The sequence below is a fragment of the Tenebrio molitor genome, chromosome 3, assembly GCF_963966145.1.
Source record: "Tenebrio molitor chromosome 3, icTenMoli1.1, whole genome shotgun sequence".
NCBI lineage: Eukaryota > Metazoa > Arthropoda > Insecta > Coleoptera > Tenebrionidae > Tenebrio > Tenebrio molitor.
Genome location: NC_091048.1, coordinates 10,541,770 through 10,613,858, shown reverse-complemented (window position 1 = coordinate 10,613,858; position 72,089 = coordinate 10,541,770). Strand labels below are relative to the sequence as shown.

Here is a 72,089-nt window from a genome sequence, read left to right as displayed (position 1 = left end):
ACAGTTCCAGCGCCAACTCTAATAACAAATACAGAGTGATCAACAAGAAACCAAATCAAGAGTGCTACCTCATCTTTTGTTTTATCGAAACGTATTTCTATCATGGATCAGCCGCTTTTATTTACTTGTTGTGGACACTCGTTTTGTTGGTTGCCTACCTCTCAAAAATCTATCATTAATAGCCTTTATAAATTTTTTGTAATTCATGAATAATAGATTTAAAAGCAAGTTATAATTAATTATTTATTATTGATTAACGAAAAAACACACAGTTACACAAAATTCCTTCATAAGGCACAATCTTGAGTTACAAAATTTTAAAAATAATTATTTTTCACAATTCTTTGTTTTGTTGTTTTCTGTAAGAAAAATGTAAAAGTTATTATTCTCTAAATTTTGGGTAATTGAGAACTTACTCGTATCTTTTCTAGCAGTGTTTAAAACATTTAAATTATTCCAAGGTCAAAAAATAAGTTTTCACAAAAACTGCTCAAAATGTTCTCCATTGTGGTCCAGACAGAATCAAACTCACCTCTCATAATTTCAAAAACCCTTATGAAGCTGTCAATTTGTTTAGGGTAATGTGTGGGTTTTATTTCTTGCAACACACAAAGGGAAACAAATTAATATCCTTCTTAAAAAATTTCTGCTAAGTGCCATAACACAATTTAACTTGTTGTCTTAAACGCCTTATGGAAGTTGAGGGATGTTCCTTGATAATTTGTTGAACATTTTGCACCATTTCTAAAATTTGAACTAAGGACTGACCTGACTTCTTCTTAATGATGGGTTATGATTTGCTAAAATTAGGCACTATAATTTTAAGACATTGATAAACTTGTTGATAACCAATACCATCAGGTTCGGACATCTGCCTTAAAATTCTTCGGTATAAGGGGGTACAAAGTAAGGCCAGTCTTCATTTTCTTGTTTCACCCTCTTTCGAAAATAATCTAATAAAAATGCCTTCTCTTTAATGGTAAAACCCATTTTACAACTTATTCTGGGGTAATTATTGCTTACAACTTCAATAAACGTCTGTAAACTTTGCCGAAATCGAAGATTTGTTTTCTAGGTTAAATCACTTAAATTGTCAACAACAACAACCTTGAATTTTGAAATGTGACATTTAAACGAAGCATCTTCGTACCAGTAGCGTCGCGTTTGGCAATAAAGATGATAATTTACTTACTCTTACAAATGTAAAATGTTGCTCTTGTTAATCTTATAAATTGTTTCCCTTATCTTATAATAATAATAAAATGCACAATTATAATTCCAACGTCTAAAATTCATAAAGTATCATTTTTATTAAGTAGCGTTTGAGACCATAAATTGTCTACGCCCATGTTTTGACTGCTTATGTGCATATGATTTTGCTACGACGTGACCGATAATTTGCAACGCTTGCTCTGATTTGGATTCTTGTTGATCACTCTGTATAATGGATCGCACGATATAACGAAGCAGTGGAGAAACTAATAGTATACTATGCAACGAGGGAGTGAAATGCATGATTTTTACCCGAGGTGCAGTTTGTAGCCCGAGGGTTCGACAAAGCACACTGAGGGTAATAGTATGTTATACATCAAGGTCGAGAACATATTTTTCTAAGCCGAGCTGGATTATTACCCGAGACGCTTCGCGTTTCTACGCGCTTCTACGTTTCTAAAGTTTAAAAACAATGATTATTTACTTTGCCGCATGTGGGAAAAATTCACCGTCACCGTAAAACAAAGTTTCCTGTGACGTCAACAGTGCAAAGTTTCCGTCACAGGACATGATTCGTTCTCAAAAATCAAGAGTTATGTTGTTGGTTGCCAATGTGATGCAAAAAAAAAACATCAAAAATGTCATTGACGTGTTTCACTGAGAAGTTTAATTTGTGATAAAAATATGTCCGAATACGGAAAACAAGAAGAAATAGCTATTTTAGCCGAAGAAGAAAAAGCTGTAACACTTGAGTAATTGCCATGAAAATCAAGAGAAATCTATGAAAAAACTTTCAATGAATTTTTGCTATGCTGCACCCAGAAAAACATCGCTGACCACCAAATTAATGAAAACGTTTAACTTGTTTACTTCAAAGAAGAGTCGCAGAAATTCTGCCCATCTACCTTATGGTCCCACAATTCTATGATTCGTTCGGTTATGGTTTTAAAGTATGGTATCGACTTAAAACAATATAAGCTTTTATATACATTCCTGACGCGGCAGAATGAAAACTACAAACCGAAAAGTTAAAAGTTTTGGAGAGAAAAGAATTAACACAGTTTTTCCTGCAAGCTCCGGACGAAGAATTTTTAATGATTAAAGTAAGTAGATAACATGCCTTATGAAGGCAAAATTTAATTTAATTTTACATAGGTTGCTTTATTGATGGGACTCGGGAGGGGCTTGTCGACGCGAAGAGCTAAGCAATTTGACGATACAGAGGATGTCGAATCTGCCTTACTTGTAAGTGTTAACAACACTAAAACAAAGGTCGACAGAACTTAACTTTGAATATAGACATAAATGTGAATGCAAACAAGTGATTTTGTTCATTCAACTACATATTTCAATACAATAGCTATTAAAATTAATTGTTGTTCTTTTAGGTCTTAGGGCGCAAAAGGCATTATTTACACACGCAAATAGCAAAATAGTTATTTTTATGTATGTATTAAGGGCGCAAAGTACGCGTTTTTGGCCCGCTGAGTGAGATTAGAACCCAAGGCGAAGCCAAGGGCTCTAACACGACAAGGGCCAAAAACGCCCTTTACGCCTGTCATACATACAAAAAATTTTGCACGAGACACTACTAATACATTCCTAAATGAAAAAAGAAAATGCATTTGGCAAAATTCAATAGCACCCGGGCTCCGTCTTGGAAGGCAGGTCCTGTATATCCATAGTAATAAAACAATGGTTCTGTTATTTATAAATTTAAATGAAAACCACAATTAAAACGAGAAAGTTTCAGCTCACTTGTATAAATAACGCAGCTTACTTATGTAACAAAACGAAGAAAATGATAGCTGCTGTACACCACCCGATGTGGCAGAAGCTGCAAATTCAGCAGCCTTGAACTTATTGCCTTTAATGTTAAGGAAAATTTATGAAAAGACATATGGCCCGACGGCTGAAAACCGGCTCTAGGGCTGAAAAGTGCTATTTTACGCCCGCTGACAGCGTCTTAAAATTCAATTTAATGCCCGCTCGTGCAAAAAGTTCATTTTCTCAGTTCATTGAAAAGTAAAACAATTAAAATTCGCTCCTGAAAAGTTGACAGATTTCACTTACATATTTGGTTTTGCGGATTCGCCAACGATATAACTTACAGTATGATAACTTTCGATCAAGCTATTTATTTTAAAGCCAAAGAAATCCAATGGCTGAAATCGGAAGAATGTTCACATTTCATTATACGCCTCGGTGGATTTCACATAATCTTAAACTTTTTAAAAGTGACAGGACAACATATGTCCAATTTGGGGTTAAATGATATATGGTCGGAGTCCAACGTATGTGGAGAGGCAACCGTTGCAGGTATTATGAATAGAAGAAAGTGGAATAAAGATATAAGAGCACACAAAATAACATTTTGAGAATTTTAATACCCATGTTTGAAAAATGGTTAATTGACAATAAAAGTAACTTAATTCATGTTCTTAATGTTTCAAGATTAATGGCAAATGAAATAAGTAACAAAATTAAAGGACGTGAATCCTTACATGATTTCTATCAAATCGTAAAAAGTTCAGAGGACTTGTTGGAAGCATTTGTTGAATTTTTTGATGATCAGTCTCCCACATTTAAGTTTTGCTGTAGTTATATTGAACTGGTAGAAATTTTGTTGGAGTTCCTATACAGTGAAAGAGAGAATTACATTTGAGAAGTTTTAAGAAAATGCTGCCCATGTTTTTTGCTTACGATCATAAGAGCTACGCAAGGTGGGGTCCTGTGTACAAGGTATTCAAGTTTTACCGCCCGCACGATTAACCCTATTAAAAAATTAGTAAAAATCACGAAACTTTAGGGCTACATTCCCTTCATGTAATAGTCTAAGATCCCACTGCATGATTTCTACGTTCATCTGTTTTTTAATTAAAATACCATTATTATAGATAATTATGAATAGAGAAATATGTTTCTATCAAAATATGGCCGCAAGTATTTTTTAATTAAAATTAAATTAATTAATTTTTTCCAAACAGTTTCGTTCACTTCTTTTTTACATAAATTATAATTTATTTCAAAGAGAGATGTGTAAAGAACTTGAAAAGTTTGGGTTGCCATTTCTCAGTTGGCCGCAACCCCTTGGCAACCGGGTGTAAACATGTACCTCTCTGTTTAATTTCATAACGTATCCTCATAAATTATATATCAAACTAAAGCTAATTTTTTTCTCTACACGATGGAATACGGTTGCTTATGGAAAAGTGGCCGCGAATAGGGGTAACTGTTAAAAATAGATAAGAGCGAAAGAGAGTTAGCGCACCACACCGTGCATCAGACAAGGATGCATTGTGCGTGGTTAAAATTAAAATGACACTATCTAATTGAGCAAAAATGACGTGAAGTTGGCAACTGAGAAATGGCAACCAAAACTGTTTAAGTTCTTTACACATCTCTCTTTGAAATGAATTATAATTTATCTTAAAAACAAGTGAACGAAACTGTTCGGAAAAAATTAATTAATTTAATTTTAATTAAAAAATACCATATTTTGATAGAAACATATTTCTCTATTCATAATTATCTATAATAATGGTATTTTGATTAAAAAACAGATGAACGTAGAAATCATGCAGTGGGATCTCGTACTATAAGGCTTCAAACGTGTGCAATCAATTTTCCCGTATCACTTCATTCAGCCATAAAATTTAAAAAATTGATTTTGACCAAAAAAAATTTTTTTCCCCTGCACGCTCCAAAGGAGCGTAGGGTAGTTGATGATTTTCCATGCAATCAGAACAAGTCTGGCGCTGAGGGCAGTATTTCTCCACCAACTTCACAGACTCTCTTCAAGTTGTTAACCACACATACTAAATTATGTTAAAATAACTTATTTGATCGGTTTAGGCCCTATACGTGATGTTTGATGCGCTGAAAACTTGTTTTCATTTATTTTTCCCAAATTCCATCTTTCGAGGTTTTCGGTTATATGCCACTTTTGAGAGAAGTATTGGACCTGCAGCAATTTAAAGCTAAATAAATACACTTCAAGTTCATTACCCATGACTTTTCTCATGGGGCGAGTATTTTTGACGATATTTAATAAAATAAGAGACGTAAACAAAAAAAATTCACTTCTTGGAAAAAATACCCAATATTTGAAGAGCTCTATCTCGGAAACTGCTGCATGCACAAAGTTCGCTTGGGCCTCAAACTGTAGCGAATTTAATCTAGTTTAAAAAAGGTAACTTAAACTTCTTCTGTGAGACTCATATTTTAGGAGATATTGAGCAAAAACTGAAAATAGTGCAAACATTTTGCTGTTCTTTGGCTACCACGTAGCGCGCACAAGTCTTTCGAAGTTGCAAATTTGGCGTTTTACTCTTGGCTGAGATCCAAACAACATATTAAAAAATCAGAACTACATGACCTTTTGCAAGGTCGGACTCTTTTTTATGTTTATATTGACTGGACTAACAGCGTCACACAATTATTTCTGAATTTTTTGAGAATTTTAAATCGATTAGAAGTGTGTGTTTTCGCTCGGGCGGTAAAACTTGAATCACCCTGTACTTATATGACATGTAAGAATTGCCAATTAAAGCTTCGGCTGTCTATCAGGAATTTTTGAAAGGAAATTTTGTAGTGCAGAGGTCAGTTGGTGAGTTTAATAGAATTTCAGTGGATCAGGCTCTTGGCCATATCAATAAGGCATCAAAAGACGCAGACGGAATCATTGGTTTGACGAAGAAAAGCACTTGGTTAGGAGCCAGTTTACAGAAGCAAAATTAAGTTCATCGTAATCCAATGCGAGATTAACTGAACACGTGATCAAATTGAACCAATCGAAGTTTTCGGATTCATGAGTTAAGCGCGCATTAAAATTTAAATCCAATTAAATATTTAATTCTCTTTCTATAAACTGGCCCTAGATGAATGGTATCTAAGTTGTAACGAAATAACAAATACGTTTTTGTCTTCGCTGAAACTAAATGTCTACACTGAAAGTCAAAATATTGAAATGGGAAAACAACGACTTGTAGTTGACAAACTGTTTTAATTTTGCAAGAACAATTTCTTAAACTTTTTAGTTTTTACCCAAAATGTTGAACATTTAATTTCTATCTCTTCAAAAGAAATTTTTCCTAAACAATTAGAAATATCACGGCTCTGTGCAAAGGAAAGAGATGAAACTGCACTTGGTTTTTTTATTGAAGCAATGAATACAATGGACTTTTATAAGCCATTGAAAAAATTAAATACGTGTACTAATGTAAAACGTAAACCTGAAAAGTCTGCTATTAAATGTGAGACATTGTTAGGACAACAGTTTCTACAGAAAATTTTGGTTGCAAAAAAAATGGGAAGATTACGGCCAAATTTTCCAACATGAATTGCCAACGTTTCCCATGTCTCTGGCAATAAATGGACAACTGAACACACCATCCAATAAAAGCGCATTGAGCAACATTATTGAAAGTCATGCACGGTTTGTGAACAAGAACCTCCCACGCGAAGAAAACGCTAAAACGTGTCACATATAATATGATCTTCAAAAATTAACATGCTACTCAGAGAATTGATGTTGTATTTATTACGAGTAGATCATTATAAGGAAAATTCCATCAAAAATGTAACCAGGAAGAAACGAGGACCACAAACCGGCATTCTTAAAGTCATCGAAAATTCAGACACTCTACTTCCTCAACAGGGGCATTTATTTATTCATTTGGTTCAATACAAGAAACAACTGACAAATTTTTTGTCCAAACCTTAACGCTTGGCGGGGCTTGCTGAATGCTGGTCCGCAACGTCGCTCATGGCTAAGTTGAATCCGAGTTCCTTGGCACAAACTTCCCGAGTTTGTGGTACTTGACAAACGTCGTTTGTTTTGCTTTGAAATAGTCATATTCAACTCAATCGCTGAACTTAGAGTAGCTGAATTTGTTGACTGAACATAAAGCAGCTAGGACGTTTCCTTTGACTGAATCACGGGTAGGCAGGGAATGTTAAGGTCGTAAGGATAGGGTTCCACAGATTACCGGACCATGCAAAGCCACTCACTCCTTCTATAGCGTGTTTGTCGAACCTTGCAAATTAGCTTAGAAAAAAAGATGCTAAAGTTCTCGTCTAGTGCTCGCTCTCGCTCGAACGGTCCGAAGTAACTGCCTTGCTGTAATGTTCATGACTCTTCTGGTTTTTTTTTTCTGAATTTTGAATTGTGTTGCTTATGAAATCAAGTTTGCTCAACTTTCAACAACTTTCCACGTCCCCGTTGTCACTTCGGACTTGTTCGTATTTTCCAGAGGGGTTTTAGCGAAGCCTCGTTCGGGAGGTCTAGGGGAATAGCCAAAGCTCACTATTTTCCTAGAGTTCTGAATGAGTAGTGTTACGGGGGGGACGTCCTCGTCGCCGGAGCAGAGTGCCAATGGGGAAGGGGGGGGGGAGCGCCAAGGGGGGGGGGGGGGACGCCAAGGGGGCGAAACTCCAAGGGGGGCGAAGCGCCACGGGACGATGGAATCCACTCGGGGCCACCGAGCGTCTAGGAGCGACGACGGTGACGAGCTGGAGCGGTCAGACGAGGGGTGGCTGGGCGATGGTGCCAGCGCAGGGACCCCTTGTTGACGGCGGCAGGTATGAGGGGTGGCTGGTCGATTGTGCCAGCACAGGGACCCCTCGGTTTGTCGAAGAAGACGATGTCAGGTTTTTATGCGAAGCGAGAGATGGTTGGGCGCTAGTGCCAACGCAGGGACCTCTCGGTAATAAAAGCTCAAAATGGTTCAGAGTTTTTTTATTACAGCCTCCTTCACGGTCTGATCCGGAGTGCAGGTTCACAAAATGAGCCCCATATTTATATGCGCCCGGCTGAGGGCCGAGGCGCCAAGGACGGCTCCTGATTGGTCCGGCCGGAAACTTTGGTGGCGCAGCCGAGAGAAAACCTGTGCTTATAAAGCCTGCGGAACAGCCGCGCGCGCGTACTATAGGGCAGGTCTCCTCGTCGACAACACCTGGCCCCGGCCGGCTCACAACAGAAACAAACTTAACTATATTTACAAACTTAGCTTAACTTATCTAACTTATCTAACTTAACTAACTTAACTAACTTAACTAACTTAACTAACTTAACTAACTTAACTAACTTAACCTACGTGTTCTGTATGTGTAGTTTTATTTGCACTCTTCTGTGTGATTCACAAACCCTTTTGGAACGAATCTGGTATTGTTTAATTTGAAAAAAAAAAAAACACAACGTAGGGAAATTAACGAGGTACGATCACGCGCTCTTGGCCATTTTTGAATTTCGCGGGTTTTGTTTTCATTGCGTATGTTGGTAAAAAAAAAAGATGGCCGATTGGTGGGATTTTTGAATTGCCCATACGGTTCATCACAGAAAATTCTTTAAGCAGAAATGTTCAAATTGTTACCACGGGCACAGGCACACAGGCAAGAAAAATAAATTGGGATGCATAGGTGCTTGTAAGTGCATGGCCCAGAAATCCTGCAGAAATGCATTAACAATAACAGCAGCCGCATCAGCTCCACCAGTTCCACAAAGTGATCTAGAAAGCTCTGAGGACGAGTGAACTCTTATTAACTTTTTCGTGTTCGTTTCCTGAGATACATAACCGGGAAAGTGGTATATAACTAAATATACAGTGTGGAAACTTTAACTGGAATAATATTCATAACTTGGACATGGGCGATTTTTGTAAACAATCCCAAAACAGGTCGATTTTTGTTTTTCCTTGTCAACATTTTGGTGCATATGGTTTTTACATATGTCCTCCCGGAAGTGCGCAACTACCCCTAACTTTTTTTTCAAGTGTAAGCGTATGCCAAGTTACGCCTCGTTTGAAAGCCTACTTCGCAAGGAATACAACGCACTATTTGTTTCCTGAATATTTTCAAAGCCTACGTCCTAAAAAATAAAAACCAATTTTATAAGTTGAATTCTGTTTAATGCAACAAATATTCAAAATGGGCACCGTTTCTTTCTTGGCAAATTGCAAATCGATACGTTTTGTAACATTTCTGGTGAGATTTGCCTAATTTCATGGCTAATACGGGGCTTAGGGTTTTCAATACTGTTCTTTTATTCAAGGTGGCACTTATTATGGGTGTTATGGGAGCCTCTGCATGTACATATCAGAAGCCGAAAGTTGTAGGGAAAATCAGTAATTCCAGACAAGAGTCTTTTATCAAGATCTGTCGAAACAGAGAATTCAGATCAAGAGACAGAAGTTGAACTAGTAGAAGATGACCAGAAGGAAGAAACGAGACCGAAATATATAAAAAAGCGCATAAAAAATCAATAAACAATCAACGAAGGAAATTCTACAGTACTATCGCGGCCATCCAAAAGTGAACGTTTTTTTTTTATAGTTTATATATACTTTAAATCATAGACGTCCTAAAATGTCAAAGTTTGACACTAGCGATAAAAAATTTATTGAAACTATTTTTTTTAAATGCCACATCTCTCTCCGATGCAGACAGCTAGGGCTATTGCAAAGCTAGAAGAAAATTGGTCGTTGGCTGCTGTGGCGAGAGAACTACATTGCAGTAAGACTTGCATCTTCAATATAAAGAGGGGTTGGCAAGAAAACAGGCTTAAGAGGCCAATGCGAATAGGTGTTGGAAAGGTTTCTTTACTAAAGTTTACTTTCACTTTAATAATGTATTAATTACTTCTCAGTCTCATTTTTATTATTACAACTTTTTATTATTAAAATAGTAACGCCTGCTGCACGAACGCCAATGAATACAGCCTGATTTAATCTAACGAAAAATACGGAAATTTTCGCAAGCTATCGTTCACTTTTGGATGGCCGCGATTGTACCTGTTTTTAACGCTGGCCCTAGGGATTTACATGCTAAAAAGTTTAGGGTCTGTTAATGAGCTTATTAGTAGGAATTTTACTTTGTTTTGTTTTCAGAATTTAATTTAATTTTGTTTAACTTGTATACAAGAATAAAGACTCATTTCATACATATACCGGGTGTATTATGAAAAAACTTTGGTGCTGTAACTTTCTTATTTTTCATTCGCTTTTAATAAATGATGTGTCAAACAAAATCGTTTTAAATGGGCTACAATTTGAATTAATCCAATATTTGTTCTTGAGTTCTGTTTTTGACAAATGATACTCAACTTTTTTTTTCAAATTGCACCATTAACTTTCTTTTATAGAGATTTTTATTTTGAATATGTTTCTATGCTCATGCATTTGAACAATGGCTATCATAAACGCTCATATAATAATATAATATACTTCATTAATAATCCCCTTAAGCACGCGGCTTCAACAGAACTTGATGAACTTGACAGGGAGCGTAAAAAGTGATGTGGTAATATTACTACATCAATCATTAATTAACTCTATTACGAAAAGATTGTTGCAATATCTGAAGGCGGCCACCCTGCAAAATCCCTTATCTGAGTTCGGGAAAACTGGGATTTACCGTTCGTAGGGTTTTCGACGCAGTAGACATTGCAGCTGCGCAAACGACAGACCGCTTACCTGTTGGAGAAGCTCAAGTGGCTTCGCCCCAACAGCAATCTACAACTTCAACAAATAGGTCGATGGAAGGCTTATTTGGAGGTGACCTGAACGCTCAAGATGTCACCTTGTCCCCCTCAACTTCCTAAAGGCGTGATTGTTTACCCACATGATACCCTGCCCCTTCCTAATGTGGATCGCATCAGTGAAGTCACACCAAAGAAACGTCGCCGCTGTTGCACAGCGATTGCGACATCGACGTCTTTTATTGAAGACCTCAAACAACAACAACTGAAAGCTCGTAAGCAGTTAATCAAAGTGAAGAAAGTCCGAAAGCATCTACTTACTGAAAGTTACAGCGACAGCGAGATCCAGACCGACAAGATCAGTCTTCATAGTGATACAGACAGCGGCTCTGAGTTTGAACCAGCACCAGAACCTGCTGCCCCCGTTCAGATAGAAAACCTTAAAGAAGGAAACTGGATTGCAGTAAGCTACAATGGCGATCTTATTCCGGGTAAAATAGTTCGGCGTGAGTCTGCTGGCTTTTTGGTGAATTGTTTAGAAAAGACGAATAAAAATTTTCGTTGGCCAAAAAAGAAGACCTGATGCTTTATGAAGAAAAGGACATAAAAATGTTATTGAAAGGACCAAAAGAAATGAGAAGAGGTTTCTTTATTTTCCAGAATTGTCAAGCTATTCCTGTTAATATACAGGGTTATTCACGAGAGGGGTACTGAATGTTTATTTTCCCGCAACCTACAATACCAATGACAGTAACTACTAAATCAAATGAGGTAAGATGGGGTAAGATCGTCTTTGGGGCAAAAACGTTTACACCTCATAATTGACGCATTTAAATGCATAGATAAAATAAAATACTATAGAATGCAAAGTCAAATTGATTCTAATTTATTGAAGTAACGTTTTACTTTTAATAAACATGAAGCTCTGCAGCGTTCATCAATGTCACAATGTGGGTGGTGTTCCTCGTCATAGATTCCCCAATCCTAAAAAATATCCCGACCGTTTTCAAGAATGGCTGAAACGAGTAAATAATTTGCAGCTATTTCAAATTGATCCGATCAAAGTTTATAATGAACATACTGTTTGTAGATTACATTTTAGACCTTCTGACTGTGGCCCCAACAATATACTCCAAAATACAGCTTTACCTTGCTTAAGAATTCCGAATGGTAAATCAAAAAATAATTTATTTAAATTAGCATTTAACTGTCATAAAGTTTTTAGAATATCCAAATACTAAAACAACTACGTCATCTTTAATACAAGAAGCACATAATGATGATGATGATGATGTAATTATGCAAAGACAAACATTTACCCCCTGTCCCGACGATACCGTGAATTCCCAAATTTCTAGTTCACAATTATATCACGAAAGTTTAAAAAAAATGAACCCGTCCAAATAAAAAAAAACGTGAGTCCTGCTGTTGCAACTGCTAAAGAACATAACCGCACTTCCTTAAACTATAAGCGAGCAGCACGAAGAAATAAAATTAGAGCAGCTTCTTATCGGAAACGTTTGAGACAGTTAGCAAAATTTGAAGTTAAATTAAAAAGCAAAGTTTTGGGAGACGATACTTTAAATTTTTGTTTAGCACAGTTACGAAAGAGAAATGTAAAACTAAAAGAGCGTAGATACACCATCGATGAAAAAATTTTGTCATTGGCATTTTCTAAACAGTCGGGAAGGGCTTATTCAAAATTAAGGAACTTTGTATAATACTAGAAATTCTACGTTTATACCTGAAAGGGTCGTTACCTCCCTCCCTTGCAATTGTAAGTTTAGTTAGGCCTCTCCACCTTTTTACCAACATTCGAGATCTGTACCTCAACCAGCACAGTTCGAACCGAGTGAGCTGATAAAACTTTAATAAACTGTTATTATTGTTAACAAGTCTTTATTCAAAAACATTCGACCTCACCGGGTCAAACATTACTTCGAGTCCTTCGAGCCGGATTTAGTGCGAACAAGTACAACGTGATCAAGAATGACTGAATCTGTTGGTAACAATGAAAATTTGAATGATTTGGGTACCACTGTAATCTAAACGCATTTCCGGTTGTCAGCTTTGACAGAGTTGACGGGCGAATTTGACGTTTACCATTAAAGGGTCATTTTTGTAATAGCATAAACATACCCGACATAACCTATTTTTTTTTAAATGTCGTGTCAAGTTAAAACATCCGGTCAATGCCAATTACGAAACAGAAAAACACCAATATTTTTCAATTGTTTCATTGCCAACAGACTCAGTCATTGTTGATCACGCTGTAGTACAATTCACAAAATCAAACCGCGAGTTCTATCGATACACGTGGTACGAAACTTCAAGAAGAATCGCCACTTCGAGAAACTCCATTCAACCCAGGATTCAAAGGTTCAACTTCCGACAACGTCCAAGGCAGGCCCTCCAAACTTTTTTGGACTTCCTACTCGTCAGACAATTATGTCCATGTCAAATAAAGTCCCAATTAATGCTGGATTAAACAAATTAGTATTCGATAATTTAAAACAAGCTGCTTCAAAATTAAATAGCCGTGATAAAATGTGTGCCTTAATTTTTGACGAAATGTCTATTATGCCTCACATTGACTATGACAAAGGTACAGACAAATTTTATGGTTCCTAAGATTTTGACCACAGCTGCAGTTCAGAAATTGCTGATTATGTTCTGGTATTCTATCTTCGAGGACTGTTTAAAAAATGGCAGCAACCAATTTATTTTGCATTTTCTTCATCGGCAACAAAATCATCAGTTTTAGTAGATTTAATTAAATTTTTGGTTCAAGAAATGCAAAATTGCGGATTGAAAATTTTCGTAACAATTTGTGATCAGGGACAGCCAAAGCAATCGGCTATAAATTGTTTACTAAAAGAATCCACAAAATCGTATATAGAAAAAGGTCAAGAAGTAAAAAGGAGAATTGTGCTCCGAAACGAAGAAATTATTCCGTTATACAACCCACCTCATCTTATCAAAGGGGTTAGAAATAATATGATTACAAAAAATTTAATTTGGGAAGTAAATGGAGAAGTTTTGGTGGCGAAATGGAAGCATATTAAAGAAGCTTATTTTAATGATGCAGCATGTGGAGAATTAAGAGTTCTTCATAAAATTACCGACTTGCAGGTGATTCCTGAAAAAATTAAGAAAATGAAGGTGTGCTATGCGACTCAAGTTTTGAGTCATTCTATGGCTTCAATGATCTCCCTCTTAATTAAAAGTGGTAATTTTCTATGAAATTATGTTTAGTTAACAACCTAATAAATATTTTTTTTATTGGTAAGCTATTTTGCTCATTTAAAACACGCCTGAGCGTGTATAAATCGAACTTTCAAAAACGCGCGTTTTTTAAAGTTTCCATTGCATCATCAACAACCCGAGAGGACCGGAGAAACGTGAAGTCTAAATATTAACTTATTAATGATTGATCTGACAGGAATATCTTGTAACGTCAAGTAAAATACTACTAACAAACGTTTCAAAAGCTTTAATCAAATATTCAACAACCTTAATCTTTTAAATGAATGTGAATAATATAGAGATCAAGTGACAGATTGGAAATTAATTTTGGTTTTTTCATTTTCCAAGACAACGAAAGGTATATTCATGTCACATCACTAATGTATTCACGGTTTTATTTCCATTTTTTGTAATATTAATTCCTCGTATTAATGATTTCAAAGTGTACCAATAAAAAAAAATAGCGTAAAGTATTCGTGGATAACTGGTCTTTAAAACACTTGCTCTATTTCGAACACTCCGGCTGCGCCTTCGTGCCCGAAAAATCGCCCGTGTTTTAAAGACCTTAATATCCACTTATACTTTAATATACTATTATGTATTTAGTTTTGTATTAGACATGCGAATCATTTCATTCGAAATTTAATGAATGCTTTTATAACACTCATCCAAATATATTTCAATTCCTATCTGTGTTAAAAGATTTCCAGTGTGAGGTTTATAACGGGTGACCACGACCTGCTGTATAATAACCGGCCTGTTCAAAAGTGTAATTTGAGTGATCCCCGCAGAGCGCTGTGTACGGGCGCTTTTTGGGGATATTATTCATCTTAAGTTTTTGTCACCGAGAGTTTTTCTCGTTCAAATGACATTCGAAATTAAAATCAAAAACACAAAAATACAATTGTGTTCAGTATTGTTTTAGAAAGAAAATATGAACTTACTGTACTCAATCTTAACTCTAAAATCGTGTCTAAACATATTTTTCCGATTTTTTTATACTTTAGAAGCGCCCGTACTGTGGCGCCCTCATCGGTGAAAATTGGCTCTTTCTCGAAAACATTTTCGCAATGCTTTTTTAATTAAATGAACAGGCCGGTTATTATACAGCAGGTCGTGCGGGTGACTATTAAAATTTTCACTTAGGGTTGGCTATGGATCGTTCATTGTTTTCCGTTGCACCTTAGACACTGACAAGTTTGACATTTCAATAAAAATGTTTTTTCTCTTAATTTGGTTATGTTTCAATTGCACTGACTGACATTTGTCATTCGTTCTTGCGTGTGTCTAAAGTAACAGAAAAAATAAAAACTCGTTCAAAGCCAACTCCAAGTGAAAATTTTAATAGTCACCCGTTATTAAAATACACACTGCTAACCGTTTTGTAAAAAAAAGTACGTAAAGCTGAGAAGCAAAAATTAGTAAACACTAAAATTGCTGCTTGTTATGTACATAATGTTATTACTAAATTCGAATTTATAGAATTTGTATCTTGCAAATTTCTACCACATTAAATTTTCTTGTGAAATTGTTGTATTACTAGTCCAGAACCAACAGGTAAAATCCGATCCCCTGGGTAATCAGATAAGTCAGGTGGCGTGGTCCAACCCGTATATGCGCTTAATCCCATACCCTTCAGAATACTTAGAAAACACAGGTAACGTGGTCGAACTCCCATACGCCCATTGGTTCATACCAAAGTGATATGCTCTGGTCCTCCGACTCTCTTAATTCTGAGCTAACAAAAGCACTTGCACAGACTTTTTAAATGGGAACTTGTTCCTAACATGTTAACAGTTAAAAGTAAATGAAGACTGATGTCAATACTGATTCAATTTTTGAACTGTTACTAAAAAATTATTTTCGAGTAAATTTAAAAATTGAGCAAAATAGTATATTATATTATGAGGAGCAAAAATGAAGTTTTATGTGCTGCGGCTAGTAGATTGGCTGCCGAACGCAGTGAGGCAGACAAACCAGCCAAAGCACATAAAACCATTTTTGCTCCGAATAACATATACTATTTTTTCTTCAAACCTTCATAACAAATTATTTAAGACAGGTTAAGAAACCAGGTAGAAATTTAAAATGTTTAGCTAGTTTACTTTACCCGCTCATCAGCGGAGATAATAACTTCGCGGACGCCCTCAGCGGAGATAATAACTTTATCTGCCGCTCGTCACCTCGTTAGATGCCATGACAATGAAGTGACACTTTAGCATTATCAATGCAGCAGGATAATGTCATAATTTACGGACGTTTGAAGAAAAACGATATTTTTGCTCATTTTTGTACACAGTGGCTGGAAATTTTAATTACTCTTGTAGAATGATTTATGTTTTTCCTCTATTTTCAGTGTGTATAACAATTTTTTGCTTTAAAGTAAAACTTTTCAAAAAAATCGTAAAAATACAAGTGATGCGTTAATTTTGGTGGTCAGTGTAGTTGAGATTAAGTGACAGATTGGAAATTAATTTTGGTTTTTTTCATTTTCAATGACAACGAAAGCTATATTCATGTCACATCACTAATGTATTCACGTTCTTATTTCCATTTTTTGTAATATTTATGATTTCAAAGTGTACCAATAAAAAAAAACAGCGTCGTGCCCAAAAAATCGCGCGTGTTTTAAAGACCTTTTTATCCACTTATACTTTAATATACTATTAACAGGTGGTAACAATTTAAATGAGGAAGCTTTAGGAACAGCAAAAATAATAAAAAAATTTGACAAACTATTCGACAGTGTAAATGGGGGTACACTTCGTCCAGGATATGGGAAACTTTTTTCTGGCGGAGTTTATAAAAATTCGGGACATATAAAATTTTGGAAAGAAGCAATGCAGCATTTAAGCAACATGCATTTTAATGATAAAACTGGGAAAAAAACTAGTACCTCCAACATTAAAGAATTGGATAACATTACAAGGATTTTTAGATTTGTACGAAATTTTAGTAAAAGGGGGCAAGTGCAAGTTTTTTCTACCACGAAGTCTGAATCAAAAAGTAATTGATTTTTTTTTTTGGCAAGGTTAGAAATCAAAGGAATCGAACTGTAAATCCAACAGCAATGCAGTTTATGAAAGCTTTAAGTCACTAATGAATCGGGATTTTTGTGGATCAAAATCGATTGGAACAAACTGCGAAACCACTAATATTCCAGATTTATTTAATATAAAGGGATTAGTAAATAACATTTATAATAATGACCATAATTCCAATGACATCCTAAGTTCATATCAAATTTTTAATGTGAATAAGTATATTTATGTTTCACTCAATCATTATTTATTTTTTATACCTTGACAACGAGATATATTAAGTAGGCTATAATGCCCTAGGGCGTATAAATCATAATGTCCGCTTATTACGCCCGCCCAAACGAGTCGTCATAGATACGAGCCACCGCAAAATAGGAAATTTAGCAAAATCAAGTTCACAATTTATAAATTTTTTAAATGTTCACAAATTCAAATGCCGTGAAACATAAAACGTTGTATGCACCACGGGCATTACTCAATGTTTATGCTCTCGGGCAACTTAAAACTTTCGGGCCTGGTGGCCCTCGACCTTTTAAACTGGCTGCCTTCGAACATAAACATCTTCATAACGCCCTTGATACATAATAGCTATTTATGCACCAAGGGCGTTATAACGATGATTACGCCCGGAAAACGATGAATCCAGCTCAGGGACTTTAGCCCAAGAGATGGATATCGTTCGATGGGCGTAATCATTTGATTTAGAAAAAAAATCACATAAAAGTATAATTGGATACGTCTCTGGTTGGATAATTAAAACATTAAAAAGTTTAAATTGCCAAGACTGCAAATCCCAAATCATTGGTACATACATACTCGGATCAACGAACAAGAGTACAATTCCGAAAATAGGAAGCTAAAATATTGTACAAAAGACTGCTAAAAATATTGACAAAATCTATAACATTTCATGGTCAAGTGACATCTCGCACCTAGAGAGGTAATTACCGCACATTAGCGATTTCACGTCACTAATACCGGTCATTAGGGGTGGTTCGATCGATTTCATCAATTTTGAATATTTCATTTTCTTCCGACGCTAAGAACTAGAGCGCTTGTCCCGGCATTGGACAAGGGTAACAAAGCTCCCGAAATAGTTGCCTGGCGCCCACTAACGAACCCACCCCTTTGCCCCGAAAAACCCCCTAAAAGTCCGGAGCAGTCCCAGACCCATTTTGGGCCACAAGCGTTGAGTGGGGACGCACTTGCCCCGTATATTTGATACTAAGAGAATGCAAAGAAAATATTTTTTGCGGAGCCGTGGTTCGGGTTTATAAAAGAAAAAGCAACAGAGCAACATCATATAATCGCGACTTGCTGTAGTAGCAGACATTCAAAGAGGGATAATAACCACCACCCAGGCTTCAAAACTGCATAACATTCCAATAACAACAATAAGAGATCGAATTAAAAAAAGAAGAGGATTGAAAAGTCTTTCGTTAGGAAGACGTACTGCTTTATCATCGGAAGATGAAATTCGTTTAGCAAATTGCATTAGAACAATGGAAAAATGGGGATTCGGCCTCTCCAGAAGAGAAGTTATTGAAGCTGTCAAAATATTTGCAGAAACGAACAACATGAAAAGCCCATTTAAAAATAATATTCCTGGGGAAGACTGGTTTCTGAAATTTAAATCTCGGCATAATTTATCCATCAAAAAACCGCAAGGTTTGCAATACGCTAGAAAAAAGATCACAGATCCATTTAGTAAAAACGACCTGTATAAATTTGATTCATAATTTAGCATAGAGTTCAAAAATAAAATCAAACTGGGTAGTTTCCATTTAAAAAAACATAACTTTAGTGTTTTTATAATATTGGGACACTCTGTATATATACCGCAATATTTTCCGAATATGCAGTAGAAGCGTAGCTATCATCTAGAAAAAAGAAAAAGTTGATATCTTTAATAACAAACAAGTTATGGAGCTTTTTCGCAACTCTGGGACACCCTGTATATTTTAAAAGAGATCTTTTAGAAACACATGTACGTCAGGTTGGTGGTTCGTTGGTTGTTAGCAATCTTTTCCATCGCCAACTCTGTGTATTAAACCAAACCGGTATAATTCACTAATTTCTAATTTCTAATTGATCAGTTGTTTTATAATGGAGACAAGTGACATCACATCTAACAGTGTTGAGTATATTAAAACACACAAATTAGACTATGAAACGCGTTTAACTCTTAAAAACACGGGACCGCCAAGACCTAAATTAAATCTTGTGCAACCTGAAAAAAGCGGCAGTAGAACTTTTAATCGCAGATTCAATGAAAAACAATATTTGTATCCAGACTGGTTATGCGGGTGTGAAAAATCTAACAGTTTCTATTGTTTTAAGTGTTTATTGTTTGCGCCACAAATTGATGAAGCTTGGACGGCACGAGGTGTCAACGATATTAAACATTTGTCGGAGAAGGTAAAAAAACATAGTGCTAATTGCAAACATATTAATTATTCGTTGGAGTATCAATTATTGGGAACTGTGAACATTCAATCACAGGAACTCAGCCTATCGACGGTCTGTCAAAGAACATAATGAAAAAGTTTCGCGTAACAGATATATTTTAAACTGAATTATAGACTGTGTAAAATTTTGTGGTAATTTTGAGTTAGCATTACGAGGCCATGAAGAGACTGCTACCTCTGCAAATCCTGGAATTTTCAAAGGCTTAATTAATTTTACTGCTGAAATTGACAATATTTTTAAACAACATTTATCATCCGAAAAAGGTGTCTTTTTAGGTACGTCCAAAACCATTCAAAATTAACTACTAGATTCTATGCTTCATGTCGTAAGAAATTTGATAATAAAGGAAGTTGAATTAGCAGACTTTGTGGCCATTCAGGCCGATGAAACCACTGACGTATCTGTTCAGGATCAAATGGTTTTCATTTTAAGATACACTCTTGGACAGAAAATTTATAAGCGGTTTTGGGGATATTTTTTACCCCTTTCACACACTGTGGACGGCATTAGTTCTTGCATTTTGTAACAATTATCTACATTAAAATTAGACTCTGACCCAAAAAAATTAATCGGTCAAAGCTACGACGGCGCATCTGTGATGTCTGGTAAAATGAAAGGAGTCCAAAAAATAATAAGAGACAAATATCCTTACGCATATTTTGTGCACTGCTACGCGCATCAATTTAATTTGATAGTGTCCAAAGCTGCATCAGAACATAAAGCTGTGAAAATAATTTTTTTCTACCGGAGTTTGGAAAACATTAACATTGTAATACTAATTTGAGTTAGGAAAAGTGAAAAATTTCCTACTAAGGGCGGAAATAATATTTCAACACTAAAAGTTCAATTTTGGTCGTTTCCTGGGATACGTAACGTAAAAAGTGATATTTAATTGAGAGAAAAGCTTAAACGCCTTCACAATTTTTCATTACTAAATTGTTTCTCTATGATAACGAAAGCAGAACAATTTTGATTTAGTTTTTTAATTTAGAAAGAATTAATAGAATATTAAAAATATCCAAATTTTATGTATTTTCCAAACTCCAGTAGAAAAAAATCATGTGTGCAATACGTAGGAAATCTATTTTTTTCCGTACGCGGCATGTTTTTGATCTCGACTCACGTCTCTCAAAAATCCCATGCCTAATACGGAAAAAAATTACATTTCCTAACTTATTGCACAAATAGCTATTGCAAACCTAGCAGGCTTTTCTACGTTTTTTTCTCGTTCCCCTAAACGGAAGAGTGTTTTAGACGATGTTGTAAAGAAGCGTCTTCCTAAGGGATCTGATACTAGATGGACGTTCCACAGTTGATCTGTCATGAATGACAGTGTATAATCACCAAAAACACCTGATGGAATGTTTTGAGCAAATTATTGACAAAGAACGAGACACTCAAACCCTACAACAAGCATCAGGATTGCTACGGTTACTAGAAGATGATTTTTTTTAATATTGGCTAAATTTTTTCAAAGATATAATGCCACATGTTGCAATATTATACTATCAATTACAGACACGGGGTATAGATTCTATAAAGATTCAAAGAGCTGTCGATGCTTTTAAACAACAGATTTTATTAGTAAGAAATAAAATAAGAGTGGAAGATGCTGGTCCAAGTACATACATATACTGGCTACTGTTTTTGGCAGTCCGTAATAAATACTGTTCGATTTGCTCACGAACAGTAGGTAGTAAGTCAATACCAAGTGAACATCTCTGCTTCCGAAACTGGGCAGGGCCATCCACAGCACTGATATAGCAGAAGATTTCAAACGTAGTTTGGATATGCATGGTATTAAATACACCAGAATGATTGAAGATGGCGACAGCTCAGTTTATCGAAAGCTTAAAGAAGTTAAACCATATGGTAAACAATTAGTTGAAAAAGTGGAGTGTCGTAACCATTTGGTTAGAAATTTCTCCTTAAAACTGCGCGAGCTGATGAGTACTATTGCTAACAATTGTAACGAAGTTAGTGGGAAATCGCTCCCGGAGCGGAAAAATTCCGTTCTTTCTTCGGACCAGGATGAAAAATTAGCGCGAAACCGACCGCACCGACCGTATCCATCAGATCCGCCCCGCAACCCGTATCTCCTCCGGACGCCGACATCCGGAGTCCGGACTCTGCGAGTCACCGGTCGCGCGCAGCCCCACCACAGCGCGGCCGAAGGTGGGTTCGGGTTGGTCACACCTTTTACTCCTTTGACTCAAATCGTTCGGATATGGCAGTTAGAGCGAAAAGTGTTAACTCTAAATCGTTCGGGTTTTGACCGTGAGATTAAAAAAAATATTTGGTTGAAAATTGCCATGCAATGCTCAACTGAGTTCAGAAGAAATGTGACATTCCAGCAAGTGGAAGAGCTTAAAAAGCACTTACAAAGCTGCCCTACTTCACAACAATACTTCAGGCAAGCAGAGACGTCGGTGGGAGTTCTTCGATTGCATACATGCATTTATGTACAAGAAGCCTGAAATATCCCCAGAAGCAACCTGCAGCAACATTGTTGGTTTAAAAACCAGCAAATAAGTTACACCTCCGATAGAAAATGCAACAGCCACGACTTCTGGCGCTCCATGTGCAATGGAACATGCAATCAGAAAAAAAATTTGAAACATCGTTTTCTAAAAAAAGGAAGGATCGAGCAACAGAAGCATCCAAAAGGCACAAAGATAAGATGCAGAGAGTTTTACATTTTTAAAACCGTAAACTTCCCAGAATTCGAATACATATTGGGAAAAAATCGCGAAAATGAAATTAATTTTTGATCATTTTAGGCATGTTCAGGCAGTTAAAAAGTAAAATAGGTATTTAAAGGGCATTTTAGGCCGAATAGGCAGAATACAATATGGCTCTAATTACTCTAATTAAGCCAGAAATCATTTATAGACAAGTTTCATACATGTGCCTTAAAAAATAAAAGTAGTCCATTTTGCCTAAAATCCGGACCCTAGATAGCGTATGCCAGTCGTTCACTGACAAAAGCAGAGCGAAACTACAGTGTAACGGAACGTGAGTGTCTAGCCGTCTTGTTCGCTTTAGAAAAATTTAGACCGTACGTTGAAGGCACCCATTTCACGATCGTGACGGACCACTATTCGTTGCTGTGGTTAAACCGAATGAAAGATCCAGCGGGTAAATTGGTCCGATGGAGCGTCAAGCTCAATCAATTCTCGTTTGATTTGGTCCATCGAAAGGGCAAACTCAATGTGGTATCCAAGGCGCTATCGAGATTACCAGCTGAAATCGCTGCGGTGGACGCTGGCAGTTTCCTCGGAATAAGTCTAAACGATCTGGACGAATCATACACGCGACTTCGCGAGAATATCATCGCAAATCCCCAGAAAAATCCTTTGTGGAAAGTAGAGAACGAGTTCGTGTATCGGTTCGTACCGAACAAAGTTGTGTTACCTGGTAACGTTCCAGAGTGGAAACTCTTGGTGCCGAAAGACCAAAGAGCGAAAACTTTGCAATCGTATCACGACGCGCCGACATCAGCACACTTCGGTTATTATAAAACGTTATCAAGACTATCTGTCAATCATTACTGGCCCAAAATGCGCCGTTCCGTCATCCGTAAACTGTAAATAGAAAATGGCGAGCCTCTGACTCTGCCCACTCACTCAATATAAACAACCAATAAATAAAGGGCCCGCCCAACATGTTCCTCCACCCCCTCCTTCTTGCCGTCACAGCCCCGCCCATGTACATAGTGTAAATTACTAGGCTAAGTAGTAGAGTGCATAGGGTAAGTTAGGTTAGTTCAAAATGAAAAATAAAAGGTTAGCTTTTCCTTTGTAACCAAATAGGTAAATTTTGAAAGAAGTACGAGGCTGCGTCCTCACAATACTGAAACGCTCATGTGAGCAATATCACTCACGATCCTAGGATAAGCCAATTGGCAGGAACCTAGAAGATAAATAATTACACATAAATCGCTGTATTTTTGTAATGCATATTAAGACAAATAAAGCCTCTTTCTATTCTATTGTCATCCGATACGTGCGAAACTGCAAAGTTTGCCATGAACAAAAAGCACCGAACACCGCTCGTGCTGGGTTAATGGGAGAAGAAAAACAAGTTCAATTTCCGTCGCAGATGATTTCTGTAGATTTAATCGGTCCGTTACCGAAGTCCACGAAAGGCTATTCGTACCTCTTAGTAATAGTAGATTGGCTCACAAAGTACGTGGTACTGTTTCCGTTACGAAAAGCTACTATAGTCCATTCATTTTGAATCTTGGGTTTAGTAATAAAACTTGCCTGCTTTGACACTTGTCCGAAACTCAGTGAATCTAAAACTGTGTTCAATACCGAGTGTCAACTACCAAACCTGACTGTTGGAGCGGCCGGTCCAATTTAGTTTATGACGCCGCTTCCAATATTCCTGTCGACAATCATCCCCGGTGCCGGTACGTTGGTGGTCTCTTTCACAATAGTGGGAAAGTCCCGCCATCTGGCTCATGCACATCTTGCAAAAGACCACCAGCGTACTACCCATGACGGAGAGGGGGTGCGAATTCACTTTTGTACATTTTCGTTAGTTTTAAGTTAGTTGATAAGCAAATGTAGAACCAGAAACACCAATACATCTTTGCATTAATCTGAAGCATCTATCCTCATTTTGAAATCACGGTCCACATTGTGCGAAACCCCTACGCGTAAAAAGAAAACCCTACCGGACACGCAATTGGCGTGTCAAAGGTTCAAACTCCTGGGTGCGGAAACATCCGTCAAACTTCGTAGGAGGCAATTGAACCGAAACATTTTTTGGTCCTTCGAGCCGGATGTGTATCAAAAAGTAGTGCTTCAGTGCAATCAAAGTCCAGTGCAACAATCGAGCGCCCTCGCAGCGAACCAGGATCGTAATCGAGATTGCGACGAATCCATCTGCAGGCCCAGAGGTTCCCGAGGCAGCGACGACACCCCCCGTAGAGCAAAGGAAAGTGCAGGTCAGTGGCTTCCTTCTCATCCACATTTCTTATCACTCACCAACCTTCCAAATTGTGTGCATACCTCAAATTGCGGTTTGAAGTAAAAACCATCGTTTAGTCAGAACGAATTTAGTCATTAAGGCGGTTGGTTACATTACATAACGTTCGTACATAACTTTCAAAATGCCTGAGCTATCATTAGCTGCATTAATCAAATCCAGAGGGGCATTGAAGGCCCGCCTCACAAAGTTTGTTTCGATGGTCGACGAGCTCAACCAAGAAAATCCGAATTTTGATTAACTAAAAATGAAATTTGAGAAATTTAAAAGCTTAGAGAGCGAATTTGACAGCGTCCAAAAACAAATCGAATCTCACGTTGAAGAAGATGCTGTAGACGAGCAGGTCGACTATCGCGAAGAGTTCGAAAACAATTTTATCGCAGCGGCGGTTCGCGTCAACAAAATTCTGGACGCCGCGAAATCGGAAACGCCAAACGGAAGCACTCATCATTCGAATATATCGGTTACGAATCCGAACTTCGTACCGGTAGCGCTTCCGACTATGAGTTTACCTTCTTTCGATGGAAGCTGGGAGCAGTGGCTCTCATTTTATCAGAGATTTGATTCGCTAATTCACAGCAACGCATCTTTGTCGCCGATACAGAAATTTCAGTATTTAAATTCGTGCGTCACAGGGGAAGCCAGTAGCGTGATCAAATCTTTAGGCATCACCACCGAAAATTATCCAATCGCGATTGCTTTGCTGAAAGAAAGGTATGACGATCAACGTTTGATCATAAAAAATCACATTCGCGCGTTATTCGATTTACCTAACGTCACAAAAGATTCTCCCGCGTCTCTGAGGCAACTTATCGACAAGGTAGATTTGCACTTGAAAGTGTTAAACACGTTAGATGCGCCGACGGAAACATGGGATCTTCTAATAATCCATTTAATCGAATTAAAATTAGATGCATTTACCATGCGGGAATGGGAAACAACCAACAAAAAAACGATGCCAACGCTAAAGGACATGTACGCGTACCTCAAGGATCGCTGTCGCGTGTGGGAAGCGATCCAATTTCACAAAAACCCCGAAAAGAACCGTGACGTTCAATCCAAGTCAAATCCGCAACAGAAATCAAAAGCGCCGTTCACGAGATCTTCCTCCAACTTGGCTACGCAACAACCCTCGTGCAAGTTGTGCAATCAAAACCATTTTATGTATCAATGCAAACAATTTTTAAATTTGTCCGTTTCGGCTCGGATCGCCGAAGTCAAAAGATTAAAATTATGTTTCAATTGCTTGAGGAGCACCTCACATTCCGCGTCCCAATGCAAGTCAGGAGTTTGTAAAATTTGTAATAAAATGCACAACTCATTGCTCCATTTGACGGAACACGCAGCACCTGTGACAACGAACGCGGCTGAAGACACCCCGATCGTAGCTAACCATCACTGTCATAGTTACGAATCGCAGGTACTTTTATCAACAGCAGTCATTCTCGTACGAGACAACACCGGCCAATATCAATCGTGTCGCGCATTGATTGATGTTGGGTCTCAATCCAACTTCGTAACGGTCGAAACTTGCAAACGTTTAAGGGTCAATTCGAAAGAAACCAACATCCGCGTCACCGGAATTGGTAATGCTAACGGCAGCATTGTCAATAAAATCGCCAGTCTGCAAGTCAAATCATTTCACAATGCGTTCGGTGCTAACTTGAATTGTCTTGTAGTACCGATCATAACTCATTCAGTGCCGGCGGAATCGATAAATGCAAGTCTCCTCCAAATCCCAAATAACATCAAGCTAGCGGATCCGCAGTTTCATCGTTCCGGTCCCATAGACATTCTAATCGGTGCTGAAATCTTTTGGGACCTCCTCTGTGTCGGTCAAATCAAGGCCACCAAAGTGCACCCGGTTTTCCAAAAGACCCACCTGGGATGGATAGCCGGAGGCGCAATGCGTCTACCTGCCAAACTTCCGCAAAATTCCGTGACGAATTTACACGTCGTAACCAGCGCAGTGAATCCTCTCGACGCTCGAATTGCGAAATTTTGGGAAATTGAGGAAACTCCGGTTCACAAATCGCTAACTTCCGCTGAACGAGCGTGTGAGACACATTTCATCTCCACCGTCAAACGCGACAATGACGGCCGATTCACAGTCAGACTACCATTCAAAGACAATTCAAAACAGTTAGGGTCGTCTTATGACATCGCTTTGAAAAGGTTACACGGTCTTGAAAGACGATTAAAAAGATCTCCGGATTTGCGCGTTTCCTATCAATTGTTCTTGGACGAATATCAATCTTTGCATCACATGTCACCGGTAACAATTGAAGATCGCGAAATGTTCTCCAACGACGGGTATTTTTTACCTCATCACTCGGTAGTAAAAGAGTCCAGTGTTTCCACCAAATTGCGCGTAGTCTTTGACGCATCGGCCAAAACCTCTAACGGTGTCAGTCTAAACGACAAATTAATGGTAGGTCCGGTGGTACAACAGGATCTCTTTGCCATCATTACGCGTTATAACATCGTGATATCCGCGGATATAACAAAAATGTATCGGCAAATACAATTGGACAAAGAGGACAGAAAGTACCAACGAATTTTATGGCGTCGCGACCCGTCCCATCCGGTTCAAGTTTACGAGCTTAACACGGTTACCTACGGCATGGCGTCATCGTCCTACCTGGCTACGCGATGCATACAACAGGTAGCGCTGGAAGAAGGCTCAAATAATCCCGAAGCTCAGCGGTCAATCATGCAGGACACGTATGTGGACGACCTGCTAACTGGAGCAAAAACGGTCCGCGAAGCGCGCGCGTTACGCGACAATATAGTGGCAATCCTTGACAAAGGCTGTTTCCCGTTAAACAAATGGGCATCAAATTGCCCCGAGCTATTGCCCACGTTAAGTGAAAATGAAGTCATGGTGAATTTCGATAAACATGGCGACTCCAAAACATTAGGTCTATTATGGAATTGCACACATGACGCGTTAAAATATTCCATATGTCAGATCCAGTCAGGAAATCGGGTAACCAAGCGACGAATCTTATCAATCACCGCGCAGATTTTTGACCCTCTCGGTCTTGTGGGTCCGGTCATCCTAATTGCAAAATTAATGATCCAATCGCTATGGTCGTTAAATGTTGGGTGGGATGAGTCCGTCCCAATAAGGATCCTGACTACCTGGGATTCATTCATTGCCAGCTTACCTGAATTGAATCAGTTGGAGATTCCTCGGCAGGTAACTTCGAATCAGAATCCCATTGGATTCGAACTCCACGGTTTTTGCGATGCATCCGAACGCGCTTACGGAGCATGCATCTATATCAGATCCTTAAACACCGCGACACCCCATCAAACCCGGTTACTTTGCGCTAAATCTCGAGCGGCACCCCTCAAGACAATAACTCTCCCTCGCTTGGAGCTCTACGGGGCGTTGTTGCTATCAAAGTTAATTGCTAGCCTAAGACAATCTTTGAATTTGCCCATCGCGAAGACATGCTGTTGGACGGATTCTCAAATCGTTTTGTCGTGGTTAGCGGCCGAGCCAGCGACTTGGAAAACGTTCGTTGCAAACCGTGTTTCCGAGATTCAGGTGTTAACAAAAAATTGCGTCTGGAGTTACGTCAACACCAAAGACAATCCTGCGGACATAATCTCACGAGGCTGTTCACCCCGCGAATTGATTGATTCTCCATTATGGTGGCACGGGCCATCCTGGTTGTCAAACGAGGCACAGCATTGGCCGAAGTACTGTCAGACGAATCCAAACTTCGCCAACGATCAGGAGTTGCCGGAACAACGACGTGTGGTTGCTGTCGCGATAACTTCCGAGAAAATGTTACCACCAGATTTTTTGACTCGATTTTCATCGTTGCGCAAACTACAACGCGTGTTGTCGTATTGTTTACGATTCGCGGAAAATTGTCGAAAGCCCATCACGAAGCACACCGGTCCCTTGAAAGTGTCTGAATTACAAAGATCAATGCTTATCATTTTAAAAAACGTACAGTATCAAGCGTTTAGTACCGAAATCAAAGAACTCGAGGGCGGTCGTCAAGTCAGCAAGAAAAGTCGTCTGATATCACTCAACCCTTTCCTCGACGACAGCGGACTCATACGTGTCGGAGGTCGTTTAAGAAATTCCGGCGCTCATTCGGACGTTAAGCACCCAATAGTGTTACCCAAGTGCGAAATCACCGAATTAATCATTCAAGCGGAGCACATCTCATTATTGCATGCCGGCCCTCAGGCTACATTGGCCTCTCTGCGACAAAGGTACTGGCCCATGTCGGGGCGCTCCGTGGTGCGGCGAATCATTCACAATTGCCTCAAATGCTTCCGAGCAAATCCGACGACATCGTCACAATTAATGGGTGATTTGCCCAAAGATCGCGTTCAACCGGCCCGACCTTTTCTCAACAGCGGCGTTGACTTTGGCGGTCCAGTGTACCTGAAAGAGGGTCGAGGTAGAGGCAAAAGGACGGTAAAGGGTTATATCGCCCTGTTTGTCTGCTTTGCGACCAAAGCGTTACATTTAGAGCTCGTCGGAGATTTGAGTTCTCAATCGTTTTTGGGCGCTCTCAAACGCTTCATATCCCGTCGCGGGCACGTTGCAAATTTATATTCGGACAACGGAACGAATTTTGTGGGTGCTCGTAATGAATTATCCGAACTTGGCGAAATGTTAAAGTCTCAAAAATTCGAACGCGATGTAATTGACCGGCTAGCCGATCGTACGGTCCGGTGGCATTTCATTCCTCCCCATAGTCCCCATCACGGTGGGATATGGGAGGCAGGTATCCGGTCCGTAAAGTCACACCTTAAAAGAGTGATTGGTCTGACATCACTAACATATGAGGAGATGCACACGGTATTAACACAGATCGAAGCCTGCCTGAATTCACGTCCTTTGACACCCATCTCCAACGACCCCAATGACCTAATCGCCCTTTCCCCAAGCCACTTCTTAATAGGTGATCTGCTCACTGCCCCCGTGGAGCATGACGTAACGCCTTTGCCCATCAACCGGCTGTCTCGATGGCAATATGTGGAACAACTTCGGCAGCATTTTTGGAAAAGGTGGTCCGTGGACTACCTGACGCAATTACAACCCCGCCGTAAGTGGAACCAGCGTCTTCCAAACATCGAAGTGGGCGAGTTAGCGGTCATCAAGGAAGACAATTCACCACCCCTTCAATGGCGCTTGGCACGTGTCGTTCGCCTACACCCAGGAAAGGATGGTTGTGTGCGTGTAGTGACTTTAAAAACTTCAAAAGGTGAAGTGACCCGCTCAATAAACAAAGTGTGTGTTTTACCCATGGCCTCTATGTACAGTTAACCAGTGAGAGTGTTCGAACTTTTTTGAACTTTTAGTGATAGTGCCTATTTACCCATTTTTGTTTGTTTGTTTGTTTGTATTCATTTCGTTTTTTTTTGTTTTTTGTTTTGTCGTTTGTTCTTTAGTCATAAGTTTCAATTGTACATGTGCACACCGATGTGTCATACATAATTGATTTGTATATACCGTTTAAATTTAATATTGAAGGAAGCCTTCAATGAGGGGCGGGATGTTGGAGCGGCCGGTCCAATTTAGTTTATGACGCCGCTTCCAATATTCCTGTCGACAATCATCCCCGGTGCCGGTACGTTGGTGGTCTCTTTCACAATAGTGGGAAAGTCCCGCCATCTGGCTCATGCACATCTTGCAAAAGACCACCAGCGTACTACCCATGACGGAGAGGGGGTGCGAATTCACTTTTGTACATTTTCGTTAGTTTTAAGTTAGTTGATAAGCAAATGTAGAACCAGAAACACCAATACATCTTTGCATTAATCTGAAGCATCTATCCTCATTTTGAAATCACGGTCCACATTGTGCGAAACCCCTACGCGTAAAAAGAAAACCCTACCGGACACGCAATTGGCGTGTCAAAGGTTCAAACTCCTGGGTGCGGAAACATCCGTCAAACTTCGTAGGAGGCAATTGAACCGAAACACTGACCATAGGAATTTAACATGAAAAATAGTTTTTGCGTGATTTCAGGTACCTACTTCATTAAGAAATTGATTAAATTTAACATTTGTTAAATGGTCAAGTTATTAGAAACATTTTTATTCACATTTATCAAAATGTCGAAATATGTTTCTGTTTAAATTTACTACTAAAATCGCCCAATAATTTGATTATTAAAAATACCATCCCAAACATTAAATTTCTGAGGGCATTGCGTTCTTGTAGTTAAATGTATCCGCGGATTTTCTCGAGACAAATATCGAGTGTTCTGGGTGGCTCATTATTTAACATACATTTGCATTCGTCGGTAAAACATCTGTTTTTAGGTACTACTTATAAATATGTTCTGCTTACCTTATCTATACGACGGGTGCAGGTAATAATAAGACATCCCAAGCGTAGACAGAAAGTACATAATAATGGGGTTTTCCCGAATTTTAAAAATACAGGACCGGCCGGCCCTAAGCCACTAAACAATTACAGTCTTAGTTGTACCGTTCAAGAAATAACTTGTGTTGTGTAAAGTGAATTCAGTGCGTTAATTTTACTCAATATGTAATATTTGTTGCCAATACTGGTTAATCATCTAATGAATTTGATTCAAATGACGATTAATTTTCTATTTGTTTATGTAAGTATTTTATTATTTTATTTATTAATTTACTTTAAAGTATACATGTAATGGATACTTTATTAATTACTCTTATTTCTTTATTTAGTAATTTTATTTCTCAAATACAAAGTTTCCCAATACAAAATCAACAATCTCTTAACATTTTTTTGGTCACTGATCGCAAAATGTGTTTTAATTTTTTTTTATTTGCGGATACTTTAAGGTCTCTTTCTTTTGCTCGTCGATAAGATGGTGAAAGTACGACGTGGTACCAATTTTATGTGAACAGAGGGATTACTACTTTACAGTACCCACACAATGAAAACTTGCCGCTTTCGTAATTTACGGCGTTTTGAGTTTACAACTTTACCCAAGATTTAAAATGAATGGACTATAGCACTAAGGTTACGGAATGCATTGAGAACGGAATTTTCCTAGTGTACGGTGTACCGCAATTCATTTTGGTCGACAACGGCAAACACTTTGTCGGGAACGAATTCGTAAAGACTTGCGAGGACTACAAGGTTCAAAAGATCTGATTCACAGCCAAGTATCATCATCAAAGCAATCCTGTTGGAAGATACAATCGCAGGGTAGGCACTGCCGAGGTGGCAAAAATCGGATACGCGATTCGCACAGCGGTCAACGAAGTAACCGGATACAGTCCAGCATTTCTCAATTTTGGTAGGGTAGTACCCTGTACCGGCGAATTTTACGACAAGGTAGCGGAAAATCCAGATGCAATCCGAGTCAACGAGTGTAATTATGGATAAAATGATGGAGAATAAAATGAAAAATAAATTTAATGTTTGTCTCGTGATATATTTAGATCCAGCAATTGCGGCCCAATACTTAGAATAAATTGAGAAGCTAAACGTCCACAGTTCAACAAAAATTACTGTACCAGAAAATTATAAAGTTATTGATGACAACAGCAGTTTATGGCGAACTTCCAAAAGACCGACTGCAGAAAACCATGAGGCAACACTAGCTTTGCTCAATTAAAAAAAAACAAGTGATGATCAGTTTAAAAATAAATCGAAAGTTTAATAGTTATTTATGTATTAAGGGCATAATCAGGAGATTATGGCACGAGGGAATGTTTAAAGCCCGAGGAGCGAGGGCTTTTAAATTCCCGAGGGCCATAATCGACAATTATGCCCGTGGTACATACAACGTTTTATTCTATTTTGTAATTTCTAAAACATTCAAACAAATATTTAGTATTCCTTAAAGGAAACCAACTAAAAGTTGTGTCGATGCAAATTTAGTTAGCTATTTTGATGTTGTTAGGGTTACCGTGTATAGGTATAATATATGATTTTCTTTAATCAAATAATGTTTGATACCATTGTTTGAATAATTAAACCAACCGTTGTTTGGCAGATTTTTGACAGATCTGTGCCATAAAGGTCAATTTATGCCCCCATTTGGGGGCGTATAAAAACAATTATTAGCTAAAATAGAATAAATTAGATTTATGGAGCAAAATTGCAGATGAACTAAATAAAATGGGCTACTGTGTTGGAACAGGAACAAATGGACGTGATAGATGCAAAACAAAATTTAATAATTTACAAAATTCCCTTATGAAGCCTAATGACTGCAGGAAAAAAACTGGTTCTTGTGAATTCAAAAAGCCTCTTTATCATAATGAGTTAGAGATAAAATTTGGAGATAAACATATGGCAAACCCTATGTGCACTTTTCATTCAACAAAAGTTACTACTAGTAAGGCCCCGTCAAAATACTTTGATTTTTTTTAAACATTTTATCCTGTTTTTAAAGTATATTTAAAAATTAACGTTTTCAAAGATTTTGGCCTAATTTTAAAGATGTATTTAAAAAGCAAATATTTCAAGGATTCTGCCCTATTTTTTAAGGTAGAAGGCGTGCTATACAAACTCATCTAGATAATGATTTGAAAAGAAAATCGATACATTTTTCCGATGGGGTTAAATATTCGCCGTTATTGTCAATGACTTCCAACCATCTTTGTCCCAAAAGCTCAATTCCACGACGAGAGAAGATGGACTCTTTCGTCCCGAACGATTCTTACCTTTAAACCTTCTTCCCCATTCGGTAATTTCGCAAACCATCGCCGACAAGTAGACTCTTTTACCGTCCCCGCACCTTCAATTCTACATATATTTCTTGTGACTGTTGCCGCTGAATGTCCACATTTAAACTCATATAACATTAAATTACGATTTCATTTTTTTCCATGTAAACAATCAATTACCAGAATGTAACTAATTAAATTAAATTAAATTATTTAGCTGAGAAACGTCAAATTGTTTATGGACAAGTGTACTTCATATTTTAAAAAACTAACAAAAATTACCAATTGATTTTACATTTACTTTATATCGTGAAACAGAATACCACAAAAACGCTCAAAACTTTCTTGAGATCCTAATAATTCCAAAAATGTGCCAGTTGCTCCATCAGTACGAAAGACGTCTAATGCTCAACGTCTACGTTCTACGAATAGCTGTCGTTCGAGCTACAAAATTTCGCATAAGTGAAACAAATAGTCTATCTGAAAAATTGGCCAAATTAGAGGGAGATTTAAAAAATGTTGCATCACACGTGTTTGGAGAGCATGCAGAATGCTCAAAAATAAATTACTTTCCTTGCAGTCCACCGGAAAACGAAAAAAATGTAGTTTCTATTATGAAAGACTGGTTTGTATCAAGACATTCAGACATGCTTTTCAAGATTAATGGTGCTATTCTGTAAAAATTATTTTACAGTCTGCAATTTTACAGTATGTTATTAGAGTGTTTGCCCAACATCATTTTTCGTTATACTTATGCCTGATTTTATGCTATAAAATAACGTAATTCATAATTTTCAAAAGTATTTGCGGAAAATTTTCATAACCACAAATATTAAAATAATGCCCTTATAATTTTGACATTCGTTTAGAAAACTGTCACAAAATTTTTTAAGTTTCTCGCAACCATTCGGCTGCGGAGCACATCTTCGAATTTTTCTGAGTATTTCGAAGTTTTCAATGATATTATTTAGCTATCACAATGGATACAATGGAGAAGTTAATATTTGTCAGATCCTGACATCTATCTTTATTAGGCGTAAAGACAAACAAAATATAACGTTAAACAATTTGATTGGCTACGTTATTTTTTAAAATAGTGTAAGGAATCGGATATTACGATAAGCTTATACATGAATCTTATGATTATAAGCATAAGGAAACGTATTATAAGCAAAAAATTGCCTACCGCAAACAGGCTACTAACATGGCTGCAAAATTACCTTATAACAAGATGTTTACATTTTATGCAATTTTGGAATTCTGTAAATAGAACTGTTATTACCTTAGCAACATTTTCTCATTTGATCGAAAATGTTATTTCGATTTTTTGAGATTGTCATAATTTTGACATTGATTCATTTGCTATTCAGTCAATAGTCAGTCGTTTGCAAACTCAGATTATCATAGTCATTCAAAGTAAGTAATTTTCAATACCTAATCTGACTTTCGTTCCTAATACACCACTCAAAATATAGTATGGAGGCAGAACAAATAACGAAGCGAAAAAGAAGAAAACCAGCCACAATCAGTATGAGCAATACTTGCAATTTATGAAAGGAGATGCTGTTTTCAGGAGCGGCACAATAAATCCGACTGTTAATCCTGACTATGTTCAAGAAAAGTGGAAAAGATTAACGGCTGCATTAAATAGTGAAGGAAATGGACCAGTTCTAACATGTGAAGAGTGGAAAAAGGTAAGTTCTATTTTTATAGTGTTAACGTTTATCATTATCGAATAACTTGTTGTTCGCGTCTAGAGATTTGATGATTGGAAGAACACCACCAGAGCTAAATATAGGAAAATTTTTGAAAGTAAAAAACGGACAGGTGGTGGTACATATTCCATCGCAAATTTAACACCCTTAGAAGAAAGAGGATTATTAGCCTGGGGTAAAGTTGCCGTTACGGGGAGTGTGAAGGTGAATGTAAGTGGGGGCCTTCAGTGTCAATTATCTCCGTCTGATCATCAGGAGGATCATTTTAAGAATACCACAGAAAGTCAGGACGAGGTCACAGTTATTCATAACCATAATGAGGAATTAGATGAAACAGCGGAAAAGCGCGTACTATCACCAAATCCTCTTCAAAAAAAAATGGACAAAAACACTAAAAGTATATTTTTTAAAAATTCTGTAAAACGGAAAAGACAAAGTGAGAGAAAATCACTAAAAACTGTTGGGGAAGAATTACTAGAAGCATATACAAGCAATAATAATGAAGGGAAAAGGTTGGATTTGGATATCGCAAAATTTAAATTTGATGTGGCCAAGTATAAATTTGAAAATCCGGAATTTGTTTTCGATGATCCAATTTTAAATCTGTAGATTCTTTGTTATACAATGTGTTCAAGAAATAAAATAAAATTTTACTAATGCAAATTTTTAATTAAACAGTAGCCAGTTTAATAGATGTTATCCAATATTTGCTCTAACATAATTGTCTCTTGCGGCTCTTCCTAAATTAAGTGCTGCGTGGTCTATAGGATCATTGTCGTCAAGTAGTTCCACAAGTATGTCTCTTTCATCAAGTTCCTCATTGGCCCATAATGCGATATTATGAAGGATGGCTCCAGTATATATTATAATTGCTGCTTTACCTCGATGATATAATAACTGACGGTGTTTGGATAGACAACGAAACCCTCCTTTTAATACACCGTTTGTTCGTTCTATCACATTTCTACCACTCCTGAGTAAAATATTGAACTGAGCCTGTGGTGTTCCTTCTACAACTACTGTATAGGGAGTGAACAACCAGGGTTCTAATCCGTAACCTGAATCTCCAATTAAATGACTAACATTATCCCCAGAATCATGAACCGATCCCGGAAAGCGTGCATCACATGCTAAGATTCTACAGTTGCTATCACAAACTAGCATTACGTTAATACTGTATTGTCTTAGTCGATCAATATACACGTGGGGCGGATGATCTTCATCAGTAGATGATATTAACATGGGTCCCATCAATAGCTCCAATTACACCTCTTAAACCATATTTTTCATAAAATCCTTCTTTGACAATATTCTTTTCGCCTAAAGTTGTAGGAAACTTTATCTACTCAGGCATAAGCAGTCGCGTAATTAGTTAGGTAATTTCAGATACAGCTCTACTAATAGAACTTTGGCTCATGCTAGTCCATAAACTTGTCCCAACACATCTTTGAAATGAACCATGACCAAGAAAATTTAAAGTGCATAAAATTTTCAAATAATTAGGTATTGCAGTTTGCCTTCTGGGTTGGTTCATATGTGGTTCTAAAATATTTACTAAGGTAATTACGAGGGCTTGAGATAACCGAAATTGATTCTTGAATTCGCCCTCCGGCATTTCAAATCGGTTTTTAAAATCCCTCATTTGTTTCCTCTCAATTCTCATGTAATTTCTGCACCGACTCCTAAACATTAAAAAAATACTACCTTCTACCTAAGTATATAGTTCTCCCAGAGCTACAGCGGTTTTATGGCAGGGTACCATTGTATAAACGTTAACAACACCGACAATAGGTTTAAACCGCAAGTACAACCCCTAATCGTAAATTCGTCCAAGTACTACCCTGTAAACTGACAGGTATAGAACGAAAATGATGATTGACAGGGGTCTGTTTATGTCGCGTATCGGCATCTCAACAGGCGTAATAATTACTATTGCCCTGCCATAAAACCGCTGCAGCTCTGGGAGAACTATACTTATACCTTCTTTCGTCCTCTTCAAGAAGATTGTATATAAACACCAGAACACCATCATTGGCATTCATTTTTCCAGAATAAACTTTGTAGAATACACTGACAACTTTGACATTTGCCCTCTGTTAATTGTTTACAGGACACAATTTGGCACCATAATTTTACAGAGATTGGGCCGTATCACGACACCCTTATTAAATTTAATCACGCATGATTAAAATTTTAAAGACAACTTTAATTATAACCCTATCATGACACCCATTTTTAGCGCTAATCACGACTCATTCCCGCAATTTTTAATGATGAGATTTAAACACGGGGAGGAGCGTCTTTAAATTTTTTAATCACGGTGTCATGGCGGACTTTGTGAGAGATTTACAAGATATCGCTGCCGTACGTGAAATTCATGGGGTTGAAATAGCCGAAAGGGTTGTTCGCACACGTGAAAATCCTTTCGAAAAATATTCACCACGTGAAATTCGAAAGAGATACCGGCTTACGAAAGAAGCGGTGGAATTTGTGGTGGAGTTAGTGGAGGACGACATCAAAGCGAATTCGTCAAGGGATAGTGATATTTCCCCTTTATTACAAGTACTGATCACGTTGCGTTACTTTGCAAAGGGTTGCTATCAGCTAGAATTAGGTAAGTAGTTATTTTAATGTTTGAATTTAATTTTCCGGCGCCCATTATCATCGCATACGCGTAAGCTTGCGTAGTGTCGTTGACTCTTCTGTCAGATCGTTTAACCTCGTTTCCTCGTTTGAATTCTTTGAACGCAAATGTTTGTTGTTAACTCTGTTAATTTGTGTGATTTATATTCTTTTAAAAAGTGTGGAAACGATTTAAACTATCTCCGCGACGTTACTGTTTATGACGGTTTTATATTATGCAGTTGCTACAACACATTAGTGTGCAAAAATACTTCATCATATATTTTTAAATAACCACAATACATACGTTATTGTCGTCGTCTTTGTATTAATTTTTTTTTTTTTTTAGGTGATTTGCATGGTGTTAGTCAAGCAGCTACATCTATCATTATAGCGAAGGTATCCCAGGCTATTGCATCCAAACTACCAACATTTGTGAAATGGCTGGCTTTCCTGGGGTTGTGGGTTGTTTGGACTGCACCCATGTCAGAATTAAAAATCCACATGGTGACCAACCCCTTATATATTGCAACAGGAAGGGCTTTTATTCCTTAAATGTGCAGGTAGATGTTATGAACATATGTGAATATACATTAAAAAAAATACATTAAAATAAAACCTTTTCTTTTAACGTGTAGGTTGTGTGTGATGCTACTTCTCGTATCCTTGACATTGTGGCCAAATGGAGAGGCAGTGCTCATGATTCGAGAATATGGGCAAATTCATATTTAAAGGAACAATTTGAGGTATGTTTTTTATGTCTTAAATAAAGTGTGTGAATATTTTTTTGGTTATTTTTTTTTACAGAATAATCAGAAAAAGGGGATTCTTTTAGGGGACAGTGGATAACCATGTAGTCATTACATGTTGACTCCTCTTCTGCATCCTCATAGTCCAGCAGAGGAATCTTATAATCGCGCCCATAAGAGAACAAGGGTCATAATAGAGTGTTGCTTTGGGCGATGGAAGGGAATGTTTCGAGCACTCCAAAATGGCATGCAAGTGTCTTTGGAGACAGCTAAAGCATGTATTGTGGCAATGGCGGTTCTCTACAACATCAAGCTGGACTTTGATGAGAATTGGGAATACGAAGAGGAAAATGTAGATGATGATTCCTCTGATGAAGACCAAGACCATCATCCTGCACAAGCCCCACCCTCCATTCTTGGAAATTTGTTTAGGCGACACTTCATAGAGGAGCACTTTGCATAGATAGAACGGGGGAATTTTCGGGCATCTCCTTTAATTTCGTTTCGTTTGATTCGTCGATTTTTCGTTTCGGTTTTCATCCAGTATAGTTTTGTTTTGTGTTACATGAATAAATACGGTTCTTTTTAGAAACCTTCATAGTCGTTTTATTAGTACCAACATGCGTATATCGTCAGATTTAATTGCTATTATTAAGTAGTGGCCTTCGTAACTAGATCATCCACTCATGTATCCCGATACGCGATTTTCGAACATGAAATTCCGACTTTCGAAAGTATGTATAAAATCGACTCGTACGTCCACAAAATAGTTTTTCAGTTTCTTTACCTTCCTATTGTGACAGACAACAGTAAGTTTCAAGTTAACCCTATGAATCAGTCCTACGATTCAATGTACTATCGCTGCCAAAAATATGGAAACACTTTTTTACTTTGCAAATTCGTCTTTTGCTGTCAACGAATTATAGGCGTCCCCATTTTATTCTGAAATGAAGTCACAAAATATTTATTTATTATTTAAATTAGGAATTTATATTTAATGTTATGTTCATGTGTTTAGATTAACGTTGGTGTTTGCATAGGTATTTTTGGCCGCGATAGTACAAATTTTTTATAATTTCAAACTCACATTTTCCCCAAGTTCTACACTAATTCTGCCTTTACAAGTGGATTCACTCAAATTAAGACTGCAGTACTTTTAGCTGCTAAAGTGTGTGGCTGATTTACGGTTAGTGTATTCAGGGTGTAAGTAAATACGGAACAGTGAATGGTTGAACGAAATAAAGTTGTAAATTCTCGGTCAAAGGATCATACTTTAAGTGGGATTTTTCCTGTTGGGTGGTGCGCAAGGTCGTCCATCTGACAGCGTTAAAAAAGTTCAAAAGTTTTGGGAGAAACAAATTTTAATAATAATTTTAAATGTTGCCCAAGTCGACCTTAAGGCTCCCACACTGAATTTTTTTTAATATTTCTAATTTTTGCAGTTCCACCTCATGTTTCGTTTTCAAAATTTCCATTTCCTTTTCGTTGATCCGCCTCTCGTTGTCGATCCTGGCCTCTAAATGTGCCTTCTGCAGTTGAAGCATTTCTTCTTCAAAAGCACTCATCTCGTGCCGCCGTTTTTTTCCTTTTGCTTTTTTTGTAGTCGCATTGCTACCGGGATCAGGTTGGGGTTCAGGACGGATGGGAAAACTATGACATATAAAATAAGTATTTTTCTGTAACGATGCATTAAATAAAACTTACTTTTGTGTCTCTGAATTTTCGGTTAATCCTGTTGTGGGATCTATAAGACCAATGGATTCAGGCTTGATAGAGGAGGAGGAGGAGGGTAAATCCTACAAAATTTTCAATAGTTGCGATAAAAAATGGTAAAACAAGAACTTTATGGATATCTAATGAAATTTAAAAATAATTAACTAACTCTAAAATTGTCCGAATCAAACGCAGACACGTCTTCCTCAAAGTCGATGGGACAAACATTGTGAATGGCCCAATCCATATCAGAGGGTGTCTCGGTCTCTGATGGACCTGGACCACCCCCCGTTTTTCTTTGCTCCTTTTTGAATTGGGCAATGCTGGTTTTGGCCGCCTGTTTCATTCTAAAATAGTTGTCCCTCAACTTTGAAGGAAATCGAATATGACCCGCCTTCCTCATTTTCTCCGCCAATTCTTCCCACAACTTCCTCTTTTTTTTTAAATGTTCGGATCCGCGGTTTTGCTCTCCAACACAACGGAGTGCTCCTGAACAAAAGCCAGCGTCATCTCCTTTTCTTCGACCGAAAAGTTACCCGCCCGGATTCTTTTTGGTTTGGATGACATATCTTTGAAATGGAAAATAGGAATTTTGTAAAAACATAAAATTTTACATAGGAACAGATTGGGCTGTGGAAAAAAAGGAATAAACAGTACCTACATGTGTGTATAAAAAAATGAGAGTAACATTCTGTTTTTTTAAGTATATTACACATTTTTACAAAAAATATATTCCTGATTTTTCGTTATACTCGTATATATAATGTTACAAATTGTTGTGTCAATTTTTACCAAATTTGATTTACTCACTTCCAGAACCACAACAGAAACACCTTAAAAAAGTATTAAATGATTGTCTAACTAAAAACGAAACACTAAACACCTAAAAACGAAACACTAACTAGAAATAACCACGTAAAAACTGTCCACACACAAATCAAATCAAAAACCGTTAACAACTCTTACGGAATTCAAACGAAGTGAGCAAATTGCCGTTGAAACTTCTCGATTGACAGAACTTTGCAATGTTGCCAGATTCTTTTTATCCATTTAAACATCAGAAGCTGTGATTAGCTAATTACGATCTAAACAAGGGGTCGTGATAGGTCTATGATTAAAGTCGTGATTAAATTTAATAACGTGTTTTGCTAATCATAGCCTAAAGACAACTTTAATGACGGTGTCGTGATACGGCCCAATGTTAGTAACATGATGTTAATTATAGAGGTTCAAATGACATAGTGAATTCCATATTTTTTGTAGAATGTAATTTTACATGGTTGTCTAGGAGATAACAGTTTTACATAATGTTAGGAGTTAGAGAATAGCACCATGCAAGTTTGTAGGTGGTAAACGCAAGAACTACTCTCTTCGTCGTGGATACCAAACTAGGTGTGAAGCAGCGGCTATTTCATTTAATTGTGGAGGCAATTTTTTTAGCCGAATCCATCACGCCTTTGTAAAAAAGACTCCTGTGAAGTACATGAAAAAGTAATACGAATTTCCCATAATCGCAAAATTCGACGAAAGTTATTTGGGACGAAATATTCCAAAAAAACAGCCCATGGCTTTAAAAGATCAAGATTATAGACCAAATGCCAATAATAACCCGGATATGACACACGACGAATATGCTGCAGAGCAGGAAAAATTTTTGAAAGATTTACAGAAGGCACCACAACAAATCAGTGGCATCGAAACGGAAACCAGAAGTCAATTGGCCAGCCAAAAGTGGAAACAAGAACGTCACTTGCGCTTGACAGCTTCCAATTTTGGGGAAATATGCCGAATGAGGAGTACTACTTCCTGGCAGAATATGGTGAAACTGCTCTTGTATTGTACATTTAAGGGAAATAAATATACTCGATGGGGAACCGAACATGAATCTTTGGCCATCGAAGAATTTGAATTAAAATATGGCTTTAGTGTATCAAAATGTGGGTTCTTTATTGATAAAACGCATTATTATCTCGGTGCCAGCCCTGACGGCCTCATAGATAACAACGCACTTATAGAAGTTAAGTGCCCTGCAAATTGTGTAGATGTTTCCCCCGAGGGAGGTATTGAACGCAAATTAATAAATTCTGCTGAGATGAAACTGAACAAGATGTATTTGAAACGCACCCCACCCATACTTTTATCAAGTTCAGGGCCAACTTGCTATTACACAGAAAGATGTGTGTTTCTTTGTGATCTGGACGCCAAAGGGCATTATGGTTGAAGAGGATTATAATCCCGATACTGAGATCGTTATAAACAAGAGTCTTCCTAATTTATTCATTTAGCGAATATTATTTTTTATCTAATCCCGTGGAATAAATGACACTTATCCCACTCATTTGAGTGGAATAAGGAACTTCATTACCGGACGCATTTCATTACTCCACTCAGTGGGATAAATGACCTTCATTACCCCACTCAGTGGGATAAGTAACTCATTATTCCACTGAGTGGTGTAATGGAACTGGCGGAAATAAATAAGATTTACCTTTTTTTTTTTAATTCGGGGCGGTCTTAGATAAAATTTTGTACATAACACGTGGGCTAAAGCATATTACAGGAAACTCGTGTGATTACAGATGAACTCGGGCTAACGCCCTCGTCATCTGCAATCTTCACACTCGAATCCTGTAATTCAACTATCCCACCTCCACCCGGCGGCACGGCAATTTTGCCGGAGTACATACACTATTACGGATATTACTATCAAGTAATAGTGCAGTGCTTATCAACATAATTACCGGCGTCTCGCCTCCGCATTATGACTTTGTTGTGTATTAAGTTCTGTGTCAATGTTAAGGAACTTCCTCACGATGTGACATGAGTATAATAATATACCTTTTTGAATTTCAACTACCAATGTGTTATCTAAATCCAGAATTTTTAAATTTTTAAAAAGAGATTGCGGTACTATTCCCGTTGCTGAAATTACAAGTGGTAAAATCGAAATTTTTTCTAAACACCAAAGATTTCTCATAGCAACGGACAGCTCTAAATATTTATTAATTTTTGTGTTATATGTCTGTGTTATATTATGTGAATTTGGAACAGCTATATCTAAAAGATATGCTTGCTTTTTTTGCTTATTCAAAATTATAATGTCTGGTCTGTTATGCTTAATATGAATGTCAGTTAAAATTGTTCTATCAAAATATAACTTGTAACTGTCATTTTCCAAACAACTTTCTGGTGTATAACTATAATGTGGTTGTGTATTCTTTAATAAATTGAATTTAACAGCTAAATTCATGTGTATAATTTTAGCGAATATATCGTGTCGTTTTTTATATTCGCTTTGAGCCAAAACGGTGCAAGAAGAAATAATGTGTTCAATTGTTTCCCCTTCAGTTCCGCAAATCCTACATTTATCAATTATCGATTGTAAACCGCATATGTGTTTTTTATAATTTCTTGTATTTATAACACGATCTTGTATTGCAAATATAAAACCCTCCGTCTCAGGGTGAATATTTGATTTCTTAAGCCATGCATGAGAGGCCTGAATATTAACTTCTGGTTGTTCCAGTTCTTTAAAGTATCTCCCATGTAAAGACTTCTGTTTTATATTTGCTATTGTGTCAGGTATATTTGTCTTAACAATGTCTGAAATTATATTATCACTTAAATTTAAAGGTGTGTAGCCTTTATCGGCTGAAACCAAAGCATTGAAAAAAATGTTATCACGAGCTCTATTGAGGAAATAATTTTTTAGTGAAGCAATTTGATTTTTTAGCAGTATTTCTAGATTTGAAAAACCCCTACCACCGTTTTCGCGTGGTAAATTAAATCTTTCAATAGCAGATTTAGGATGGTGTTTACTAAATTTGGTAAAAAGAACTCTAGTTTTAATGTTTATGTTCTGTAAATTAGTTTTGGACCATTTTATAACACCGAAAGAATAGGTCAGTAATGGAACAGCATATGTATTAACTGCTTTAATTAAATTATTACCGTTTAATTTTGATTTTAAAATAGATTTAATTCTTAAATAAAATTGCTTTTCTAAATTTTCTTTTATAATTGAGTGTTGAATATGATTTGATTGATTAATACCTAAATATTTATAAAATTCTCCTTTATTTAAATTTTTAATGATTTCTCCTTCTTGAGTTATATATTCTAAATGTTCGTAATGACCGCGACATATTGATTGCATTTTACACTTATCAATACCAAAACTCATCCCAATATCATTTGAGAAATTTTCAGTTATTGTTAGTAAAGATAAAATGTGATTCTTTTTTGATGCATAAAGTTTTATGTCATCCATATAAAGAAGGTGATTTAATTTGGATAGTGTGGTATTATTAAGTCTAATATTGAAACCATATCCAGTGCTTTTATCCCACTAATTGTGTAAATAACTATTATAATATAATAAATTCTATTTTACAGATATGTAGGGACAAAATATTTTGGGAAGTAAAAATGGTGCCAAATTTGAAAATATTTTATTTCAATTGTGTATTACCAGAGCTCATTGACTCTAGAAAAGAAAGACAGTTGGCGATACGTAATCCTTCAAGGAAAGAAATTTTGGATTATCCTAATTTAACCACTTGTCAATGACTATTGTAAGCAAAGTTTGAAAACGCACAGAAAAACATGATCGACTTAGGGGAAAGGAAACCCCCTGGTGAGTTACTGTATGCCCTTGATTTGGGACAGATGTGTCAAGTGTTTATTGTTTGCATGTTTGTACTGTCCCAATTGAGTGTACTAAGTCCGGACCTGTGCTTTCCCGATCGAATGACTGAGTGAAGTGAAGGTGACTCCGATTGTAGATTTATCATACGATCGTAGCTGAGATTTGTCTAATTTAACGTCAAATGTTGAGTGGATAAATCCTTTGGCAAAAACCAAGTCTTACACTATACTATTAATGGCAAATAATAGTCAAGTGAAACGTTATGTATAAAAGTGTAATAAAATAATAATAATAAATTACATATTTTGTTGTCTTTTTTTTGAATAAAATTATGCGCAACAGCGCAACAAGTTGAGAATGTTGTGAAACCCATAAGTATGTAGGTATTTACCTACAAGAATACCCAGTCCTTTAATTGATTATTTAATTTTATGGATTCAGTTTTATTACTGCAAAAATGTAAGATGTTCTATTTTTGTTATACGTACATTAAAACTGAAAAATAAACGAACTAAAATGTGGTGAATTGTTAAAAAATGTGTTAGGGAAAATTGAAACAGATCAAATCGCAGCTGATTTAAGAAATATATATTTTTTATTATGGTTGATTAGACCACTGACATTTCAGTTTATAAAAATTTGTGTGTTTAGGTGAAATACATAAATAATTATGGATGCATGTGTAGTAAGGAAACTTCTGGAATTGATTCAGGTAAATGCCAGTGATTGTTTAGCAACCAATTTGTATAGGCGGCCACACACAGAGAGGGAGAGTCGCGACTTGAATGCACACGCCACGGGCTACAATTAAAACTCCCTGTGTGTGGCACACGCATTTAAGTCAATTGGAATCAAAACTGTCTTGATTTTTTGCGTGTACATTCAAACCCGCGCGGTCAGTAGCGGCCGTATTACGAGTATGTCTGATTTACGAAATATGTCTGGCGAATTTCTCACTGAATTCTTCGAATTATATCGAGCACACCCTTGTTTGTCGTGTGTAAAAAGCAAGGAATATAGCGACCGCAATAAGAAACATTGCGCATACAAAATTCTTATAGAAAAATTGAGGGAGGTGGATGAAAATGCGTCAAAAGACACAGTTATTAAAAAAAAAAACACGCTACGTGGATGCTTCCGAAGGAACACAGAAAAGTGGTAAATTATAAACATTCTGGTGACGGCGACGAATATGTATATCATCCACATTTGTGGTATTATGATTTGCTGCTTTTTCTACAAGACCACAAACTTAATCAACTTGTATAAATTTTGCTTTGGAATATTTTGTAATTTGGTGTTTAGTTGTATAAAGCTACATCTAAAGAGGAGGCAGGAACCCATAAAATAAAAATGCTAGAAATGGCACTGTAGCAACTGAAGCACAATGTGCGCATATTTTACACGGCCCCATGTTTGCACGTTCCACTATTTACTTTAAAGAAACACCATAATCAACATCAGGATTAAATTAAATTGAGTTAAGGATGGTTTTCTATGTATTATTATTAAATAGGTCATGAAAAAGGTAGACAAGGAATATTGCAGGCAGTGAATGTAACCAGAGAAAAACATTTAACTCCTTGATGTAAAAAAATTTATAAAATAGTTGAAGACTGGAGTAGAAGAACTGCAAAACTACAACGTAGTGTAGGTAGTCTTCTAAAAAGATTGAAATACGCCGAAAAGTTTTCCAACGGTCCAAACTTTGAAAACATTGTTGATTGTGATAATGAACCCACGTATGCTTTTATTATGCAACAAACGCGATTGCAAAAAATACGACCAAAAGCTAGACGATTTAAACTCGATGAAAAAATATTATCACTTGCATTATTTAAAAATAGTCCAAAAGGCTCTCGATTACTATCAATTTAGTATCACCGCCGACATTAACAAATATGTTAAACAAAATTACATACAGACCAGGGACTAACAAACAAATCTTCAATATGTAGTTTAAAAACATAAGTTCAAGATTTAAAAGAACATGAGAAATTTTAGGCAGCCGTATTTTTCCTTTTGCTTCAGTCATTCAAGAAGTTATCACAGAATGCCAGAAAATTGGATTAAAGGTGGTTGCGACAATATGCGACCAAGGCAGTGCCAACCAGTCAGCTATAAATTTGTTAATGAAGGCCACAAATCAAGAATGTCTAAGAACAGGAGTTGAAAATTGTTATTTTCGAGTCCAAGTTAATGGAGAAGAAGTGGTTCCGCTTTATGATGTGTACCCCATTTATTTAAAGGTACATATTCGAAACAACTTGTTGACAAAGGGCATTCATTTTGAACATGAAGGGACGCAGAAAATTGCAAAATGAGATCATGTAAAACAGTTTTACTTACTTGACACTTTAGATGATAGGTACTCGTGTATATTGTAAACTAACTGATGCACATACAGGGTGTCCCAAAAATGGTGTACTAACGGTGCACTACGGTAAACGTCAGAAAAATGTTAAAAAAATTCTATTGGACTTATTTGCTGATTTGGCGGCCTTGAAAATGGCAGTTCACAAGTCAATTATTTCGAAATATATTTATTAAATTGTCATGACAGCTACCTCCAATCGTAAGAGATCACTCACTACCAATATCTAATCCTGCTTTGGAAATCGAAAAAATGATCTTAAATCCACCACTGCAACATTACAAGGTAATGAAGTACGAGTATATCTTTGTTTACATTGTATTACCGTTAATAATAATAATAACAATAATTGATTTTTTTTGTCTGTTTTTTTTTCCATTTACATTTAAACATCCTTGATAAGGTAGTAAGTAGTTAGTACGCCAATTTTGGGACACCTTTATATATACCCTGAAAAAATGATACAAAAAAGGAAAACTCTCTAAAAGGAAATTGAATAAAACAAATTAAAAAAAGGGGGGGAACCGAAAGCGAAGTCCGATATCGTCATCGACGCTAATCTTCTACGCCGCCCACGATCAATTGGACCGTTCTCTCGAGCCTCACCTCGCTTCCCAAAAGGAAAGGAAAATTCGAATAAAAAAGGAAATCGGGCGACAGACGAGGACACAAAAGATAAAAACTACGATAAGAACAATTAAAAAGAAAACTGTAATCGGTCTAACCGGCCGTTAGCAGGCAAGGTCACCAGCAGACCGATAACACAAACCCGAACCAAAAAAAAAAAAAAAACGTTCTGCCTGGCCTTGATCGTCTTTGGAGACCTGGACGTTCCTCGGGCCCACGGTGGACGACGAAATTTGGTTCTCCGCGAACCTTCCGGCGGGGATCCGTAAATCCGCTCCTCGGCGTCAGGGTTTGGACTTCCAGCCTCTTCGGACCCTCGACGTCTCCACACCCTTTCCTCGCCGTTCAACCACTCGCCCTGTTCAAAAACCTATCGTTACACTTCCCCATAAAGAACTGAGACTTGGTTTTGGTCTGAAGCATTTGGCCCATGATGATCGCTTTTGGAATCCAGTTTTCTGATGAAAACATTTCCAATCTTCCCTCAATGGTCGTTTGAGGGTCTACAGGCCACGAGGTACCCGTTACAAGCAACGCTACGTTCAAGGTGTTCAGCGTTCCGGGCGATTTTCAGTGAATATGTGGGCATGGATTTCTGCAATTTATCCTGGTGTAATGGTGCATGTCGAGGAAAGATTGACCAGGGACGTTTATATTAGGATCCTAGAAAACATCATGTTGTCCTCTGTGTTAGTCATTTACCCAGATGGAAATTATATTTTTCAACACGACAACTGTTAAGTCCATGCTGCTCATAAGGTGGCGACTTGGTTTGAGTCCAGATCTCAATCCCATAGAAAACATGTAGGGCCTTCTTGTAAGGAATTTACAACGGCGTCAGTTGGTATTTCGCAACAGGTATGAGTTCTTATTGACTGCTGTAACCGAAGCATGGATGGATGTTTAAAATTTTACATTGAACTGATGACACAAATTTTTAAAAGATTTCCTGTTAATTCAAGTTTGGGTCAAGATCTAAAATTACTTAATTTATTAATCCACCGAATATTAAAAAGATTCAGTCTTTAGGACCAGTGTACAATTCAGTAATTTTTAAGAACTATATTGATAATGTAAACGATTTAGATCGTAAGTGGAGACTTTTAAGAAATAATGAACAATTGATTAATTAATTTTGAAAATTCTGGTGATACGGAAAATGTAGCAAAATTTTGGAAAAAAGTACTGAAGAGCAGAAGGGGTGATGGCTCTTTGTGTTTCCCGAATTTAACCAAATTAATAGAATTAGTTTTTACTCTACCACACAGTAACGCAGCTGTTGGAAGAATTTTTAGTGCGATAAATCTTAATAAGACTAAAATTCGAAATCGACTGAATTTCGAAACACTTGTGTGGTATGCTCCATTCTAAACGAATTATCCAGCAAAATGAGAAAATTTGTTTGACATACGAAATTTCAAAGGATATGATCAAACAACAACTATCATATGTACAATCAGACTGAAAAAGACTGAATCAAGCTAGGTATTTAGTTATTCAGTTATAGTTCTTGTAATTAGTAATTACAATAATTATCGAATTCAAGCAACCTACATATTTTTTTTTGTTTATTGGTTTTGTTTATGGAAAATATATTTTATTTTATGTATTTTTATAATATATATTATTTTGAGTTAATAAAAGTATTTAATGAGTTCAAATGTTATTTTGATTTCCGATTCAAAAACTAACTGGTGATTTAAACGTGAGATTTGGTGATTTTTGGGAGAGTCTACTGGTGATTTAAATTTTTGTATGCTGGCAACGCTGTGTCCATGTTCTGTCATTTTTAACGCGTGAAAATGGCGGGAGCTAGGCACGTCTTGGCCGCTTTAGTTGTCGATGAATTATTTAATAATGGTGATAGCGACAGTGACGAAGAAGAACAAAGGTTAGCAAGAATACCATTTACTATTCAGAAAATGTCGGAGAGATATCTATTCCAGCAAACACGCCTGGACCGTCGTGTTTTCAATTATGTGCTGAAAGTTACGACAATCTCACACCTACGCATAAATTATATGTTGCATTGCAGTTTTATGCTTCGGGTGGATTTCAATGGTTAGTTGAAGGCAGTTCAAGAATTTCACAATCAGCTGTTTCAAACGCGATCAGTGAAGTGACAAGCGCTCTAGTAGCCGTTTCGCAGCAGTTTATTCGTTTTCTAAATGCCAGAGAATTCACCGAAGTTAAACAGGCATTTTACCAACTAGGGTTGACCCAGCATGGAGTTGGATTTCCAAATGTACTGGGAGTAATTGATTGTACACATTGTAGAATGCAAGCACCCATTAATGCCCCGGAACAATATTTTAACAGGCATCTCTACCATTCCATCAATGTTCAATTAATTGCGGGACCAGATTTAAAAATTTACAATGTTTTTGTTGAGTTCCGAGGCTCAAATCATGATTCATACATCTGGCGAAATTCAGCTGTACGGAATGCATTTGACGAGGGTGGTACTTTTCCTGAAGGTTAGTTAGTTGCGGACTCCGGGTACCCCCAGGAACCGTGGGGTTATGACACCAGTGGCAAATGTAACATCACCGGCAGAACATTTGTACAATTCTGTTCATATTTCGACCAGAAACCCAATTGAAAGGACAAATGGTGTTTTAAAGAGTAGTTGGCGTGTTCTAGACGTCCACGTGCTTATGAACCCGGTAAGGTCTGTCAAATAATTACTGCTTGTTGTGTGCTGCATAATATTTGCATTCAGTACAAATTGGATGTGGAAGATTTCGAAGATCATCCTCTCCCTGACGACTTACAACCTTACCACGGGGCCATCCCTGGGAATTATATGAACATTCGTAGATATCTCATTGCAAGACACTTCACTCGATAATTTAGGTTTTTTGATATGTTGCATCCTTTCAATTTTTTTTTTTCAGATACATATTCAGTTGCATAAAGTAAAAGCTGTTGTACAAAAAAAAAAACAAATGTTTAATAATTTTCATTTATTAACCATTAAAATAATAAAACAGCAACAATATATTTTTAATTAACTTTATCTATATCTAATTTTTTCTTTTCAATTCTATGCCCTGTTGTAATAATTCTAATCGTACTTTTTTTAAATTTATTAATTCGTCGAAACGACTGTTCAAGTCGGACCGCATTTGTCGCATTTCAGAAAGCAACTCTCCTAAGATTTGGTTGGTTTCTCTCTGCAAGGATGTCGTTTCCTCAACTTCTTTTATAACCGCCTCGATCGTCCTTTTTTTTGCCTCGTCTGGGAAGTGGGGGTGGTTTTAGGATTGGTGTAGAATGTTATGATTTTTAAACAGATTTATAAATTTTTGTTTTATGTTTATAATATTTTTTTTAATTCCAAATTGTTTTTCGTATGTTTATAAAGAATGTGTTGATGACAGAATGTTATTGGTGATTTAATTTTTTGTGTATCAATAAAACATATAGTTCGAAATGTACTTCATTTGTATTGACGGGGTTAAGGGATGAGGACGGAAGATCTACAAGGGGTGGCCTTTCGGGAATGGGTTCTAAATTATATTCAGTACTATTATTTCATTGTTCTACAAAAAAAAACAGTGGAAAAACAGTGAAAAAATATCTGAAACTGAAAATATCAATTGAATCGGTGAGTCCAAGAACAGTATGAGTCACAAAATGGCGGTACTGAGTCAAGATAGCCAAAGTTAATAAAATTGGTTCCCTCATCGAATGAGCCTAAGAACAGTACGCAACGAACGATCTTTATGAGAGAATACGCTTCCCATTTATAGCAATGAGTCCAAGAACAGTACGAGTCCAGGACTTAAACTGTTCTTGCTCTCAGAAACGTCACAATAGTGTAAAGTTGGAGAATGGCGCGGTCATAGCACATAACCTAAAACAGTCGCCTAGAAACCATAGCGTGGTGTTAACCAATTGTGACTATTGTGTGTATTTGGCTTAAAAGACCATGTCAACTAGTGACAGTAGTGATCATGAAGACAGTGTGCATGGGAGTAAGAAGAGAAAACGAAATCCCAAAACTTGGAAAAACAATCAAATAAAACTTGCCCGTTCACTTGGTCAGGCCTATAATACCACGGCGGAGAAAAGAGTTGAAGCAAAAAAGTCTGGACCTTCGTGCATGTAAGCTCATAGAACGTTAGGTCTGCAAAGAATAAAATTACTAACAGGTATTTTTCTGTTTTAATTAGGTGTAAACGAAAATGTACTAATCAATTTACTAACGACGAAAAGAACGCTGTGATAGCAAAATTGTACGATGGTAGGCCTAAAAATGAACACGATACGTTTTTGCAAGGGCTCATTGAACTTAAACCAATTCAGAGACGTAGACCACGTTCAGAAGAAAGTGTTAAATCTAGACCTACAAATTTTGCATACCATGTCTTGAAAAATTCTGATCGTGTTCTCGTATGCAAACAAGCCTTCATGAGTCTGCATGCCATATCGCATATTCAAGTGCAGCGCTTAACTACACTACTCGCAGCAGGACAATCACCAAAGGATTTGAGAGGACTACATAACAATAGACCACGCGCTATATCAGACACTATTGTTTTAAAAATAAAAGAACATATCGAATCTTTTCCACTTAAGACATCACATTATTCAGCTAAGACAAAACATTACTTAGATGCAACCTTGAATGTGAAAACTATGCACAATCTCTTTGTTAAAAAATTTCCAGACATGCAACACTTGTTAAAATATGAATTTTACTTAAAATATTTTAATGAAAATTATGCTCTAAAATTTGGAAGACCTCAAGTAGATGTATGTTCTGAGTGTGAAAGATTAGGTGCGAAATTAAAAGATAAAAATCTTAACGATAACGCCAAGCGAGTTGTTGCTGCAGAACTAATGGTGCACAAGAGACGTGCTAAGAAATTTTATACTAAACTAAAGCAAATCAAGCAACTCTGTTCTGAACGAGCTGACGTGGCAGCAATAACATTTGATTATATACAAAATTTACCCCTGCCACACATACCAGTCCAAGAGATATTCTACTTTCGGCAACTGTGGGTATACGCGTTTGAAGTGCATAATATTAAAGACAATACTGGACATTTTTATACTTACCATGAGGGCCAAGCCCGAAAAGGACCTGATGAGGTATGCACTTTTCTAAATGACTATATAAAAAGTCACGTTTCTGAAGATATAACCGAATTGCACATATTTTGTGATGGATGTCCAGGGCAGAATCGTAATAACACAATGGTTAGATTTCTCTTGGCACTGCAAGCTACTAAACGTTTCAAGAAAATCTATCATTACTTCCCCGTAAGAGGACACTCGTTTTTGCCCTGTGACAGGGATTTTGGAACATTGAAGAGATTGGTTAGAAAACATGACCGTGTATACATCCCAGAAGAATATGAGGAAATGATGACATCTTGTAGAAAAAATAACCCATTTACTGTAAAACAAATTACCTATAAAGATATTATTGACTTTAAAAACTGGTGGCCCAACAGTTACAAAAAGAACTGCAGCTCAACTGCGACTGGTGGCAATGCAGGAAAAGACAATTTTGCAATTTCGAGCTACAGGCAGTTCGTTTATGACAGTTCAAACCCTGGATATGTCACCACTTACGAGTACATTGATGGTTTAGTTTCGCATTCATTTAAACTACTGAAACAAAACAAACGTAGTCCTTCACTTCCCACTGGACGTGCTTATAAGGAACCAGTTCCCATCAACCAAAATAAGGTAAATGACGTAAAGAAGGTGATGCAGTACATTACAGGGGAGGTTCTGGAGTTTTATTATTATGTGACTTCATGGAAAACGACAAATAGTAATCTCGACGACGACTAGAAGCGAAATGAGATAACACTACTCACTAAATTTAATATTTGTTCATTTTCTATTTTTATATAAGTTACTGAATAAAACAAAACTTGATCAAAATGTCGTATCGTTTACTATACTCTTAATTGGTGATTAATTTTTAAGATCAACTAACTCACTGACCCTTAAAATTTACCAAAATACTGCCTGAAAATAATTGAGTTCAAGAACAGTACAAGTCCATGAAGTTTTTTTGTTTGTATCTTAATTCAGTTTAGTTTTTTCATAAATATTTTTGGGCAAAAACATTATTCTTTAGCGGTTCTACAAGTCTTCTGTACTGGCCAAAGTAATATCTTCATTAATTATAAATCTATTCAGTTTTTATCGATTATCTCAAAACTAACTTTTTGGACTCATACTGTCCTTGGACTCACCGATTCAATTATTGCATACATACCAAATATAATCACATCTGGAATGTGAGCTGTGCTTATCGAAGGACCGGGATTGATTACTGTAAGTAGAATGATAAGAAGTACAATAAATATTACTTATGTGACCCTACCTTGACGCCTGAAGGGGTCAACTCCACCAGCAATCCCCTCAATGCTATCGGTACCAATATTGGGCAAGTTTGGCATCGACAGCAGAAAGGGGTGTATTGGCTTCGTTTTGACCGCCCTCAGCCCTCTCGCTTAATCGCGTTGACTCTATGTTTGGTCCTTCTCTTCAGGTCCTTAAATTTATTCCGCAATTCGGCTGCCATCCATACTGTGGGAGCCACAGCGTTGACAGCGTCTACCACCTGCTGCAATCCTCTGTCCCGGTGAAATTGGGTTAAATTCGGACCCTTGAGAGGACCAAACAATAGAGCCCTTCGCTTCTGGACTTCTTCGACAAGCACAGCTGTTTCTTCCACTCTAAATTTTTTTGACTTTTTCTTAACCCTTAACGATAAATAAATTTAAAACATTTTGTACTTACGCTTTATTTTCCATTATATTTCTTCGTTTTGCTTTAAATTTTCAAATTTCATTCGCGCACCGCAAAATTGATGACAGTTGTCACGTGATCGAGAGCAAAATTTGCAATTGCACTGCTCCGCGCGCAGTTTGAACTTGAAATTGGGTTGTAAATTCGGTTGCAAGAAAATTGCAAATATTTGCGCTACAACTGCCGGTTGCATCGCTACCTTGAAATTGGGCCATTAGAAAGAGAATAGGGGAATAGCTTTGTTTGTAACTATTTACAAGCATTAAACAAATATCGCAAAATATCGCAGTGAAAATAGATCTATATATTTCTTAGATGAAACTTGGTATGATACCCACGACAATGCAAAAATAGGATGGACCGATGGAACAAAAAATTGTCAAGTGACAGCATTACCATTGCAATTGAATTAATATGGGGTCAACTGAAAAAGCGAATTAGAAGAAACAATATTTTTCCAATATTCGATAAGAAAGTAGTAGAACTTATCAGAAGTGAAGTTTCCAAAATTACGAGAGAGGACTGGAAAAATAAAATTGAAAAAGTCATTCAATATGAAAATTATTATTTGAGCCTCCAGGAATCGGTAACTCGAAATGGAAGTGAGCAATTTGTCATCACAATCAGTACACAATCACCAGGAAGTCCAGGAACTAGAAAATAGTTCTGAATTTCCGGAGGCAGCAACACAGCTGCTGCTTACATTACAGTTATATATTATAGAAGCAAATTACGCAACCCAACAATAAAAAAAATACTCGGTGGAAAGAGCTTACTACAAAATTACACTAGCACGGATATAACTTTACAGATCAGAGTGTGGGGAAGTCATTTCGAAATATGAAGAGCCAATTTTTAAAAATTAAAGACAACAATACAAAAACTGGTCGAGTACGAAAAAGTTGGCAAAATGTTTATGTAATGGAGGAGATATTGGAAAAGGACAGATGTGTGAACCCAACATCAGGCATTTCTTCTATAATTCATACGGACAACAATTTTAAATTTTTTGGACAACTGATTGGCCCCAAACAGACTTTCAATACTTTGTGGCATAACCCTTGGCATTTAATATGGCTTGGCAACGCCTCGGTATTGATTTAATTAAATTTTCAATCTTAGTCCTGGGTAAGTTGCTCCATAATTCTTGGACGGCCTCAGAAAGTTCATTTTTTGTTTTGTATTCTTTTCCTTTTAAAGCACGTTCAATTTCACCCCATAGGTTCTCTATGGGGTTCAAATCAGGTGATTGAGCTGGCCATAGTAGAACCTGGATATCGGTACTACGTATTTATCCAATTTTTCACACTTATTGCAATGTGTTTTGAACCGTTGTCTTGTCGAAACTGCCAGTTAACCGGAAGATTCTCTTGCGCATGTGGAAGCATTAGTGTTTTTAAAATTTCTTTGTACTGAAACTGGTCCATTTTATCAGTAATACAATGTAAAGGACCTAGTCCATACCAGGAAAAACGCCCCCACACCATAATATTACCATCTCCAAACTTGACTGTTGCTGTTGTATACCGTTTGTTGTAACGCTGATTAATTGGACGCCGAACGTACCCTTTACCGTCATCCGAGTACAGGTTGAACTTACTTTCATCAAACCAAATCACCATGTAAGGTGCTCTCTTGCAAATTGGAGCCGCAGAAGACGATTCTTTTTGGAAATAAAGGGCTTTTTTGCTGGTACTACGATGCATTTTCACATGTTGGGCAATTTTTTCCATGGTCCACTTTTCTTCTTCACGCAGGCGAAGGATTAAACATTCAATTTCTTACCTACTCGTGCTGGTGCCATAATTGTTGGTCTCAAACAAGTGGTAACCATGGTTACCAACAACCAACATGCTTACTTGATAAAAAAAAAAAAGTCGCAAAATTTAACTCAATTACTCCCTTGCTAAGACAACATACATTGTATTGGGGCCAATCAATTGTCCGGTCAAAATAAGACCAAGAAATCTAAAATTTTTGTTGTAAAAAAATATTTTTTAAATCTCCACAACGAGTGGCTTTATATAGGGAAATATGTGCCGATCTTTATTTGCCGCCCCAGCCCGTCATTACTCGATGGGGTACGTGGTTACAGGCAAGTTTATTTTATTCTGCCAATATTGAACGCATAAAAAATGTGGTCGTTAATTTAAAAAACGGCGCTGCCAGCATTGTAGAATGCAAGAATTTTGAACTACAGTGGGTACATTGAAACGCCTTTCAAACTCTTACCGGACACTATAAAGTATTTTGAAAACCAAAATCTGCCTCTAACAGAGGCAATAACAAAATTAAACTCCACCTTCACCATTTAAAAAGTATTGATGGTCATTTTGGTGCTCAGCTTACCAAAAAAATAACATCAATATTTAGTAAAAATCCTGATTTGCATATATAGCAACAATTTGTATCCTAAGATTTAAAAAATAACGTTGCTCCACAGGACACACAATTTGTACAATATTTCAATCATCCTCCTCTAAGTAGGTTGGACGTTGAAACAACATTTTCATTATTTAAAGATTTGCAAACTGCAAAACGAACAAAAAAACTCTGTCCAGAAGAAACTTGAACAGGGAAACATTTTCTGACATATTCACTCCCGTTTGGGAAGATCAATGAACATAAACAACATATCAAGTGGTTTTACAGCGACTGGAATTTTCCCGTTTAATAAAAACATTATGACAGACTACGCTTATGTACTTACTTTCCCAAACAACAGAGACATTCCAGACGTCAGCAGAGAAAGACCAGAGGTCGAAGAATGTAATTCGTAGGATGAGCAGCCACTAAATTTGTTGACCAAAAATTTGCAGAATAAGAACACGCCTGCTTCAAATTCACTTTCGGAAGTTTTGATAACACCAAATACGGAAAAGTCAAAGACAGCTACAGTGCGGAAGAGGGCTCTCAACTATAAAGCCCAGGAAGTAACAAGAGACCTCTTCCGCAGCGAGAATAATGCTGGAAAGACCTCCAAAACCCATGTCAGTAGATCCACTTCAACAGGAAAAAAGAAACCAACAGTCTGTCAGCCAACACCAAAGAAAATTGGTTTTGGAAAGTATGCGAAACTGAATTCCTGGGTGATATGTGTGTTATGTTGCTCACCTGGGTGGATGAGGATTGTGTTGGGCTCACACCTGAGGACGAGGAGGTCTTTATTTGTCCGGACTATACACCTAGTGTTGTAGGATTTCCAACAGCTGTCCTTCACTGTTTGCTCCGTTCGAGCCGCCTACAGCACTAATTGTGGTCACGAATTTCCAAAAGATGTTTTTACAAATTTATTTTTAAAAATGGTTACGCTGTTTGATTGAACTGTGTAATTGCTAAAGCTGTTCCATGACAGAAAGACATGAATTATAATTAACAAAGTTTGGTCCATAGTCGTGAATGACGATGTGCACAATTATAATTATACTTTGTGGTTCACTTATAATTATCAAATTCTTGCAAGCTCCAAGGTTTTTACGTATAATTAGATAATTTGACCAATCAGATCATTTGTCAAATGAACGCATTCGATGAAAATTCGTTCAATATCCATTACGCTTACCTTCGTGGCACCTACAATAACTATTTACTTGGTATATCTAATTGCACCAGACTAAAACTCACAAAATGTCAAAACTAGTGACAGTTGTTCTGCAAATTTTCTCTAGTTTTCATTGGTAAAGTATAATTTATAATTATAAATTCTTAAGTGATTGGAAACAAGGGGTTATTACGTCATTCCTCCAAGCCAGGCAGGTCTAATTCTGCTAGTCGTTCCTTGTAGGGCTTGCTTGTTAATGTAGGATTTTTTTTTGTGAATTTTCGCTGAACCCCTTCTAATAGGTTCTTATCTTTGACCACCCAAGGAGACCAAATTACACTGCCAAATTCCAGGATCGGACGAACATAATTATGTTTTGTATAATATTTTGGCAAGTGAGCCTTTAGGGCAATTGAAAGCCTTACATAAAAGATAAATAATTGCATTAGCCCTTTTTGCAATGTTACAGATGTGAGGGGACCATGACAGATCACTTGTGATTGTAAAACCTAGATCCTTGACTCCTTTCACTGACTGTAGTTCGTGTGACTATTTTATTTAAAATAACGCCTGACAAACGATTCTTTAAATTTAAAACAGGGGATGGAAAATGTAAGGTTTATTTAATTTTTGATCCGTCGCATTTATTTAAGTCTTTCCGAAACATGTTTAACAAAAGGTTCGAATTTCGAGGAGGCTTCGTGGACTGGGAGCTTATTCATAAAGTTTTTTTATTAAGTATTCAAACTACAATCAATTGAATACCAAAAATTAATGATAGCCATTTTAGTATACATAAAAATTCGGCCAAGATTACGGTTTCACTAGCTACTTAGATATTTTCGTATTAATGCTTATCTACCCTATAAAATAATGAGACCAGAAGAATTTAATTGTGTTCAAAACGGCACTACTGCTGAATTTATATTATACACTGCCGCTCAAAAAATTCCGGACACCTCAATTTTGGAAATTTAAACGACTTAATTTTTTTATTTTCATAATTTCAAGTCATGTTATTAATTAACTAGGTCTATTATAGTGTCTTGGGCAAAAAACGTGATGCCTACATTGTTTTTTTTTTTAGGAACTTCTTGATTTTAATCAATTTCTCACTTTAGCCCTATTTAAAATTGTTTGCTTATCAAGTTGGTTTTTACTTAAGTTAATGTTTTTTGACAGCTGAATTTTACATGTCAGATTGTATACTCAGTTGCATAAGATGCTGCTTGAAATTTCTGCTCAAATTGTTGCTTTAAACAACGATGGACGAAGTGTGCGGTATATTGCACAACATCTTAAAACAGCCCGAAGTACTGTGCAAGACACTCTCTGCCGCTTCCGTGAAACAAATGAATTTACCAGAAGGCCCGGATCTGGTCGTAGACGGTCAACAAATGCCCGGGATGACCGTGTTCTCCATCTCTCTGTGCTGCGAGATAGGGGACTGCCAGCAAATATTCTTGCTGGACGACTAGCTCCTGCTCGTGGAGTCACAATTTCAGAGCAAACAGTGCAGAGGAGACTTAGAGAAGGAGGTCTGTCTTCGAGATCACCAGCTACAGGCCCTAGACTAACTGCAGCACATCTAAGAGCACGACTAGAGTTTGCACTCCAATATGTGGATTGGGGTGTGAATGAATGGAGAAGCCTTCTCTTCACGGATGAGTCTAGGTTTAGTCCGAGATCACCAGACAGTCGTGAGAAAGTTTGGCGAAGACCAGGGGAGCGATACAGTCAATGCTGCATATCTCCCAGAACTGGATTTAATGGAGGCAGCATTATGGTTTGGGGTGGTATCTCTTTAGACGCTCGCAGCGATTTGGTTGAGAACGGCGCAATGACGGCACATAGGTACATTCTTGAATGTTTAGAACCACATGTGGGTCCCTATGCGCCATTTATCGGAGAGAATTTTGTCTTAATGGATGATAACGCCCGTCCGCACAGAGCTAGAATTGTGGACCAATATTTAGAACAAGTTGGTGTGCAACGTCTTCCGTGGCCAGCATGTAGTCCCGACTTGAATCACATTGAGCACGTCTGGGATTTTCTTTCTCGAAGAGTCAAACGTCGCAAACCTCGACCAGAGACCTTAAACGACTTAAGAGTGGCGTTGGAGGAAGAATAGGCACAAATAACTCAAGATTACCTAGCCACTCTAATTCAAAGCATGCCTAATCGACTAAGGGAAGTGATTAGAGCTCGTGGTGGCAACACGCGATATTAACTTTAATTTGGCAGTACTGTTTCAAGATATTCATAACATGTTAATTTCTAACTCTTCAATTTTCTTGTTAATTTATTTTGTGTTAACTTTGTTTTTTAGTGTTAAGTTGATGTTTTATACTTATAAATACAATTTTAGATATTCTATGACTTTCCATAAATGAAATCGACAATTTGGAGGGTGTCCGGAATTTTTTGAGCGGCAGTGTATATGGATAAATTATTTGATTCTCTGAATTCTACTCTTCTTCAACCAACAAATAGTAAAAAACTAAATTATGCTATTACACAAACATCCGGTTACATTCAATTTTTACATGACATGCTCTCATACCTGGCTGATCCTAAATTTGAAATTAAAAAATCGAATCAGAAAGCGCTGCCACCATGTATAAATAGAATGAAAATAACTATCAATAGCATTACAGACACGTCGTTTGAATCAGAATCCTCTCGAAAATGTGCTTGCTGTTATTCGTCAACAAAATAGCTGCTCAGTTAATCCTTCCACTGTATTATTTGAGACCGCATTAAAACATAATTTGATCGCTCAGTTAACTAATGTGTCTAATACTGCAAATTGTCAAAATGATGACAATGTGATATTTGCTAAGTTAAGCATGATTAATTGATTAACGATGCGAGTGCTAAACCAAAACTGCAAACACCGCCTACCAAAGTTGTGATTGATAGTGAACCTTCTTGTACCAGTAGTATCGAATCTGTACAAGGAATTATAGCTGATCAACCTGAAAATAGTAGTATAGTCCGATTCAGGAAATAACGCAAGTGCGTCATCAATTTATTGCTAAGTTACGACATACGGTGAACCGTTTATGCTTATGTTGAAAGAAAAGATCTTTGAAACGTATGTCGAAATTGCTGAATTCGTACGAATATGATCGGTGACGCACTTGCGACCGTTCCTGAATCGGACTATATTAAAGCAGCCAACGAATTTGAATCAGATATGCAACTTACAAAAACATCTGAATTTACCAGAAAAAGTGCAATATACATTTGCGGATTTACCTGGAAAGTTTGTTAAGGTTCATAATAATTGTCAGAAGTGCTTGGATTATCTTATACTTCCTAAATGTGATATAACATTTAAAGAGTATAAGTTACTTACAATAACGAAAGATTATGCTGATAAAAACGGTCTTCGGTATTCGACTGAAATACTTTTTAAAACTGTCTTGGAGTGGGATAAAAAAATTTCAAGAAACAATCAGTGACTGTATTTTTTTCGGTAATATTATCATTGTTTTTATCTTTTCTCCCCAATATCATTCAAGGCTATTCAAATTATGTATCACAACGTAGGAGGCTCGTATGAGAACGAGCAAGAAAAACTGCTTGCGATATGGCGAGATCTCCCTTCCAGTGACGATGAAATAAGAGAATAATCAGTGTCTGATGAAGATGAAGTGACAGAAAGTCTTCACAATTCTGATACTGAACAAGAAATTGAGGAAGAGGTCGGCGAAGCTTCGACCAACGTTGAAGAACAATCGACGGAGCAGATCTAATAAAGGTCCTAATGAGTTTTATATAGGCAAAAACAGAAAAACGAAATGGGCAAAAGCCGTTGCTAATTGTTCTGTTGGAACCAAATCAGAAAATATAATGTTACACTTGCCAGGAGTAAAAGCACTAGCATATGGATGAAGATATCGTCAGAGATATTGTGAAATACACCAACCAGCGTCTGGTCTTTAATGCAGAAGTATATAATGATGGACATAAATAAGTTGCTAAATCAACTGACGAATCTGAAATACATGCAGTTTTTGGATTGCTCTATTTGGCTGGTGCCTTCAAAGCGGACCGGCTGAACTTCGAAGATTTATGGAGAACGGACGGCACCAGCATTGACATCTTTAGGCGAACCATGACTCTTCAGAAATTTAAGTTACTCCTTTGGTGCTTGCGTTTCGATAATGCAGAAAATAGAGAAGGAAAAAAATCGTCAAATTTACTCCCATCAGGACAATACTCGATAAATTTGTTAGTAACTGTTAGCAAACATACAGTCGATGCGAATACGTCACCAGTGATGAGCAACTATATTATTTCCGTGGCCGCTGCTCATTTCGGCAGTATATGCCGAATAAACCGGCAAAGTACGGGATTAAGATATTTACTCTCGTAGATGCCAAGACTTACTATGTTACTTATAAACATGGAACCGTACTTGAGACGTCAGACCTTTTCAGCAGAGTACTTCTGCGTTTGATGTACTGGATCGACTAGTGTCCCTTATAACTTTGTAAGTGACACGAAACGTAACATCACATTTAACAATTGGTTTAGTAATTTTAAACTCATGACACATCTTTTAAAACAACATAAACTAACTTCTGTTGGTACCCTTAGAAAGAATAAGACAGAACTTCCAACTCAATTTGTTAATTCAAAAACCAGAGACGTAACAAGTGCGTTATTTGGTTTCCAAAAAGATACAACGGTTATATCCTATGTTCCTAAAAAAGGCAAAGTTGTCCTAGCTGCATCAACCCTCGATCACGACAACACGATTGATCAAAGTACTGGGGAAGCGTGTAAGCCAGAAGTTCCTGACGAGTCAACCTTACGTAATGGAAAAAATTAAACAAAATATTGGTGATAATTACATATGGATTTCAGTAGATGACACAAACGATATTGTAGGAAGGTGTGTTGTTACTGTTTGTATTGGCATTTTACAACTGACTGACTGAAGACACATTTTGGTTATATGGTGTTGAAAGAGAAATGCTTCACCGCATGTATCCTAAATGATATGTTACAAAATGAAAAGATTTACTTGTATATGTATAGTGATAATAAAACCAATTATTTACGAAGTCAACAATACTTCTTTGTATCACAAGGCTAGAAAATGCTATTTTGCAAGTGCAAGCACGGTTTGTGGAACAGAGGCGCCAGCCGAGGCGCAACTAGTGCGAGCACTTCCAAAACATTTTCTATCCGTGTAATACACAACATTTTTTCGGCCGACAATTTATTTAAAACAAAATATAATAATTTTTGTTAAAATATTACCGGATTGGGAATTAATTTTTCTTGCATTTTGCATTGGCAACATTGGCCATTACGAAAAACGATTAAAATTTCAAATTCAAAAATCAAGTAGGTCTTAGTACTTGTATTTTTGACATTTACATAATTAAATTTGAAAACTACAGTGTTAATAGATACTAATAGTAAGAATAAGCAAGTAATTATGGATAATGATACACCAGAACATATTAAACGAGCAGCTGAAAATGCAATTCAAAATTTACTCCCAGAAAAATCATCAAATCGGTACTGGAAAGAATATGAAATTTTTGTAAAGTGGCGTGTTGATAACTCAGTAAGCAACTATAATGAATATGTTTTGTTGGCTTATTTTGAAGCTAAATCGAAAAACCTAAAATCTCCCCCCTTGTGGTCGATTTTTTCAATGCTTAAATCGACCCTAAATGTAAAGCACAACATAAATATTGAAACCTACTCGAAATTTATTGCGTTTTTAAAAATAAAGGACGGATATCTACCAAAAAAATCGAAAATATTAGAAATGGCAGAACTAGGAAAATGTATTAATGAAGCTCCGAATGAGAATTACCTCATGATAAGGGTAGGTAATGCAATAAATCATAGCTTATCTACATTGATTATAAATTCAAATGATCACCCGCTATTATTCTGAATCAATCTAATTAAAACATGTATTTTAGACTGCTTTAATAATTGGAATATGTGCGGCCTGTCGCATACACGAATTAAAAGACAGAAAATGCAAAATGTCCTCGATCAAGGAGACATTATAGTTATAACAATTCCTGATCCTAAAACAAAGAAGCCCCGTACTTCCTGTGTCACAGAGCCATCATAGATAGGTATCATTAGGCAATACATTTCCCACAGACCAAAAGACACCCCGATTGAAAGATTTTTTTTATTTTATGCTAAAAATAAATGTACAAAACAACATGTAGGCATCCACTCATTTGGAAGTATGCCCTCAAAAATTTAACGTGGACAACTACAATGACACACGTTTTTTAAACGAAGTTATACAATTGTTTTCAGAATTAAAAGTAGCTCCTAATCATTTGGGGAAGTCAGTGTGGAAACCTATGCAAACAGGGGTAATACTAACGACTAAAAGTATTTTAGATCTACAAGATTATTTTCTGAATGACCAGAAAATGCACTATTTTTTAACTTCCCGTATTTCGCAAGACTGTCTTGAAAATGTTTTTTCCGACGACCACTATGAAAAATGCGTAAATTCGCACAAATAACTATTATTGAAAGTTGGCTACTGCATGCAAATAGCGAACCCGTGTGCAATGAAACTGGTTAGCCAATCAGATACCTTCTAGCCTGTGCGCAATGAAATGATTGCACACAGTTGTAGTAACCATGGCCACCAATGTATGTTTTGTCCGCAGCTCTGTCGAATAATATTTGAAGTTTGAAGGAATACCGAATATTAGCGTTTTTTTTGTGGTCGTCGGAAAAGTATCGTGTATACCACGTGTTGAAAATTCGATTTCACACTCGTTTGCTTAAGCCACGCGCCTACGGCTTGTGGCTCAATTCTGCAAACTCGTGTGAAATCTTTCATTTTCAACTCTTGATATACAATATACTATTTCGCAAATGCGACTTAAACAAGTCGTGCCCACAGCTTTGCAATTTCAGCAAAATTTAAAACTGTTGTCTGTTTCCCAATATTTACAAGAGGTTCCAAGATCTTCCAGTTATGAACATAATGTTGTAGAGCCAATATCTGGAATGCTGTCTATGATTAATTCGGGTTTAATGTCGGCCCAAAACGATATTAGCCAAAACGAAAATATACTTTTACCACACAACTGGAACTATAGAGGATTGTCACTTTCATTAAGTGAGAAAAATGCTTTTTATAATAGCATAGGTTACATATTAAAATCCCTAACAAATACTGGTCTAAGATGTAAAAAATGCATTAACAGTTTGGGGTCTAAAACAGAAACTATGAACGAATTTAGTCGATACACTATATTAAAACAATATAAAAAAAATCTCTTATTTTTCTATTTAAGAAGAATTTCAATCTATGTTTGGACATGGAAAAAATTTTTAGAAATTTAAAGATGTAATTGACATTAGTAGACTAAAACTAAATCTTCCAAAAATTTTTAAAAGTCTTATGAGATTGTATACTAATACTATTGTATACGTAAAAAAAATTTGTTACACAGTCTAGGACTGGTTTTACAAATCTATGAGGGGCATGATGACTTCCGAATCACTAGACAGAATTTTTTTTTTTTTAATTATTTTAAATTTCGCCCTGGGTCGGAATCGAACCCGCGACCCTCGCGTCCCTGAGTCGAAACGGACTCCCTTTAGGCTATATACCGGGTATCAACCACCAAACCTGTCCATAAGCACATTACACATATTGAAATAATATATGAGTTGCTATGAAACATATTATTGTTTCGTCAAATTTGCCCAATAATTGAGCATAATACTGCTCTGTGATCGTTCTTCCCTTTTCCAAATTTCAAAAGTATTTCTACTTTCTACGTTACCTACATCAAAAGTTTCCTGATGGCATTGTTTGTACGGATGATAATAATTATAGCTGTCAATATGACATTACACAATAATATATTTCATAGCAACTCATATATTATTTTAATATGTGTAATGTGCCTATGGCCAGGTTTGGTGGTTGATACCCGGTATGTATACCCCCACCTCCACCCGGCGGCGCGGCAATTTTGCCGTAATTATTGTACTGACTATTATTATACATACTATTATTATACTCCCTTTAGGCTATACTATGTATATGTAATTATTGTACTGTCTATTTCCTTCGAAAAATTTTAGCCAATTATCGATAATTTGCACTAGTGCCAAATTTTCGCGTAGTCCTAATTAAAAAATCAATTGGTATTAATTTTATATTTTAAAAAGAATTACGTTTATTTGTACTTACTTATCATGTAAAATTTTCTCAGGAAATAGTCTGCCAAAATATCCTCTCGTGCATGTCAAATTGTCGATAATTTGCTCGAGTGCGCGGAGCACTCGGGATATTACTAGTGATCATTTGTGATGAAAACATTGTATTTTGCTTTGTCTTTATTATGTGTATTGTTCTTAATATTGAAAATAATGTTTTTGTAAATTAAGTTGTTAAAAGCTTCCTTATAAATTGAAATAGGTAACCGGCTATTCATTACTTTTATTTCTACAAAATAATTAATAATTCGCATCTCCTCGTTTGTACTTAACCAAATTTAATTGTCTAAATAATTATTAATGAATAAAAAAATGTATGTGCAAATCACTTCTGGATCAAAAATGGCGGAATTTTTGCCATGGCACTCTTTTATATTAAGGCACTCTAGGTTTTGGGCGATTTGGGCGACATCTATTGACGGTTTTGGCGACTTGCGGTAAGTAGAATCTGGCAACCTTGGTAGCATAAAAGTTTTGTGCTACTTATGCTGCGTTCGGCTTCACCGTTGCCGTTGTCGTTCAGGTATAGAGTGAAAAGATCGCACTCCTTCGTTGTTCGGGTACAGAGAACGGATTCAAATAGGCGTTAGGTAGGAAGCGGAGAATCAGTTCCTAATATAATTGCATGCAAAAACGCTAACAAAGTAGCCCAAGTACTAATCGCTCACAATTGATGTGGTTTCATATTATAAATACAATCAGTGCACGGAATAATGCTAGTTAAAACGACTTGCGATGGTGTTTATTGGTGAACAGGTCGACTGTATAGTTTTTGCCGAGTTTTTGTTCCGTTTTTATTCAGCGTGAGTCGGAAGCAATGTCCGGTGGCGTCCCAAGTGTTTAGCGAATTTATTTGAATAAAATTCGATAAGGTTGTAAAGTACAAAATAAATTATCAAATAATAATGGAGACAATATTCAAACCATAAGACGCCAGGTAATCTGTCGAGTCTTGTACTGCTTCAAAATACAGACAAACCATTATTAAATCGTGAAATTACATTGGGCCCGACGCCCTGCAAGTGCTGTGCCGCACGTTCATGAAATCGTCCCCCACTACTTAAATTGTCTAAATGTGTCCGAACACTGTTCGGGTATCATGCAATGGAGCAAATAGAGTTCACTCCATTTACACCACCTCCGCAGTGTGGATTTAAAGAGCGCGCATGCGCATTTCCAATTATGAATTTTTCTTGCGGACAGTTGTTCTGTGGTTGACAGTCTTAACGTGGTGTTAATCTTAACCTCTTAACTCATGTTAGAAGTTTTGTGTGTGTTAGAACTGTTGCTATTAGATAACGGGATAGCAACTATGAACAGTGAAACAGTGTTTTCAGTAACACACGTTGTTATCAAGAGCGATAACAAGCCTCTCATTTCAGACGAGAATGTATTATTGCAAAATAAACACAGTAAGACAATTCATAGTATTCATTCTACTTTTTTCTTTAATTACCAACGTTTGTTATATTTATAGCCCTAGATTTAATGTGGGTGCCGTTGACAGATTCTGTTAAAAGTGCTTTTGGTCTCGGCACTGTCTGCCTTGAAACTCTTCAGAACTGTAGTACAAATGACTGTGAATTGGAAGAAGAAACAGTTACAGAAACTGAAAAAAGGACATGGATTAAAGAAGGAACACTTTTTTTGATAAATAAAATAGAAAATGCACTGTATGGACAAAAATAGCTACAGAATGTTGTAAAGAATTAAAAGCAGAAATAAGGCAGCTGATGTGTTTAATATGGATTGACGCCATAGGAGACTCGAAAGTTTGCATTTGAGTTTGCCAAAAGAAATAATAAAACTATACCTGAGTTCTGGAAAACGAAATTGATTGCTGGTGAAGACTGGTTAGGGCAGTGGTCGGCAAACCGCGGCTCGCGAGCCACATGCGGCTCTTTGGGCCTTTGAGTGTGGCTCTTCCACAAAATGCCACGTGCGGGCGCGATTGAAACTTCGTGATAACTGGTTTTCTTATTTCTAAGAAGTTGAGTGAGCCAGGCTATGGAGCCAGGCAGTCAGCAGTCTCATTGTGTACTGGTTAGTGATAGTGCAACCGCAAATCGCACGTGGGTGACAAAAGTACCTACTCGAACCACAAAGTTATCTGCATTTTTCCAACTGCAAATCCTACAGGTATTTTTGTCATCAATTTAAGAATTGTAATTACTTTGTGTTGGTGGCTTTATTATGATAAAATGAAATATTTTTAGGCGCCTGGTTTTACATGGCTACAAAGAAAAAGCAAAGAAAAACGGAAGATGAAAACCGTGATTTTAAAGTTGAATGGACCGAAACATTCGCGTTTATTCAAAACTTAAATGGCCTTCCGACCTGTCTTATTTGTAAGGAAAAATTGGCGCATAACAAGAACTTGGAGAGACACTTTACAACTAAACACGCGTCATTTAGTACCAAATATCCTGTCGGTGATGCGAGGAAGAAAGCAGTTGAGGAACTTCAACAAAAATCAAGTTCTGTATTTAATTACTGGATTCAATCATCCAACAATGTTAATATTGCAAGTTTTGTGGTTAGTCAAGAGATTGCTAAGAAAGGAAAACCATATACAGACGGCGAATACATAAAAAGTTGTTTCGTAAATGCATCCCAAGAGCTATTTCGCGATTTTAAAAACAAAGCAGATATTCTAAAAAAAATTAAAGAGTTACCATTGTCTGCTAAAACAGTGAAAGATAGAACAGGCAAAATGTCTTTGAATATAACGAACCAGCAAGTTGAAGATCTTAAATTGGTTTCAGCTTTATCAATAGCAGTTGACGAATCTTGTGACATAAATGACACAGCGCAGGTTTCACTTTTTGTACGATTTATTTCATCTACAGGTCCTAAAGAAGAACTTTTAGGATTATTGCCACTCAAAGGTCGAACACGTGGAGAGGATATAGCAAATGCTGTAATTGAGTGCATTGAAAAACATCATATTCCGCTCGATAAAATTGTCTCAATTTCAACAGAGCGAAAAGTATGTCCGGCGTAAGAAATGGGTTTGTTGCTATTTTGAAAGAAAAAATTAATCACGAGATACTTACTTACCATTGTATCATTCATCAAGAAGCGCTTTGTGCGCAGACATTCCCAGAAGAAATTTGCAAAGTTATGGAATTAGTGATTAAGATTATCAACTCCATTATAGCTAAAGCTCTTAATCACCGCCAATTTAAAGAATTTTTAGTTGAAATGGAGAGTGAATACGCAGATCTTCTGCTACATAACAAGGTACGTTGGTTATCAAGAGGAAACGTTTTGAAACGTTTTGCGTCCTTATTATCAGAAATTAGAACATTTCTCCTTGAGAAGGGTGTTCACTATCCAGAAATAACTAACGATCAGTGGATCCAAAAATTTTATTTCATGGTAGACGTTACGTCTCATCTAAATCAGCTTAATCATAAACTACAGAGGAAAGGAAACATAATTTTTTCAATGTTAGAAGAGGTTATTTCTTTCGAAAACAAATTATCTCTTTTTGCTCAAGATATTGAAAGAGAAACTTTGATTCACTTTCCTAGCTTGTTGAAACATCGCCAAGAAAATAATTCTAATATTGACATTTGCTATTTCAAAACAACACTATTAAATATCTGTGGCGGTCGTGAAAAAGTAGGTAAGTCGAAAATGTTAATTTTTCAGGGCAACGATTCAAAATTCCACATTATTCCTAAAATCCTGTAATTAAATAGAAACTTCTTTCTACCTGTACTTGCTTTCAATATAAGTAAATTTTAAACTGTGAAAATCTGAATTATTTAACTCCATGATTTATTATTAAGGTATAAACATCGTTAACTCATTTTTGAAATTATTTGACTTACCTACTTTTTCACGACCGCCACAGATATGAAGGAAGCTTTTCTCAAGAGGTTTCAGGAATTCAGAAACAGCAAAGCGACGTTAGCCTTTGTTAAAAAACCTCTTAATGCTACTGTAACAGAATTAAATTTTGCTCCTTTTAATATTGATATTGGCAACTTTGAATTGCAGCTGCTGGATTTAAAAAACAAAGAATTGTGGAGTTCTAAATTTGAACGTCTTTCTGCTGATTTAGAGATACTGGAGAAAAAGAAATGTGAATTTAGTTCACAGCACAAGTGGTCCGCTTTGAAAGACCTGGAGAAGGAAGATATGCTGATTTTTAACGCCTGGAATGATATCCCTGACTCATATAATCAGCTGAAAAAACTAGCGTTTGCTGTTCTTTCCTTATTCGGATCTACATATTCATGCGAACAATCATTTTCAAGCATGAACCTTATCAAGAGTAAATTGAGAAATCGTCTTATTGATGAGAACCTGGAATCGTGCCTTAAATTAAAAACAACGACATACAAACCTGACTTGCTCAAACTTTCCAAGGAGATGCAAAGCCATTGTTCACATTAGTGTTTGTCAGTCATTGTCATGATTTAATTTTATGGATACCTTAGAATTTTTTAATTTTATCAATAAATAATATCGTTATTAAGTATGATATCAAGTTTTATTCAAGAGTTGGAACGGGTCGACCGCAGCGAACGTACAACCTCAATCAGCTTGAGGACGTTTCTAGCAAAGACCAGCTTAGGGGTACCCTAATTAAGTTAATAATAATCTAGCTACCTATATAGTTTAAGTTCAGAAAAATGTGGCTCTCAAAAAAAATTTCGATCGTTGTACTGTTAATATTTGGCTCTGTTGACTAATGAGTTTGCCGACCACTGGGTTAGGGAGTTTCCTTAAACGACACCCTACATTGTCAATTCGATCACCTCAAGCCACCAGTTTATCCAGAGCCACGTCATTTAACAAAAACAACGTAAAATTATTCTTCACTAACTTGTCATCCGTTTATGAACGGTGACATTTGGAATGTCGACGAGACGGGTCTTACAACTGTGCATGTCCCCAACAGAGTCATAGCTCGCGCGGTACTAAAAGTTTGGGCAAGATGACGTCTGCACACTGGTGATAGTCGCCGTAGCCATATCAGGTCTTGGCAATATGGTTGCTCCTTTCTTCGTTTTTCCACGGGTGCATTACAGGGATTACTTCATTCAAGGCGGACCTGTAGGGTCAGAAGGAGATGCTAACCAATCTGGCTGGATGAGAGAGATAAATTTCCTTAAGTATGCCAAACACTTTGTAAAATACGTAAAGCCCAGTAAGGAGAAGCCTATTCTTTTACTCTTGGACAACCACGACTCGCATTTGTCCATTGAAGTGCTTAATAATTTTAAAGCCAATGGGGCAACAGTTTTGTCATTCTCACCTCATTGTGGCCACAAGCTACAACCTCTTGATAGAGCTGTTTACGGACCTTTGAAGAAGTATTTTAACAAGGCAAGCGATAACTGGTTAGCTAGTCACCCAGGCAAGACTATAACAATATATGATATACCAAAGTTGGTTAAAACATCTCTGCCATTGGCAGCTACAATTGATAATATACAATCTGGATTCAGAGTCACCGGAATTTCACCATTTAATGAGAACATATTCCCTGACTCGGAGTTCAGTGGATCTTATGTGACTGATAGGCCAATACCAGACTCACATGATGATGCAATTCCATCAACATCAAATGAAACTGCCTCTCCATCGACTTCTCTCACAAAACCAGCTGATAGTATGATTGAAGCACCAATTCCAGCCTCGCAGGATTACGTATCTCCGCCAACAATTATTAAGAGTGCTGGACCATCAACTTGTCACATAAGTCCAGATAATAGTCAATCAAACGTGACTGAAGCACCCGTGCCACCCTCGCAAGATGATGCTTCTTCTTTTATTGGTCAGGATGCTGTCTCATTGCCTTCACACTCGAGACTACCTGATACGACATGCTAGTCTCCTATTCTTGACGAAATACCTTATCCTATAGGGGAATGCCGGGCAAAACGGAAAATATCTCTAATTTTCTTATTTGTGGCACCATCTATATGGCATTTCAGGAATCGTACTTCTTTAATCTCTTCCT

General features: G+C 36.9%; 1 protein-coding gene, 3 long non-coding RNA genes and 1 pseudogene across 5 annotated transcripts in view; 3 read left to right on the top strand and 2 right to left on the bottom strand.

Moving 5' to 3' along the window:
* LOC138126737 (uncharacterized) overlaps positions 1 to 2,576 on the bottom strand; it is a 3,563-nt gene extending 987 nt beyond the window's left edge. Inside the window, exons 1-3 of one of the 2 annotated variants that reach the window (XR_011157940.1) lie at positions 856 to 2,576; positions 417 to 800; positions 1 to 359 (exon numbers count right to left, since the gene is read on the bottom strand). The exon at positions 1 to 359 is cut by the window's left edge and continues 744 nt beyond it. This is a non-coding gene — a long non-coding RNA (uncharacterized lncRNA). Of the gene's footprint in view, positions 360 to 416 lie in introns of both variants that reach the window. The other variant, XR_011157939.1, reaches the window with a different exon arrangement.
* Positions 2,577 to 24,685: 22,109 nt separating this feature from the next.
* LOC138125855 (uncharacterized) lies at positions 24,686 to 29,740 on the top strand. Its single transcript, XM_069041401.1, has one exon. The coding sequence runs from the start codon at positions 24,686 to 24,688 to the stop codon at positions 29,738 to 29,740; it is 5,055 nt and encodes a 1,684-aa protein (XP_068897502.1).
* Positions 29,741 to 34,573: 4,833 nt separating this feature from the next.
* On the bottom strand, positions 34,574 to 46,952 carry LOC138126071 (uncharacterized). The gene is made up of 3 exons (XR_011157609.1): positions 39,881 to 46,952; positions 36,786 to 39,826; positions 34,574 to 36,475 (listed from the first exon to the last, which is right to left on the bottom strand). It is a non-coding gene; the product is annotated as an uncharacterized lncRNA (long non-coding RNA).
* LOC138126070 (uncharacterized) lies at positions 37,860 to 38,772 on the top strand. Its single transcript, XR_011157608.1, has 3 exons — positions 37,860 to 37,990; positions 38,066 to 38,173; positions 38,235 to 38,772. It is a non-coding gene; the product is annotated as an uncharacterized lncRNA (long non-coding RNA).
* Positions 46,953 to 49,340: 2,388 nt separating the features above from the next.
* On the top strand, positions 49,341 to 50,552 carry LOC138125854 (putative nuclease HARBI1; annotated as a pseudogene).
* Positions 50,553 to 72,089: the final 21,537 nt, after the last annotated feature.

What these genes read in the sequence shown, in the direction of transcription:
- LOC138125855 (XM_069041401.1), top strand. Translation starts at nt 24,686, where the DNA reads ATGAAATTTGAGAAATTTAAAAGCTTAGAGAGCGAATTTGACAGCGTC.